Below are 72,089 nucleotides of genomic sequence, written 5' to 3' on the forward strand. Positions count from 1 at the left end.
CAACAAAACATAACTTTCTGATTGGAAAACAAAACCAATTTGTTTTTTTAAAAATAGCCCTGGCCGGTTTGGCTCAGCGGTTAGAGCATGGCCTGCGGTCAGAGAGACCCGGGTTCGGTTCCCGCTAAGGGCATGTACATCGGTTGCAGTTTGTCCCCGGCCCTGGTTGGTCGTGCGGGTGGCAGCCACTCGATGTGTCCCTTTCATGTCGGTGTTTCTCTCTCTCCCTCCCACTCTATTTGAACAAAAAAAGTGGAAAAATGCCCTCAGGTGAGGATTAAAAAAAAAAAAACAAAACCTGGATTTCCAGTCAAGATGGAGCCTAGGTGAATACGGTCTGGCCTCCCCGACAACCACATCAAAATCACAACTAAACTATGGAACAACCATCATTCAAAACTGCCTGACACGGAGCTGAATGGAAGTCCTACAACTACGGGATTAAAGCAGCAGCCGCATGGAGACTGGTAGGAGGGCGGAGGGGACGGGCTGGTCCCACACCCACGTGTGGGGATAAAAATCAGGAGGACACCTCGGCTGGGAAGGTCCTCCCTGAGGACTGAGGGGTCCCCGTCCCACACCAGGGGCCCCGCTCAGGGTTCCAGTGCCAGGAAGAGAGTCCCCATAACTTCTGGCTGGAAAAACCAGCGGGAACTGAGGCTCAGGGAGGCTGAGGCGGCTGGAGCCCCAGGCAGCTCCTTAAAGGGCCTGCGCACGGACTTACTCGACCTGCTCCCTCCAGGCTCTAGCATAGGGGAGGCGGCTTGAAAGGCACCACAGACATAAGGGGAAGAGCTGGAGAGGGGGCTTTCTCCCGGACAGATGTGCTGGTGGAGGCTATTGTTCCTTTGGTGAGCCCTGCCCTGGGGCGGCAGACAGCCCCCATATCCGGGACTCCAGCAACCTGGCTCACACTGGTTGCCCCGCCCTGCTGACTCCCTGAGGTCCCGCCCACCCAACTTCCGGGCCCACCCCAGCTGTTTCCAGTGGCTTTACTATAGATTGACCTGTCGTGGCTCCTGCTTCTGATTTTCCTAAAATCTCTCAAACAAGCAGCATCTGGTTTCAGTGAGCTCCATACCTAAGTGGCCCCAGGCCTGGCACTAAGCAGCAGCCAGACTTGATTCACAGCTTGGCTTTGCCTGGGCACCTCCAAGCCCAGCACAAGAGCAGCCATCAGCAGATTGCTCTGTAGCTCATGCCTGGTGGCCCCGGGTAGAACACAGGCAGTAGCTGACCTTGCCCCAGAGCCAGCACACCCAGTGGACAGCTTCAGACCACACTGAAGCACCATCACCCAACCACCTCCACAAGCAACACACTCAAGGAGTAGGCTCAGTGGGTACCAGAGCCCTGCTGAAGTAAGTCTTGCTCTGTGGTGGGTCCCTGCACTGCTGATCCTCCACGGGAGCCAGAAGCCAGTGGTCAGTGGGCACAGCCGCAGTCCCTGCAGCCAATCAGCCTGAGTAAACCCCTCCTATTGACGTGCCAAAAACAATCAACACTCTTACAACTGCAGGGTGCACAGCCCACACCAGGGGAGGGGTGCACGTCAAGTGGCCAGCTGGGGTGATGAAGGAGGCTATGTCAAAGGATCCTACAGGACACCTACTACACTAGACCATCCTACCAAGCTTAGGAGACATAGCAGCTCTACCTAATACATAGAAACAAACACAGGGACGCAGCCAAAATGAGGAGAAAAAGAAACATGTCCTAAATGAAAAAACAGAACAAAACTCCAGGGAAGATCTAAACAAAATGGAGACAAGCAATCTAACAGATGCAGAGTTCAAAACACTGGTTGTAAGGATGCTCAAGGAACTTCATGAGGATCTCAAGAACATAAAAAGGACCAGTCAGAAATGAAGGAGGCACCAACTGAACTAAAGAATAATGTACAGGGAATCAACAGTAGAGTAGGTGAAGCTGAGAAGCAAACCAGCGATTTGGAATATAAGGAAGCAAAAAACACCCAATTGGAACAGCAAAAAGAAAAAAGAATCCAAAGAAATGAGGACAGTGTAAGGGGCCTCTGGGACAACTTCAAGCATACCAATATTTTTATCATGGGGGTACCGGAAGGAGAAGAGAAAGAACAAGAAATTGAAAACCTGTTTGAAAAAATAATGAGAGGAAAGTTCCCTAACTTCGTGAAGGAGTCTGTGTGATAACATACGTGGAAAATGTCGCTGCCTCCCTCTGAGTCCAATCCCTTCCACTCCAGGAGGGTCAGAGCTGACACACACCCTCCGACAGCAACACTGAGCATGCTGTTTCCTCTCGCTGGGCCTTAATTTTCTTTTACTTTACAGTGAGTCAGGAGGCTTTACTATGACAGGCTGTGGCAAATGTGATAATATGTACATGTTCTGACACTTTTGGAGAAAAGTATGAAAGTTACTTACGTATAGCAAATGCCCATTTAAAGGTTTTGTTTTTACAGACTCCGTTTTTTCCACATGTCAGATGAGCGCCTCCCTGTGCTTCTGCTGTGACAAAGCATCCTTTCCACTCTTCTTGGGAAGGTCTGAGAAACAGATGGGTTGTGAGATGATAATTAAACTCAACTCCCTTTTAGGGTGTTTATATGGCTTTTCATGTATATGCTGATTGAGTCATAGAACAGACTGAGGCATGTAGGGGTTGGTGGCCACAAGATCGTTTTTTTGTAAGAGCGAATGCAAGTTCTGCTGCTTCTGTTTGTGAAAGCAGTCTTTTGTCACCAGGTACCACAGCAGCAAGCCTGGGGCTTATTCCTGGTGGCAGAGTGGGGCCTTACACGAGCAAGGGAAGCCTACTGGGGCCAAGGTTTGAAACTGGTACACTTCTCTCCTGCTGCTTCTATTGGCCAACAGGAGCCCCAGGCCAGCCAAGATGCAAGGGGAGAAGAAACCGACTCCGTGCTTTGGTGGGAGGAGTTGCAGAATCACAGAAGCAGCATACACGCAGGAAGGGGAATAATTGGTGCTATTTTTATAATCATTGTATAATTTTATTCCCTCAGAAATGATCACTGTTAAAATTTTGAGGTACATTTTTCTGGGTGAATCCAAAATACACATTTGGATTTATTTTTATTTTGGAGAATACATATCTTTCAAAAAATACTTTTATTTAGCCCTGGTCAGTTTGGCTCAGTGGTTAGAGTGTTGGCCCATGGACCGAAGGGTTGCGGGTTCGATTCCTGGTCAAGGGTGCGTACCTGGGTTGCAGGTTCAATCCCCAGCCCCAGTTGGAGTCATGTGTGAGGCAACCAATTAATGTGTCTCTCTTGCACGGATCTCTCTCTCTCTCTCTCTCTCTCTCTCTCTCTCTCTCTCTCCCTTAAAAAAAAACAACAACAACAAAACTTTGCTCTGGCCGGTTTGGCTCAGCGGTTAGAGTGTTGGCCTGTGGTCCAGAGAGACCCAGGTTCGGTTCCCGCTAAGGGCTTGTACCTTGGTTGCAGTTTGTCCCCGGCCCTGGTTGGTCATGTGGGAGGCAGCCACTTGATGTGTCCCTTTCATGTCGATGTTTCACTCTCTCTCTCTCTCTCTTCCTCTCTCTCCCTCCCACTCTATCTGAACAGAAAATGGAAAAATGTCCTCGGGTGAGGATAAAAAAACATACAAACAAACTTTTATTTGTTCTTATTTTTGTGGCCTTACAATATATTGTTTTCAACTTGACCATTTTTCTTGGGCATTTTCCCATGTCTATGTATACCAACTTCTCTAAAGAGACTGAATGTAGATCATTTTCTTAGCTCCGACCTTCTAAGGCTCTGGGATTCTGTGATTTATGTTGAACCAAATTTCCCAAATTGTCGAACTCATTTCCTCAAAGTGACAAGAGGACTGCCAGGCTCCCAAGCAGCTACAAAATTGAGCCTATAATCCTGGCAGAATTTACGTGTCAATTTTGAGTGTTGAGTGATTTCACCCTTGCTAGTTAGAAAATTACTTACTATCATTATTATTAATTATAATGATAATTACAAGATCGTGTCTGGTGAAATCCGAGCAATCGACTCTGAATAGCCCATGGAAGTGTGTGCTGATTGCTCTGCAAACACTGTTCTCTTCCCTCTGCACCAATTCAGCAGATACGCTAAAATCGGAAGACAGGAAAAGCAACTGAGAAAAGGTAACCCAGATGTAGTACGATAAGAGCTCATCATACTGATTCTGCGCCATCAGGGTAAAGGGGGGTGGACTGAGGATTGTTGGGCTCTGGCTTCTTTCTGGCTCTTCGGTTTTGAGAAATCATGAAGCCTTGAAGCTGCTCATGTTTCTTCAAAGCATGCCCTCCGTTCTTAAGCACCTTCAGCCTGAAGACAACTTGTATCGCAGTAACTGACTTTGGAAACCTGAAGAGATCCTTTGGGAAAATTTTAGTTAATAGATGTTGGCTAGAGAATGACAAGGAGGTTATGGATCCTATAATAAGTGAATCACCTCGGATATAGTTGTCTTCAAGCCTTTTTCCCTTTCGCATAACCACAGTTTAGCCATTAGTTACATTGACAGAATTGATCACACTAATATGACATGAGTTAAGAGAAAGTGGACTTTTGTGTCTGTTATAAGGCAGAATTTTTTCATCCATTCATTCATTTGTTCTTTCAAAAATATTTATCAGTTATCTGTGATTTGCTATGGGAATATAAAAATGAATAGAGCAGTTTTTACCCTCAAGGTCTTACATTTTAGTAAAGGGAGAATGATGTCTACAATGTGATTTGAAGTGTTGCATGGATAGAAACTGATGTAGTAGTCTAAAGGAAAGTTGTGATGGCATGTAAAGATACCTAAAATAATAAAGTACATCGTAATAATGGCACGTGCTTATGTAGTGTCTCTATCAGTGAGGGTTCTCCAGAAACACGGAACCAATAAGAGAATATCTATCTATCTATCTATCTATCTATCTATCTATCTATCTATCTATCTATCATCTATCTATCATCTATCTATCCATCTATCTCTCTATCATCTATCTATCTATCTATCTATCTATCTATCTATCTATCTATCTATCATCTATCTATCTATCTATCATCTATCTATCTATCTATCTATCTATCTATCTATCTATCATCTATCTCTCTATCATCTATCTATTATCTCTCTCTCTCTCTCTATGATCTATCTATTATCTATCTATCTATCTATCTATCTATCTATCTATCTATCATCTTCTATTGGGAGAGAAAGAGAGGGGAAGAGGAAGAGAAGAGAAAGAAAGAGAATAATTTATTTTGAGGAATTGGCTCACACAGTTTTGGAGGCTGACAAGTCCAAAATCTTCAGGGCAGGCTGGAACCCATGGGACAACTGATATTACTGCTTGAGTCCGAAGGAAGTCTGGTGGCAGAATTCCTTCTTCCTTAAAGAACTTCAGTCTTGCCCTGGCCAGTTTGGCTCAGCAGTTGGAGCGTCGGCCTGCGGACCAGAGAGTCCTGGGTTCGGTTCCCTCTAGGGGCACGTACCAAAAAAAGAAAAGAGAACTTCAGTCTTTTTTTCTTAGGGCCTTCAGTGGATTGGATGAGGCCAACCCGCACTGTGGAAGATAATCTGCATTGCTCAGATTCTACTAAGTTAAGTGCTAGTTACATCTAAAAAAATACCGTCACAACAACATCTAGACTGGTGTTTGAGCAAATACTGAGCACCATAAAATTAATCATCACAGTTCTGGTTAGTTGGTCAAGTTGACACATAAAGTTAACTATTACAGTCTACCTCTTGTCAACTTGGCCCCTACACATCTCCTTAAATCATATATGACCTCTAAATAAAAACAATAACTAGGCCATACTGCTGCCTAACAGGATGTAAATAGTCCACTTACAGCCCAAAATGCACTGATACTTTTCCCGGAAAAGGGTACTAAATCCTTGGGTCATATTCACTCTTTTTGATGTCCTGTAACTTAAATATTATGATGCAAAGTTGACACATTTTATCTTATATGGTAAGAAAATATAGAGAAAATATTAGCTTAATGCACACAGGTATATTTATAACAAAATAGGGAAATACACATGACAATAAGGGTCCCCATTTCTATAACTAGTCATGGATCATAGCTGGTATTTATAACTACTTTCCTCCACTACTTTTTTATTTATTTATTTTCTTTTCTTATTTATTTATTTATTTTAAATCCTCACCCAAGGATTTTTTTTCCATTTCTCTTCAGATAGAGTGGGAGGGAAGGGGAGAGAGAGAGAGAAACATTGATGTGAGAGAGACACATCTATTGGTTGCCTCCCACAAGACCCAGACCAGGGCCGGGGACTGAACCACGTGCCTTTGACCTGAACTGAACCTATGACTCTTTGGTCTGTGAACTGGCCAGGGCATCCACTACCCCTTTCATATTTCCCTTGTCCTCAGTAAGTACCTTAGCTGGTTGTGGTTCTTCACCTGGTGGGATGACCCAAACCTACATTCCTGAAGGGTCTGGGCCCTTAGATATCCTGCCTGAATTTAGTTGGTATAGTTTTTCATTGGCTTTAGTCACAAAGCAAAAGAGCACTAGGAGACACTGAGGGGTCTCCTGTAACCCAGACCTATGCTTCTTTACTAACACTGGGGAGTGGCAGCCCCCCTTCTCCTGGCTGAGGAGGGTCAGCTACCCCCGCAAGCATAGGGACTCTTTCCTTAGCCGCTCGTTCAGAGGCATGAGCAACCCTGAGCTGCCAGGTGGCCGTCTTAACTTCAGTTCAGTGGAATCATTATTGTGTCTCCTGGTGAAAGAATTTCTCCCTCTGGAACTAAGATTTCTGGTTCCACAGAGGATACATTTGCAGGGACAGGAAGAACAAAATTTGCGAGTGGAATACTAGGGGTATTAGCTAGTAGATCACCCCTCGATTCCTGGACCCATCAATCTTCGCTATGAAAGAAAGAGCACCATGTACTGGACGCTGCTTCAGAGGATATCACAGCCTCTTGGAGAAGCTTGTCCTCGCCCTGCAAGGCATTGCCACCTGGCCGGCACTGTCACTGAGTCTTCAAAAGGTCATTCTACAAATCAGTCAAGCCAACCACTCCAGGACGGTGAAGAACGTGGCAAGACCAGCACATTGCCCGAGCATGGGCCTGCTGCTGCACTGCACTGGCTGTGGAGCGAGCTCCCGGAGCGGGCGATGCTGTGCGGACAGCGTGGGTGTGGACGAGGCATTCTGTAAGTTCACAGGTGGCACCTTCGGCAGAAGCATTGAGTGCAGGGAGGGCAAATCCCTGTCAGAAGTGTCTATTCCAGTAAGAACATAATGGTGTCCCTTTCATGATAGAAGGGGTCCAATGTAACCAACCTGTTACCAGGTGACTGGCTGATCACCCTGGGGAACGGTGCCGTATCTGCTGCTGGGAGAGGCTAAGACCACCCAGCTACTAATGGATATGTATGTACGGCTCCAAAGTCTATGCCTGTCTGGCCTGTAACAGTGAGAAAGGGCCCAAAAAGTGAGCACAAAATGAAGCAGTTTCCAAAAACCCCTGGTGTTGAGGATGAAGGAAACCTGACTTTGATTAAATGTATGTATGCCAGGGACTTTTTATATGACTTGGGGAGCTTCCTCCCTCTCTTTACAGACCTGCCTCATTTGTAAAATCCCAGTTTTGACCTAAATCGTGGATTTTTGAATGGTGTTAACAATGTTTGGTTATTCAAAGGCTCTGGCTGTGAGAAACCCCCCTGGGGTAATGACAGAGGCCGAACAGGTGGGTTCCTGGGTGTCTCCCCACCACCACCTCGACTCAACCAGAGAAACTTAACTTGCATGTTTCGTCTGTGGGAGGCTGAAGACCTCTGTACCAGCAGATGAGGTGCCACCTGTCTTCAACATTGTGGGGACGAGACTGAGATTCAGCCAACATTTACTGGAAGTTCCTCTACCTACGAGCTTTAAACCTAAAAAAATGTTTTCAGTTATATCTCACTTAGTGGCTTAACACAACCATGTGTTATTTCTTACAGTTTTATCAGTAGGCTAAGTGGTTCTTTTGTCCCACATGGTGTTGGCGAGAATACCTCATGAAGTTATATTCAGCTGGTGGCTGGGCAGGGTTCTAAGGCTCCAGAAATCCTGTCCCACGTGTCAGGTCTCTGTGCTGGCTGATGGTTGGAAAACCTTGGATCTTCACCTCATGTCCTCTCATCCTCCCAGGCCTCCCCATGAGGCCTCTCCCAGCAGGCGAGCCTGGAATTATACAGCACAGTGGCCTCTTTAAGTGTCGTTTCTGTCTTATTTGACTAGTCAGTGCAAATTACAATGAAACTCCATATTCAAAAGGAACAGAATAGACCCCCACCTCTTGATGGGAGGAGCTGCTGGTGTGTACAGGAAGGGAGGGATTATCAGTGGCTTACCTTTGATTTCATTGAATTTCTATTCTCTATTTCTTACTTTCTGCTCTAATCTTTCTTATTTCCTGCCTTTTGTTTGGTTTGGGATTAGTTTACTCTTCTTTTTCCAGTGTCTTAAGGTAGAAGTTATTATCTATTTCAGATCTTACTTTTTTTTTTTTATCCTCACCCGAGGACATTTTTCCATTTTTTGTTCAGGTAGAGTGGGAGGGAGAGAGAGGAACAGAGAGAGAGAGAGAGAAACATCGATGTGAAGGGACACATCGAGTGGCTGGCACCAGCACAACCGACCAGGGCCGGGGACAAACTGCAACCGAGGTACGTGCCCTTAGCGGGAACTGAACCCGGATCTCTCGGGACCGCAGGCCGACACTCTAACCGCTGAGCCAAACCGGCCAGGGCCAGATCTTACTTTTTAATGCAGTCATTTATAGCTATAAATTTCTCTCTAAACACTGCTTTAGCTGCATCTCATGAATTTTGGTGTGTTGTCTTTATTTTTATTCATCACATAGTATTTTCTAATTTTATTTGTGATTTCTTCTTTGGTCCAATGGTTATTTAGGAGTGGGTTAATTTCCAAATATTTGTGAATATCCAAATTGTTTTCCATTATCTATTTCTAATTTTATTCCATTGTTGTCAGACAATATATTATGTATTATTCCAATATTTTTTAATTTATTGAGGCTTATTTTATGGCCTAGCATATGGTCTATTTTTGAGAATGTTCTATGTGTTCTTGAGAAGACCATCTTCTCTGTTGTTGGTTGAAGTGTTTTATAGATGTCTATTGGGCTCACTTGTTTATCATGTTATTTAAGTCTTCTATGACTTTGTTGATCCTAGTTATATCAGTTATTGAAGCCCCAACTATAATTGTTGCACTATCTATTTCTCCTTTCAATTCTTAGTTTTGCTTCATGTATTTTGGGGGAAAATGTTTATAACTATTATATATTCCTGATTGACTGACAAAAATTTTTATAACTTTCCCTTATAAAATGTCCCTAGTCTCTAGTAACAGTGTGTTTAAAATATATTTTGTCTGATATTAAGATAGCTACTCTAGCTATTTTATGATTGCTGTTTGTATGGCATATCTTTTCCTCATTAATTTACTTTCTATATATTGTGTCTTTGAATTTAAAGTGTGTTTCCTGTAGGAAGTATATAGTTGTATCCTGTTCTTCATTTTTTATTGATTTGAGAGACTGAGGAAGTGGAGAGAAAGAGAGAGAGAGAGAGAGAGAGAGAGAGAGAGAGAGAGAGAGAGAACCACCCATATGTACCTGGCCAGGGCTATCCTGTGCTTTTATCTAGTCTGACAAACTGTGCCTTTTAATTGGATTGTTTGATTCATTCACATTTAATGTTATCATTATATAGTTGGATTTATGTGCCATTTTACATTTTGTTTTCTATATGGTGCATGTCTTTCTTGCTCCTTGATTCTTCCTGTACTGCTTCTTTTGCATTAAGTGAATACTTCCTAGTGAAACAGTTCAATTCCCTTAACAATCCTTTCCCTATATATTTTGAGTTATTTTCTTTAGGACTTAACCACATATATCTGATCTTATCAGAACTGACTTTAGATGTGTACAAATGCAATTCCAGTGGGATACAGAACATTACTGCTGTGCACCTCTGTTCCCTCTCCTCCCTTTGCTGCTATTGTCACAACATTGCATCCGTATATGCTACAAACCCAACAGTCCATTGTTATAATTATTGCTTTATATAGTTTGTGTCTATAAAGAAAGTTAAAGAAAAATGGAGACAAGCATATATTTATAGAGTTTGTTATATTAACCTTACTATTTGCCATTTCTGGTTTTTGTTTTTCATTTCTGTGGATTTCAGTTACTATCTGGTGTCATTTCCTTATTTCAATGCAATTTTGCTCTGATCTACTACCTTTGTGCTATTATAGTCCCATACTCTATACTTTCATATATTATAAACTTAACAATACAATGCTATACATATTTTGTACAGTCGTTATTTAAATTACTTAAGAGAAGAAAGTAAAAGCGATACGCATTCATGCTATCTTTTATTATTATGTAATTACCTTAACTGATGTGTACTTTGTTTTTTGTGTGTGTGGAGTCAGATTACTATCTTGGAACACTTTCTTTCAGCCTAACAAACTTCCTGTATTTCTTGTAAGATGGGTTTGTGACCATCTTTGGAGATAATCTACCACAAATTGTTATAGAATTCAACAAAGTCATGCCCTGGACTCAGAGGCTGTAGAGGTTGCATCCACAGCATCATAAATGCACTTATGATCACCTCGATTGGACCTTTAATTGTAAGTAGAGGGAGTTTCAACAATGCCGGGTAGTGTGCTAAGCACGCCTTCTGGGTAGGAACCCCAGGAAGGTCAGGGGAAGCCAGCAGGCATGGGTCAGGGCTTAGCACTGTCAAAGTGCTGCCTTGCTCAGTGTGACCTACAAGCAGAGGAGGGAAGGCTTCCAGCTCTGGCTCATTTGCAAGACAAAGCAAATAGTCCCAATTATGCCGTGGCAGCTTAAAGCTAGGTCATATCTACAGCTTCAGCTATTTTGTGGTGACCCTGTAATCTAAACCAGCTTTTTGCTCTCTATTTAATTTGGAAAAATCATTAAAACAAAACAAAACAAAAGCCCAATTTAAAAAAAGCTGGTGCACAACAGATAATTACTGCTTTAAGAAAACAAGTATCTTTGGATGTACCTGGATTGGGAGAGGCAGAGCCAAACTCCTGGGCCAGGCACTACTCTGGACATCATCAGCGATCTCTCTCTAATGCCTCCTGAAACACTCTATGAGTCAGATGCTATTATCTCCTGTTTATAGAAGCAGAACCTGGAGCCTGGGAGTTTAAGTAACTGGCTCCAGTCACATAGCTAGTAAGTGGAAGAGAGCTGAAATGTAAGGCTGTGTGTTCTGGGTCTTGTGACAGTTAAAAGGAACAAAAGGGTAAATTTGGGGGTGGTGAGAGCGCCTCAGTTCTTCTGGTTTGTTTCGGACCGCTTTTGTCAGCCAGCATCGCACCCTTCCCACTCGGCCTGGGTCCAGCGTGTGTTCGGCGGCTTGCTCTGCTTTATGTATCGACCGACGCGCGAATGAAAGTGCATGCTATCTGATGATTGAATGGTTTGGAGATTTTAGAAAAATAATATTTGCTTTCTGTCTTTCTTACTGATGGCAGTGACTGGGGTTGCCACATTTGCCTTCTCAACAGTAAAACTTAAACTGTTTTTCTTTTTCTTTTTAATATGCAAAGTTGATTTGCAGGTCATGACACCTGGAACACTTTCATGATAATATCATAATCAAAGCTAATTAGATTCTGGTTGGTGGATAAAAAATACAGACCAGGCTGTCATGAAATTTCATTGCATTAGTACTTCTACCACAAAGCAGCTGCATTGCATAACCACGAGGAAGTCATTTCAGCTTGTTAGACTTCCATTTCTCCGTCTGTAAAATTAGAGGATTGTACTTGATACTTGATAGTTGTACTTGATACTTTACTAGGACTAGGGCTTTTTCATGGCCTCATCAGCGATTTCCAACCATTTTCATCCCATGGCACACATAAACTAATTACTAGAATTCTGAGGCGCACCAAAAAATATATTCTATTTTTTGCTGATATGACAAAAAAAATAGGTACAATTTTGATTCATGCACACCAGAAGGCTATTGTGTTGGCTTTTGTCATGTTTTATTTGACACCCTGAGGGACAAGAGGCCAGTGCCCCTGACTACATGGCCGGGCAGCGCATGATTGGCAAGCTCTTGCGGGGCACCAGGGGAAAATCGCGGCCCTGGAGGTTGGGAGAAGCATAACTCAAAAGGCGCAGGAGCCTGTGCTTTTCTTGTCTCGTCATCATTCCAGACACAGGACACCAAGCCGATTGTCCAGCTCCTGGTCCAGCCAAGTTCTCCATTTCCCAAGCAACTCTTTTTTTTTTTTTTATCCTCACCCGAGGACATTTTTCCATTTTTTGTACAGATAGAGTGGGAGGGAGAGAGAGGAAGAGAGAGAGAGAGAAACATCGACGTGAAAGGGACACATCGAGTGGCTGCCACCCACACGACCAACCAGGGCCAGGGACAAACTGCAGCCGAAGTACGTGCCCTTAGCGGGAACCGAACCCGGGTCTCTCCGGACCGCAGGCGGACGCCAAGCAACTCTTACACCTCCATCTGAAAACTTGTCTTTGTTACTCTCTGAGCGGTTCGGGTTTCCGAATGCAAGAGCTGTGTTTCTACAGCTTGGTGCCACCAGTACAGTGATGGCGCTTGCGGCCTTGTGTCGAGCCCTACTCTAGTCCAATGTCATGCTACGCTTCGAACATCTACTGTATGCACTATTAAAATCAATTTACATAGATTGTCTCATTTAACCCTTGCAACATACCTGTAAAGTAGATACCATGATTACCCCCAATGTGATATGCTGAAAATGAAGCCCAGACAGGGTAAGAGGCAGAATTAGGATTAGACTTCAGGTTCCCTGACCCCAAAACCTGTGCTCTCAGCCACCAGGCTTTCTCCCACGGGAAGTGAAAACTGGGAAACCTCAGCACAACTCACCTGGAGTGGGGGCTCCGGGCATGGAGTTCATTTTCCAAACTCTGTGTCTGCTCCCAGTGGGGAAGGAGTGAAATGAATATTTGGAGATACCCACAATGTCTAATCTGGGGCCTTAGATAAATTTGCTAAAAACAACATAAGTCCAGATAGAAAGTTATCAGTAGTTCATAACTGAGAACCAAGGCAGGGGGCAAGGATCCAGAAAAGACCAGTGTAGTGTCCCATGGGCCGGGGGGAAGGATAGAGTATCCCATTGGAGTTGGAGGATCTGAGAATAAAGACCAATAGTTACATTCCCTGTTGTGTTTGCATCCAGGGGAATTCTATATTGAAGCAAGCCATTCCCAAATGGGTTCAAGGACAATTTCCACCTCGGGGTTCCTGGAGATACCTATGGTGTCACTCCTTTAGCCACAAGACTTGGGAACTGTTCTAACCCGCACATTGTCCCACCCACGTGAGACGTCTTTCATGGACAACACTGAGTGAGACCACTGAGTGGAGGCACAGGTCCTGTCTGACTTTGTTTCTCTTCTTTGGGTTAAAGGCTGTAGGAGGGGAGAGGAGCATTCATGCCACTTCTCATGGAAAACTCCAAGTCACAGCCTTTGTACTTATAGTGTTCATAACTGGCTTGAGAAGGAACTTTATGGAGGCTTGATTACACTTTAAAGGTCAGGGCCGACTATCCAGGACCAATGAGTATATTGGTATTTGGGGGATGGAGAGAGGTTTGCGGCAGAGCTCTCTGCGGACAGGCAATGGTTTTCTGTAGATCACATGTCTGGGTTTAAGCTACAGGGCAGGTTATGTTTTGGGTTCTTGAATGGACTTGACACACACAACTTGAACCAAGCTGAGAAAATTCTCTATAGCTGCTTACTCTCCGCCTCAGCCTCTGACTTCCCACACCGGAAACATGCTCGCAGGAGAGTTCCCAGCTGCTGGCTGTGCTCGTCATTCTCCAGGGGTAGTCTCACCCTGCCCCTCGCTGGGACGGGGAGGTCTCACCCTGCCCCTCGCTGGGACGGGGAGGTCTCACCCTGCCCCTCGCTGGGTCGGGGAGGTCTCACCCTGCCCCTCGCTGGGTCGGGGAGGTCTCACCCTGCCCCTCACTAGGACGGGGTAGTCTAACCCTGCTCCTCTCTAAGACGGGGAGGTCTCACCCTGCCCCTCGCTGGGACGGGGAGGTCTCACCCTGCCCCTCGCTGGGTCGGGGAGGTCTCACCCTGCCCCTCGCTGGGACGGGGAGGTCTCACCCTGCCCCTCGCTGGGACGGGGTGGTCTCACCCTGCCCCTCGCTGGGACGGGGAGGTCTCACCCTGCCCCTCGCTGGGACGGGGAGGTCTCACCCTGCCCCTCGCTGGGACGGGGAGGTCTCACCCTGCCCCTCGCTGGGACGGGGAGGTCTCATCCTGCCCCTCGCTGGGACGGGGTGGTCTCACCCTGCCCCTCGCTGGGACGGGGTGGTCTCATCCTGCCCCTCGCTGGGACGGGGAGGTCTCATCCTGCCCCTCGCTGGGACGGGGAGGTCTCACCCTGCCCCTCGCTGGGACGGGGAGGTCTCACCCTGCCCCTCGCTGGGACGGGGAGGTCTCACCCTGCCCCTCGCTGGGACGGGGTGGTCTCACCCTGCCCCTCGCTGGGACGGGGAAGTCTCACCCTGCCCCTCGCTGGGACGGGGAGGTCTAACCCTGCCCCTCGCTGGGTCGGGGAGGTCTAACCCTGCCCCTCGCTGGGACGGGGAGGTCTAACCTTGCCTCTCACAAAGACGGGGAAATGGAACACTTATTCAAGAATCAGTGCCAAACATGCAAAATCTAGTATGTACCCCTCTGTGTGGAGAAAAAAAGTAACTACACACATGATAAACAACCCCTTCTATAGATAGATGCTTCCCTAAGAAAAGTGAAACTGTTTTTGGAATGAAGCATTCTGGAGTCTGAAGCTTCTTTTAAACTTCTACGTTCAATAATTTTTATGCAAATGACTTCATTCTTTTCCTTCTGCCACATGAGATTAATGATAGTTCTTTTCCGAAACTCTACAAAGAGTTGTTCTGATGGCATCAGTTTTGTTTTACGGACTCATTTAGCTGGAGGAACATGTTTACAACAGCCAAACAGGATTTTATGGAATAATTAGTGGTTAGAAAGAAGGAGGAACAAACATTTCCCTTTCTAAACTAGAGGGGACCCAGGTGCTTCTGATGAGTGGATAGCTCGCAGCGTTCTTCCCACTCCCCAGTCCATCCACTCAGGACCGCAGCTCCCGTTCCTGCAGCCACAGAGCGCCCGGGCTCCTCAGCGTGGTCCCAGGTGAGAGTGACCTCAGTCACTTGGGGGAACAGCCTTGGTCCAGGACCAGTATTCCTTTAGCAGCGGTTCTGCACCTGTGGCTTACGACCTCTTTGGGGGTCGAATGACCCTTTCACAGAAGTCGCCTAAGACATAACAGTAGCAAAATTACAGTTATGAAGTAGCAACAAAAATAATGTTGTGGTTGGGGGTCACCACAACATGAGGAACTGTATGAAAGGGTCACGGCTGAGGATCCTAGGAAGGTTGAGAACCACTGCTTTAGACTAAGAAAGTTGTGGTTTTTGTGTTATGACTCAAAAAGTTCCGATGCTGACACACTTGAGGCTTGGAGAAGGTCCAGCTCCATCATAATCTCCGTCCACTAGGCTCCCTCCTTAACTGCTCACCGACAAACTCAAAGAAAATGAGACAAGTCTAGTTTCATCTTCTCACAAGAGTGTTGAACATCATCCTCTGATACATAGAAATTCTGGAGCAGCCTGGGTTTTGGAAAGTCCCTCCTTCAATGTCCTAAAAGGATTTTTCCGCCATCATCCCTTTCTGTCCCGAGAACGCTATCACGAGACTGTGGCTGTCAGCTTGGCCTCAGAGCATGCAGAGGCCATGCTCTGTGAAGGGAGAACACCGCTGGGGAGACACTTCTCAAGTGGCTCTCGGTGATCCTTGCCTTCGTGAGCACGAACTGTGGAATAGGGGCTGGACCTAGTCAGTGACTTGCTTCTAAGGAGGAAATTGGGCAAAGTGGTGGGATGTCACTTCCAGGACTGGGTTGTAAAAGCCTACGACTTCTGTCTTGCTCTCGCTCTCTCGCACTTTCTCATTTGCCGCTTCTGCTAGGAGCCCGCTGCCATGCTGTGTGCTGGCCCCAATGAAGTTCATGTGCAAGCGGCTGAGGGTGTGCACTTGCCAACACCCAGTGATGAACTGAGACGCTCAGTCCGCAGCCCACAGGGGTACAGATCCTGCCATGATGACAGAAGTGAGCTTGGAAGTGGTCCTTTCCCAGTTGAGCCGTTAGATGAGACCCCAGCACTTGGACTTCAGCCTGAGAGATCCTGAGGCAGACAACCCAGCAAAGCTGCTTCTGGGTACTGGACCCATAGAAACTGTGAGTAATGAACACTTTAAACCACTAAGTTTGAGTTTTAAAGTAATATTTACATCCTAAACAAAATAATTATTCAGTCAAATTCCAATCTTTCTCTTGACCCCTCGGTTTTGTACTTCGATTTCTTTCTTTTCCATTACATTACATATGTCATGTGAATTAAAAAGTGAATTGCATATTTTGTTTTCCACCATTGGCATGTAGCATTTATATGAATAATTATAATTGTAATTTGGTTTTGGCTAAAATTATATATCTCTCTTTAGCTCTTTCCTGACCCCTTCTTTTGAAAAGCACATTGAATTAGACAAAACTCGTTTTGCAAGTGTCAGAATCTAAACTCAAAGTAGCTTAAGCAAAAAGGAGATTTTATTTATTCACGTGTGAGGAAGTCAAGGCGATGGATCCTGGCTTCGGCGTGACTGGACGCAAGGGTTCAGCTCAGGCACTCGACTCAGTCACTTTGTCTCTTCACTTCCTCAACTGCTTTCTGCACTCTGCATTCTCTTGTCCCACCTGTGTTTCCAAATTAACCCTTTCTTCCTCTCAGCAAAGATGCCACCCGAAGTTAGGAAACCCAGAGAAAAGGGCATCATCTCCTCTTTCTAGATCTGCATTGATTCCCCCAAGGGTCTCCGATTGGCCCTGCTAGGTCATGTGTCCACTATCTTGGACCAATCACTATCTGAGATGTGATGTTATGATTGGCTAACACTGCCTCTCACAAAGAGGGTCACATATCTGTCCCTGAGGCAGAGAACTCCAAGTTACTTGGTGGACAATTTTCAAAAAATCATATGGAATTGGGAGGGAGAAGAGTTTCAAAAGAGAAAAAATTCCAGGTAGCTAAAAAGTACCAGAAGTCCATTAAGTAGAAAGGTAATGATTTATTTCTTAGGGTGTTATAATTATTTAGTGCTGTAAAGGCATGTGTTGCTTAACATAGGGGATGTATTCTGAGAAATGCGTTGTTAAGCAACTCCCTGACTGCCAACTGCACCGAGCACACTTGCACAGACCCAGGCAGTTAGCCCGCTGCACGCCGGGGCCACGTGGTACAGCCTACTGCTCCCAGGCTGTGACCCTGCACAGCATGTCACTGTAGGCAACTGTAACAATGATATGTACAATGATATGTACTTATGTATCTAAACTTATCTAACTACAGAAAAGGTACAGTAAAAGATAAAAAACCGGTACACCTGTCAAAGGTACTGACCTTGAATGGAGCTTGCAGGGCTGGAAGTTGCCCTGGGTGAGTCCGTGAGTGCGTGGTGAGTGGATGTGAAGGTGAGGACATGACTGGACATGGCTGCAGACTTTACACATTCTGTTCCACAGGCTCCCCCTGCTTCCCTCCAACAGGGTCAGGAGTAAACATCGGCGCTCTGTCATGCACAGAGATATGGCTAGAGCGAGTGCACAGACCAAGGAGGAACAGGCTGGATAAGGCATCGGTCTCCATAATAGTGACTGTCAGGAGGGAGTGAAGGGGCCCGGGAATCAGTAGCAATACGAAACCAAGATGGAGAGAGAAGGACAAGGGACTGACAAGGTGGTGGGGTTTTGGCTGTTGCATGTTGGAGCCCGGGTCAGATTAAGATTTGTGGTATTCATAAATGAAAGGGTTGGGTAGCGTGAAGAGAGTGCAGAACCGAGGACACGATATCTTGACTTTGGAAGTTCATTTTTGGTTCCAATAACCTTATCTAGCACAAGAGACTCTCTTTAGCATTGAACTGATGGAAGAAATAAAACTGATCTATGCTTTCCATCATTACAACCTGCAAATGTTTCCAAAGTCCAGGGATAGGCTGGCCCCACACAGCCACAGAACGCTTCTACTTACGTGGCAGTGGTACTTCATACCTGGTAAGGGGCTCCTGTGGACCTGTGTCCTTGTGCAGGATCCCAGGTCTTCAACAAAGAATTATAGCAGTGCACTCTGAAGCCCATCAGCTAGATCTGGGCCAGGCTGCTCTGTGTTGAGACAGGTTGCTGGCTGGTTGACCGGGATGTCATCTGTGAACTCAAAATTGAGCTGCCGTGAGAGACAGGGACTCTATTGCCAGGTCCTGCAGATATTGCTGTCATAGGAAAATAATTCCTCCTGAACCACATATTCTTCCATTTCCCATAGGAAATTCAGCTCCATTATAATGTTATGGGACCACTGTCATATATGCAGTCGGTCGTTGACCAAAACATTGTCATGCGGCATATATATTGCGGCTATCTAACAAACCATCGCAGCTTCCCGGCATTCAACAATAACGATCATTTATTATTGTCATCTCTCGCAGTCCGGTGGGGTGACTGGGCTCGGCCAGATGGTACCCACTCGGGTTGCTGGAGCTGCTGCAGTCAGCTGGTGGCCGACCTGGGGCTATTACCCTCACAGAGGCCTGTGCCGGGAGGGCTCCAGCAGCTGGGATCCCTGTTCACCTCTCTCTGCGTCTCCCTAGTGTGGCAGCTAGACGGTAGCCAGGCTTCTCACCCCATGTCTCCGGGCTTTGGAAATCTATATACCTAGAGGAGAGGGAGCCAGGGGCCTTGTAGGCATCTGGCCTCAGAAGTCACACGGTGTCACTTCTAGGGCCACCTGTTCCTCAGAAGGAAGCCATATTCATGGGGCGTGGAACGAGATTGCCCTGTTGATGAGAAGGCCATCAGAGAATTTGTGGGTACATTTTTAAATGATCACATGAGAATTAAAAAAAAAAGTTGTTTTTTTTTGTCTTTCTAAACCAGCACTTCATTGAGATTTATTCCCACGTGAGGACATGATTTGACAGAGGAAGGTGATAGAGTCACTAAATCCAAGGACTGAGGTTTTTAATTTCTAGATGAGAAAAAAATTACATATGTTTTCTTAATCGGAACTCCAAATCCCAAAGAAACGTGAGTTCATGCCGAGAAGTTATACATGCACCGATAAGTGCTTACCAGTTTGTGTTTTTATTTGTTGACCTGAGCAGAGTTCCGTCAGGGGAGTGCAGAGTGCTCGCTCAGTGGGGGCCACGGATCGGGTCACTGTGCGCGCGGAGGCCCCTGGGTGTCCGATCTCCCGTGCGCAGAGGCCCCTGGGTGTCCGATCGCCAGTGGGCGCAGAGGCCCCTGGGTGTCCGATCACCCGTGCGCGGAGGCCCCTGGGTGTCCGATCGCCCGTGGGCGCAGAGGCTCCTGGGTGTCTGTAGGGGCTGTGTGCTTGTGGAAAGTAATCATTTTTATTGAGGAGAGATATGCCAGTTGGTATAATGGCTTTTTGTTCTCTAAATTTGTCTAATTTCTTTTCATGCCTTGTTTGTAGTATATTTCCCAAGGGTTTCTAATCTTACAGTTGTGTGTGTGTATGTAAATAAGTGGTTTAAAATGTTTTGTTAACAAAAACAACTTAAGCAGCCATTCTTTCCTGCCCGAGAAAAACTTCAATGGCTGGTTTTGTCAACTCTATTTGCAACACAGGTGGATTGTGACTTCGGGAAAATCCCGTCGTCTTTATGTGCGTTAGAGTCTCTGTTGAGCGACATTAGGCATGGAGTTTCACATATTCAGGAGCTAAAACCCATAATCCTGAAAGCCTGAGGTGCTCAGCCTCTCACACAGAACAAAGCCCTCCTATACATGATTCTCCCCTAATTCCTTCTAGATGCCTAGACCCTGTAAACCTTGAAATGAACATGCTCAGCCTCTCAGTAAATCTACTGCCTCTACCTTAGGGCCACATGCTTTCACTGTCCCCCTGCTGAGAAGATACAGGAAGGGACAACTTTACACCCCCAACATCAGACTAGTCATTATTTGAAAGCCACCTGTGATACAAACCCAAGTTTATTGTATAATGATTTGCAAGTTAAAATAATATCGTGCTGGTGGAGGAAATTTTTTAATAAAGAAAGAATTAGAGAGACTTCCAGTCAAGATGGCAGGTAGGTAACCAGGGTATCTCCTCCTCCCACAACCACATCAAAATGACAACTAGACTACGAACAACCTCCATTCAGAACTGTGTGAAATTGACCTGAATGGACCATGCACAGACTTACTCAGACTGGCTTCCTCCAGGCTCCAGCATACGGGAGGCAGCTTGAAAAGCACCACAGACATATGGGGAAGAGCTGAGTTGTTTGGCACTAGAGCGAGGGCTGGAGAGGCAGCTGTCTCCTGGACAGACCTGCTGGCAGAGGCTGATGTTCCTTTGGTGAGCACTTCCCTGGGGCTGGCAGACAGGCACCATATCTGGGACTCCAGCAACCTGGCTCACAATGTCTGCCCCACCCTGGTGATTCCCCAAGACCCTGTCCCACCCAACTTTCACGCCCACCCAAGCTGTTTCCAGTGGCTTTACCATATAATTGGTCTGTCTTACCTCCTGCTTCAGATTTTCCTAAAATCTTTCAAACAAGCAGCATCTGGCCTCAGCAAACCCCTTACCTCTCACTAGGTGGCCCCAGGCCTGGCACTAGAAGCAGCCAGCCTTGGTTCACAACTTGGCTTTGCCTGGGCACCTTTATTTTATTATTTTAATTTTTTTTCTTATCCTCACCCGAGGACATTTTTCCATTTTTTGTTCAGATAGAGCGGGAGGGAGAGAGAGGAAGAGAGAGAGAGAGAAACATCGATGTGAAGGGACACATCGAGTGGCTGCCACCCGCACGACCAACCAGGGCCGGGGTCAAACTGCAACCGAGGTACGTGCCCTTAGCGGGAACCGAACCCGGGTCTCTCTGTACCGCAGGCCGACGCTCCAACCGCTGAGCCAAACCGGCCAGGGCTGCCTGGGCACGTTTAACCCCAGCACAAGAAGTAGCCATCCGTAGATAAGCTTTGTAGCTTATGCCTGGTGGCCCTGGGTAGAACACAGGCAATGGGTGACCTTGCCTCAGAGTCAGCACATCCAGTGGACAGCCTCGGACCATGTAGACGCACCACCACCCAACCACCTCCACAAGCAACACACTCAAGGAGTCGACTCAGTGGGTACCAGAAACCTGCTAAAGTAAGTCTTGCTCTGCATGTTGTGCCCCTGCACAGCTGATCCTCCAAGGTAGTCAGAGGTCAGTGGTCAGTGGGCACAGCCAGTCCTTGCAGCTGATCAGCCTGAGTAAATCCCTCCCATTGACATGCCAACAGCAATCAAGACTCAATTACAACAGAAGAGTGTAAAGTTCACAAGGGGGTGCACCTTGAGAGCCCAGCTGGGGTGACCAGGGAGGCTGTACCACTGGACCCTACAGACACCTACTATAATAGGCCACCCTAGGAAGCCTAGGAGACATAGCAACTCTACCTAATACATAGAAACAAACACAGGGAGGCAGCCAAAATGAGGAGACAAAGAAACATGTCCCAAATGAAAGAACAGAACAAAACTCCAGGAAAAGAACTAAATGAAATGGAGGCAGAGTTCTAAATACTGGTTATAAGGATGCTTAGGTAACCTAGTGAGAATTTCAAGGAACTTTGTGAAGACCTCAAGAGCATGAAAAAGGACCAGTCAGAAATGAAGGAAGCACTAACTGAAATAAAGAATAATTTACAGGGAACCAATAGTAGAGTAGGTGAAGCCAAGAAGCAAATCATCAATTTGGAATATAAGGAAGCAAAAAATACCCAATTAGAAAAAAGAATTAAAAAAAAAATGAGAATAGTGTGAGGAGCATATGGGACAACTTCAAGCATACCAACATTCACATCATGGGGGTGCCAGAAGGAGAAGAGAGAGAGCAAGACATTGAAAACCTATTTGAAAAAATAATGACAGAAAACTCCCTAACTTAGTGAAGGAAACAGACATACAAGTCCAGGAAGCACAGAGTCTCAAACAGGATGATCCCAAAGAGGCCCACACCAAGACACATCATCATCAAAATGCAAAAGGTTAAAGACAATGAGAGATTCTTAAAAGCAGTCAGAGAAAAGCATTGTGTTACCGACAAAGGAGCTCCCATAAAAGTGTCAGCCGATTTCTCAAAAGAAACTTGCAAGCCAGGAAGGAGTGGCAAGAGATATTCAAATGGATGAAAAGCAACAACCAACAACCAAGATTACTCTATCCTGCAAAGCTATCATTTAGAATATATGGATATATAAAGAGGTTAACAAAGAAGAAAAAGTTAAAGGAGTTCATCACCACCAAACCAGTATTATATGAAATATTGACAGGACTTCTTGAAGAAGAACAAAAATATGAACAATAAAATGGCAATAAATCCATATTTATCAACAATTGAATGTACAAACAAAATGAGCAAGCAGAACAGAAACAGACTCATAGATACAGAGAACTTTTTGTTGGTTGCTAGATGGGAGGTGGTTGGGGGGATGGGTGAAAAAAGTTAAGGAATTGAGAAGTACAAATTGGTTGTTAGACTGACAAACCTCAAAGGGAAGGGGGGAGGGGAGTGGGAAGAACTAAACTGAAGCACTTATAATGCATAATCAATGGACACAGACAATAGTGTGGGGAAGGCAGGATGGTGGTAGAAGCAGGGAGAAGGGGGTCAGTGGGGTGGACATCTGTAATACATTCAACAATAAAGATAAGTTTAGCCCTGGCCAGTTTGGCTCAGCGGTTGGAGCGTCGGCCTGCAGACCAGAGAGTCCTGGGTTCGGTTCCCACTAGGGGCATGTACCAAACAAACTAACAAATAAACAAACAAAGAGATAAGTTTAAAAAGAAAAAAATACAACAACAAAAAAGAAAGAGTTATGTGAATAAACAGAAGATTAACAGTGTTAACTGGACATTTAAATGATTACATGCTTTTAATTATTCTTTGATAATAAATAATTTCGTGACCATCTATTCAAAGAACTGAAACCTGTGTCTACTATTGAATTTGCAGTTGAATTAGAGCTTTGCTTCCTGCCTTTGGTCATTTTAAAGAAACAAATGGAAATGGCTTTAAAAACTTATAAAAATCTTCCACCTACCAAAAGAAATTAAAAGGTGAGATGGTAAGCACTAGTAAGAAAAAATGAGAACACACATACCACAGGAAGATACAGGAGGAGAAGGAAACGCAAGATGGATTTCATGGTATTATTTGAGGGTAAACTGCTATGGGAGCAGGAGACAATGAAACATGAATGAATGACAACCTGTGGAGCTCAGGCCAGACTCCCTGCCAGTGTATCTCCATAGAGAAGATGGGGAGGGAGGACGGTTCTGAGGATTCAACCAACCTGGACAGCACACCAGTCAGCACCGGCAGCATGTATCTGTGAACTGGGTGGTGGAGTTCAGATACACCCCTGACCACCTCTGAGTACAGTTGCCACTCCTGATGTTGTAGTAAATGAACAATATAATTTCCTAAAATTAGGAGATTCTTCTGATTAATTTCTTGGACATTGAAGTTCGGGAAGCATTCTCTCAGTGCCTGAGTTGGAGTATATAGCCATAAGTGCATGGAGAGCTGACATTTTGGAAGGAAATGCTATTGACCCCTTCATCTATAAAAACAGGGCATCTAGCCCTGGCTGGTTTGGCTCAGTGGTTAGAGCATCAGCCTGTGGTCCAGAGAGACCTGGGTTCGGTTCCCGCTAAGGGTATGTACCTCAATTGCAATTTGACCTCAGCTCTGGTTCTGTCATGTGGGAGGCAGCCCTCGATGTGTCCCTTTCACATCAATGTTTCTCTCTCTTTCTCTCTCTTCCTCTCTCTCCCTCCCACTCTATCTGAACAAAAAATGGAAAAATGTCCTTGGGTGAGGATAAGAAAACAAAAAACAGGGTCATCTATAAAAGCTAGGGCTGCCTTTGAGTCAGTCATTCTTTTCTTTAAGAATCTTATTTATTGATTTTCTAGTTCAGTGCCTAGCAGGCAATGGGAGCTCAATAAATATTCTCTGAATGAGTTAATCTATCCAGGTACCAAGAATTAGTGGAAAGGGGGTGTCTGTTGTATGCATGCAAACTTGAATTTCATTCTCAGCTCTACTTCTTTTCAGTATAACCTTGGACGTGTTATGTACGGTCTCTGTATCAATTAGGATCCAACCAGAAAGCCGACAGGTAACATGGCCTAATTTCCATTTGCTCATTCTGGTTCTTTATGGAAAATAAACTGCTGGAGATTAAGAGAGGAAGCAGAGAGACCAGGATATGTGCTCCTCATTTGGATTTTTTTTTCAAATAATTTTTTAAAATGTATTTTTGTTACAGATGTTTCTCCTTTTTTCCCCCATTGACACCTTCCTCCCCATCCCCCACACTCCATCCCCAGCTTTGTTGTCCATGTCCATCAGCTCTGCGTATATGCATATAAGTTCTGTGGATTATCTCTTCCCTCCCCCCCCACCACTCCCTCTTCTGAGGGTTGTCAGTCTGTACCCTACTTCCACATCTCTGTGTCTACCCAATTCCTCAGACTGTTATATTCATTATATTCCACAAATAAGTGATATCATGTGATATTTGTCTTTCTCTGCTTGGCTTGTTTTGCTTAGGATAATACTTTCCAGGTCCCTCCATGTTGACTGAAAGGATAAGAGATCTTCCTTTCTTACAGCTGCATAGTACTCCATTGTGTATATGTACCACAGCTTTTCTATCCATTTGTCTACTGATGGACATTTGGGCTGTTTCCAGATCTTAGCTATCGTAAATAGTGCTGCTATGAACATGGGGGTACATATTTTCTTTCTGATTGGTGTTTCAGGCTTCTTAGGGTATATTCCTAAAAGTGGGATCACTGGATCAAATGGCAATTCAATTTTTAATTTTTTGAGGTAACACTATAGTGTTTTCCATAGTGGCTGCACCAGTCTGCATTCCCACCAGCAGTGTACTAGAGTCCCCTTTTCTCCAAACCCTCGCCAGCACTTATTGTTTGATGATTTGTTGATGGTGGCCATTCTGACAGGTGTGAGGTGATACCTCATTGTGGTTTTAATTTGCATCTCTCTGATGATTAGTGATGTTGAGCATTTCTTCATATGTCTCTTAACCACTTATATGTCCTGTTTGAAGAGGTGTCTAGTTAGCTCCTCTGCCCAATTTTTAATTGGGTTCTTTGTCTTCCTTTTGTTGAGTTGTATGAGCACTCTGTATATTTTGGAAATTAACCCCTTATCTAATATATCATTGGCAATTATGCTCTCCCATACAGTGGGTTCCCTTTCCATTTTGGTAGTTGTTTCTTTTGCTGTACAGAAGCTTTCGTTTGATGTAGTCCCATGCATTCATTTTCTTCTTTGTTTCTGTTGCCTTAGGTGATATATCACTGAAAATTCTACTGCATATGTTGTCCAAAATTTTGTTGCCTACATTTTCTTCTAGGATTTTTATGGATTCACAGGTCACATTTAAGTATTTTATCTATTTTGAACTTATTCTTGTGCATGGTGTAAGTTGACAGTCTAGTTTCATTTTTTTTGCATGTAGCTGTCCACTTTTCACAACACCATTTATTAATGAGGCTGTCTTTACTCCATTGTATGCTTTTGCCTCCTTTGTCAAATATTAATTGAGCATAATGTTTTGGGTCCATTTCTGGGTTCTCTGTTCTGTTCCACTGGTCTATATGCCTGTTTTTGTGCCAGTACCAGGCTGTTTTGATTACAGTAGCTATTTAGTATAACCTGATATTTGGTACTGTGATCCCTCCTGCTTTGTTCATCTATTTTTGTGATTGTTGTGGCTATTTGGGGTATTTTTTGGTTCCATATAAACTTTTGGAGTGTTTGTTCTAGTTCTGTGAAATATGTCTTGGTATTTTAATGGGTATTGCCTTGATCTATATATTGCTTTGGGTAGTATGGACATTTTAATGATGTTAATTCTTCCAATCCATGAACAAGGTATGTGCTTCCACTTTTTTATATCTTCCTCTATTTCTTTTTTCAATGTCCTGTAGTTTTCTGCAAATAGGTCCTTTACTACTTTGGTTAAGTTCATTCCTAGGTATCTTCATTATTTGCCGCAATGGTAAATGGGATTGTTTTTAGTTTCTTTTTCCATGAGTTCATCATTGGTGTGTAAGAATGCCGTCAATTTCTTGACATTAATTTTGTATGCTGCTACTTTGCCAAATTCATTTATTAAGTCTAGTAGATTTTTGATGGAGTCTTTAGGGTTTTATATGTATAATATTATGTCTTCTGCAAATAATGACAGTTTCACTCCCTCTTTTCCAATTTGGATCCCTTTTATTTTTTCTTCCTGTCTGATTGCTGTGGCTAAGACTTCCAGTACTATGTTAAATAAGAGTGGCAAAAGTGGGCATCCTTGCCTTGTTCCTGTTCTTAAGGACAATGCTTTTAGTTTCTGCCCAGTGAATATGATGTTGGCTGTAGGTCTTTCATATATGGCCTTTATTATGTCTAGATATGATCCCTGTATTCCCACATTGCTGAGCATTTTTATCAGAAATGGATGTTGGATTTTGTCGAAGGCTTTTTCTGCATCTACTGATATGATCATGTGGTTTTTATTCTTCATTTTATTTATGTGGTGTATCACGTTTATTGATTTGCAAATATTGTACCAGCCTTGCATCCCTGGGATGAATCCCACTTGGTCATGGTGGATAATTTTTTTCATGTATTGCTGGAGCCAATTTGCTAGCATTTTGTTCAGGATTTTGGCATCTATGTTCATCAGGGATATTGGCCTGTAGTTTTCTTTCTTTGTAGTGTCTTTTTCTGGTTTTGGAATTAGAATTAAGCTGGCTTCATAAAATGAGTTTGGAAGTCTTCCTTCTTCTTGAATTTTTTGAAATAGTTTGAGGAGAATGGATGTTAGTTCTTCTTTGAATGTTCGGTAAAACTCCCCCGTGAAGCCATCTGGGCCTGGGCTTTTGTTTGCTGGGAGAGTCTAGATTACATCTTCAATTCCTTCTGTTGATATTGGTCTGTTCAAGTTTTCTATCTCTTCCTGGTCCTTTTTGGGAGTCTATGTGTTTCTAGAAATTTGTCCATTTTGCCTAGATTGACGAATTTGTTGCCATACTATTGTTCATAGTAGTTGTTAACGATCTTTTGTATTTCTGTGGTGTCAGTTGTTACTTCTCCTCTTTCATTTCTCATTTTGTGTATTTGGGTTCTATCTCTTTGTTTCTTGGTGAGTCTAGCTAAGGGTCCATTAATCTTGTTTATCTTTTCGAAAAACCAGCTCTTTGTTTCATTGATCCTTTGAATTGTTTTTTTGGTCTCTATGTCATTTATTTCTGCTCTGATCTTTACTATTTCCTTCCTTCTACTTGCTCCTTCTACTTCCTTTTCGTTTGCTCTCTAGTTCATTAAGTTGTGAGGCTAGATAGTTTATTAGAGATTTTTCTTGCTTCTTGAGGTAGGCCTGTAGTGCTATGAACTTCTCTCTCAGAACTGCTTTCGCTGCATCCCATAGATTTCGTGGTGTTGTGTGTTCATTTTCATGGGGTTCCAGGAAATTTTTAATTTCTTACTTGATCTCCTCGGTAACACATTTATTGTTTAATAACATGCTATTTAGCCTCCATGTGTTCAAATGTCTTTGTATGTTCTTGTTGCAAATTGATTTCTAGTTTCATGCCATTGTGATCTGAGAAGATGCTTGATATGATTTCAATCTACTTGAACTTGTGGAGACTTAGTCCTTCAAAAGATTTTTAATGTATTTTGGTGCTCCTACATTGGGTGCATTTTTGTTTACCAAGATTATATCTTCCTGTTGGATAGATCCTTTCAATATTATGTAGTGGCCTTCTTTTTCTCTAGTTATGGCCTTCATTTTGAAATCTATCTGATCAGATATGAATATTGATACTCCAGCTTTTTTTCCTTTCCATTTGCTTGGAAGATATTTTCCATCCCTTCACTTTCAACCTATGTGAGTCTTTGTTGTGAGTTGGGTCTCTTGTAAACAACATATATATGAGTCATGCTTTCTTATCCAGTCAGCTATCTGTGTCTTTTTATGGGAGCATTTAGTCCATTTACATTTAAGGTGATTATTGATATGTACTTATTTATTGCCATTTTTGTTTAGTGTGGTTATATTTTTCTTCCTATTTCTTCTACTAATTATAGCAGTCCTTTTAACATTTCTTGCAGTGCTGATTTGGTGCTAATGTATTCCTTTAGCCTTTTTTTTTTTGGTCTGAGGAGCTCTTTATTTGACCTTCTATTTGGAATGATAACCTTGCTGGGTAGAGTAGTCTTGGATTCAGATTCTTGTTCTTCATGACCTTGATTACCTCATGCCATCCCCTTGTGGCCTGTAGTGTTTCTTGTGAGAAGTCAGCTGAGAGCCTTATGGGGTTTTTTTTGTAGGTAATCTGTTGCTTATCTCTTGTTGCCTTTAGGATTCTCTCTTTGTCTTTGATTTTTGGTATTTTGATAACTATGTGTCTTGGTGTGGGCCTGTTTGGGTTCTTCTTACTTGGGACTTTCTGTGCTTCTTGAACTTGAATGCCTTCTTCCTTCACCAAATTAGGGAAGTTTTCTGTCACTATTTCTTCAAATATATTCTCTAACCCTTGCTCATTTTCTTCTTCTTCAGGGACTCCTATGATGCGAATATTATTACGTTTTCAATTTTCCCATAGTTCTCTTAAGGTGTCTTCCTGTTTTGTTTTGTTTTTTTTTTAATTGCTTTTTCCTTTTGGTTTTCTGATTGGTTGATTTTTTTCTACCCTGTCTTCTAATTCACTGATCCGGTCCTCAGCTTCCTCTACTTTGCTATTTAGACCTTCCAATATGTTCTTTATTTCTGCTATGTCATTCTTCATTTCTTCTTGGTGGTTTTTAATTTCCTATTGGTTGATTTTCAATGTTTCTATGTCTTTACTCATGGTGCTGATGTCCTTACACATGCTATTGAGCTTCCTCAAGATCATGGCTCTGAATTCTAGCTCTGTTAACTTGTTTAACTGCTCCTCATTTATCTCATCTTCGGTAGAGGACTATTGTTCTTTCATTTGGGATTTATTTCTTTGTTGCACCATTTTGGCTATCTCAGTGGGTTTTGGAGCCTGCCAAATTTTCCTTGTGGGTGTTGGTGTTCTGCTGTTTGTGGCTCCCTCTACTGGAGTTGGATGAGTGAGGGAGGACCCACATTAAACACCCCTGGCAAGTCTTACTTTCCTGGGTAGATTTGGAAACCCAGGAAAGGTTCAGTTATCCTCTAGCTTTTTGCCTGGAGGCTATTAGTCAGGGTTACTTGAAGAGCCTTGGGTTCTCATTTGAATGAAAAACTCCCTCAGGGGTTCAGAGTAAGAGGATTTCCTGAGGGTGGGGCAGATGCTGGTTGCTAATGAACCTCAATTTGCCTTTCAGTGGCTCACCTGGGTGGGATTGAATCTCCAAGAGAGGGGCTGTCGCCTCTCCCCAGAGCCCTGGGAAGGAGTAAAATGGCCACAGTCCTGCATGGCCACAACTCAGCAAAGGCTCTGAGTGCCCTACAAATCCCGAGTGTCCCCACAGACTTCCAGTCCACTTTGCCTTCCCTCTGCCAGAGCCCAAGGTGAGTGGCTGTGGCTATTTTACCATCTGTTCTGGCTCTGTGCTGTGGAGCTGCTTGGGAGTGTAGCCCGAGGGTGCTGCTCACAGCCAACGCTGCTGCTCTCTGTGGGCTCCCAGGCCCCTCTTGTGCCTCCACAATCCTACAAGGATTGTCAGTGTCCCTAGTTATATGGGTCCTCTCCAGCTGCTTTTCTATTGCTTTATTCCCGATGATTTGTCTTCATTTTAGTTGTAATTCCAGTTTGGTCCTGGGAGATGATCTGTGTAGCTTCCATTTACTCTGCCGCCATTTTGGAATCCCTCATTTGGCATTTTTTTGGGTGACTATGTAAAGAGTTCATGTACTTGAATTCCCTTTTGATTTCTGAACTGTGTTTCATTGACTGCCTTTCTCTAAACTCTGAGTTTGAGTAAATAAACTCAACTACCTGGCTGTGGGTTTGATCTGCTTTACATGTGCATCAGGTGTTCCGAATGTACCAGCCTCAATGCCAAGCACCAGGATAAGAACTTGCCAATGCACAATTATTGATAAAACCAAAGCATGGCATACTGTTGGAAGAAGTCACATGTTTTCAGATGTGCCTATTTTAGCCAATAATATTTTAGTTCCCTGAGGCTTATATACTAGAAAAAAAATTAAGGGTGGGTGAGAGAATGAGTTCCTGTGTTTTTTCTTTCTTTACTCTCCTACTTGTAAAAATGCTTGCGAGACATGCACATGACTTAAACATCAGAAGGAGGATTAGCAAGGAGGAGGAGAAATCAGATTCATCCTTTGAGTCATCGGGCAGGAATAGAGAAGTCCTGGGCTCAAAAGAGGCTCTTCTGCCTGGAATAACTCATTCCATGGGCTCAGTTATGTGGCAGGAAGAACTTTAAGGTCAAGCTTCGGTCTGGGCTCGACTTCACTTGAGGGAAACCCCTGACATTATTTCTAGCAGGGACACAACACTATTGGTACATTTTGGGACCCCAAAGTACCCAGGGAGAAGTATTCATGTGACATGAATATCATTTCCAGGCCTCAGTAGCTGGCAGCTAACCTAGGAGAATCGTCGCCATGACAATGAGGGGAGCTCACCTCCTGTGACATCTAGGGATGGCAGCAGGCAAAAGGACCCAAAAAGACCAAGCTACAAAGCTTTTAAATGTTGTGTGTAAATCTGCAGAGAGCCCTGTCTTGAGCCCATTTGAAACAGAAGATAAGTTGCAGATGGACTTGTGAGAGAGCTGCTCTGAAGAAAATGCCTTTGGAATCTTAGGACATTCCTGTCCCCCCTCTTAACTTGTTATCAGCTGTTAATGACATGGCTTGTGCTCATCCTAGGCATTGCCTTGAACTGGAGTTGAAAGTGTCTGCAACTACCAGGACCCACACTTGGGGAGATAAGATCAGTACACCAAGACCAGCAAATAAATTACATCTGTGTCATGCTTACACTGTGTTGCTAGCATGGCCTGGTGTTCAGGTTAAAGGTCTTCATTCTAAAGTAAGCCTAACAGCCCTAGATTTAAAGAACTGCCTTTGGTGACTTATTTTGCCTAGTTTTCTTGTGAATGGTGGGGATGGGAGGCCATGTCAGCCTTATTTTCATTTGCATAATGTTAGGCCAAAGTCTTTGGAATATATGAGACAGGTATCGTGTGGAATAGGAGTAATCTTTATGCTGTGAAGGAAACCAGACTAGCAGCGAGACTTTGCACACTGACCTCAAGACTTCGTCTCTGCAACTTCATTACTGCCTCCACTTTCTGTGCTTTTGAAAGATTGGAAATGCAGGCCCCAGCACCGAGCAAGACAATAGATCCCTCAGGGTGTGACATAAACCAGACAAGGCGAGGTGACATCCACTGGATTGATCTAGAAGAATGTGAACAGGGGCTATCTGTAAAGTAATGATCTGCTGACGTGGGGAGTGGGGCAGACTCCAACCCAGTCGATTGGATGGCTCATAAGTGCTTTGAGCAGCCGTCTCCAACCTTTCTTCTCTCCTGGCACACACCAACTAATTACTAAAACTGCGGCACACCAACAATATATCCTATTTTTTTTTCCAATCTGACAAAAAATATAGGTATAATTTTGATTCATTCACACTGGACAGCTATTGTCGTGTTGACTGTTGTACTGCATGCTTTAAAAATTCTTGCGGCACACCAGTGAAAATCGCTGGTTTGGAGGAGTCTCAAACCCCTCTTTGGTTTGACTCACTCTATTTGGATCCCAGTTTTCACTTGGAGCCTTCTGGTCCCAGGAAGGATGGAGCAAGGCTGCTGTCTGTTCTCATTCTAGTCTACATCACTGGCACTCATCTGGGGATGATTTTGCCCCTAGAAGACAGTACAATGTCTCAAGTCATTTTAGATGGTCACAACTGGGAAGAGCTGCTCCTGGTAGTAGTGGGGAGAGGCCAGGGATGCTAAGCACCCTGGAGTGCACAGTACAACCCCACAGCAAAGCATCGTCTGGCCCAACCTATCTGCATTGAGAGAGACCTGCCCTGCGTGGGGGACCTGGTCCCGCACTCCCCACCCTCCTCCAGCCAGTCCTTCGAGGTGGCCCAGGGAGCCTGCAGGCCAGAAGATTTTCATGAACTCGCTTTGCTTTCAGAATCTGTTTAATAGCCTGTCACATGAGGAAATAGGGCTGTTATTCAGAGCTCTGGGCTGGGTCAAGCTGAATTTCCATCTTTGGGTTTGCCAGGTGCTAGCTGTGTGGCTTTGATCAAGTGCCTTAACTACTCTGGAGTGAGTTCCTTTGTTTGTAAAATGAGGAGGATAAAATCCATGGCGAGGATTAAACAGGAAATTTAAAACAGGAACCCTGTTCATGGCCCATAGTAAGACCTAGTACGTGACATTTGTATGATAAAGCTGGGCTAGACACTGCCAGGAAGCATCTGTTCTAAGCAGAATAAGGGGTTGCTGCATTTATTATATTTATTTTCAGTGGTTAGGAAAATATATGGCAGTTTCTGTGTTAAATAAAATCCCCTGACCATCATACTTTCTGGAGCAAAACTTTGATTTATGTATGGTATATGGTGTTCTGCATGGAGGCATCAGAATTAAGGTACAAAATATTCACAATTACAAACAAAAGCAACTGAGAGGAGAAGAAATTACGAATCCATAAAAAATTAATCACTTGTGGTGATGACATTTTGGAAAACTCTAATTGGATAAAAAACACTAATTTAGCATTTCTCTAATCTCGAGTAGTTTAGCTTCATGATCTTTTCCTGTACTTCTATCCCCAACCTGACTCCTCAGAAGTGTTTCTGAGATATCAGAATTTTCAAGCGAGTTTCTCTGTTTTCACATGGGCAGAGTTTCTAATAAGGACTCTGAGAAAGCCTTCAACACGGCTTATGATGGATATCTGTGATGGAAGGCCCCTGTGGTTTTCATTGTGGACTTGACTTAATAAAAAACAATCATGGTAACAAAAGAGAGTGGGAGGAAGTCTGCTTCTCCCAATTTTTCTATTGTGTGGCCAATTTAACGTTGGATTTCTCGAAGGGCTTTAAAATACAAGACGGCTGGAAAAATAATTTAATATAGAAATAGCAGCATGGAGTAAACCTAAGTAGAGTAAATCAAGTGTGAAGAAGAGTGTCTTAAGGGTATAGGCTATGCTGCTTTTTTTTTTTTTTTAATCCTTACTCGAGGACATTCTTGCATTTATCTTCAGATAGAGTGGGAGGGAGGAAGGGAGAAAGAGAGAGAGAGAAACATGGATATGAGAGAGACGCATCAACTGGTTGCCACCCACACGACCCCAACAGGGACCGGGGACAAACTGCAATCGAGGTACATGCCCCTAGCGGGAACCGAACCTGGGACTCTCTGGTCAGCAGGCCAATAATGCTTTAACTGCTGAGCCAAACTGTTCAGGGCTAGGTTTTGCTTCTTTAAGGGTATAGATTGTGCTCTTTTTAAAAAATTTTATTTCAATGTTCAACAGCCCAGTACCTTCGAGTCTGCGTTTTCATGCATTCTATCTAGAAACGGCAGAGCCGGTGGTTATCAACCTTGACTGCAAACTGGACTCATTGGGAAGTCTTTTAGAACATATTGGTGCCATTCAACATCTACAAGAAAATATAATTTAATTGGTATAGAGTAGAACTGGGCATCGATACTTTTCAAAAAACTCTCCCACACAATTCTCTAAACTGCAACAAGACTTGAAAACCACTGCAATAACAAGTTAAGCTCTGGTCTTTGGATATATATATATTTTTAATCAAAACACCTACAGATTACCACACAGCTTCATTGGTCACAGTGACTCACTCTGGCATTGATTCATGACATAAAATCTTGGGTCTGGGTTATAGAACAGAGAAATTAGAAGGAAGAGAAGGAATGGCATATGTAACTTGAATAAGGTCCATATACAGGGTGGTGGTAAAGTATTTAACAACCGATGTGGCATGAGTACTGAGCTATTAGAACAGATACTACTCAATACCAGATCTGCTCACTGATTACTCTGAACTTTGAGAAATTGGGCATTAGGACACTGGTACCTACTGACTCTTGCACCTTTTGAATCCATTCTATTATCAGTGGTCTCCTAGCAAAACCCAAGTCAGGGGAGGGGAAGGCAGGGAGGGAAAGTTAACAGTGTGCAGGGACCAAGGATGCAGGATGTATGGCTGACTATCTCTTTGGGGAGGGAAGGGTTTAAAAATAGAGCATCACTGGACAGAAGGCTGATAGGCTTAGAATACAAAAACAGATGTTACCTACTTCCTAGGGTTCCATGGTTCAGCCAAGTTCTTGGGTATTGAGATGTTTTATGAACATAGTGCCCTTTGTAAGAATTCTGGAGATGAGCTATAAAATACTTGGAGCTAAAAAAAAAAATCTCCTAATGAGGACTAATGGTTCTCAATAAACTCCCAGAGGTCACATAACAGCCAAACTATAAATTTTGGAGCCTGAGATCCAAGTGAAGGGTCACCATGACATTGTGGACATCATTAAACCAGTGAACTTCTGCTTGCGCGCTGGTGGCAGGGCCTCTGTCCTGATGACCCAGTCATCTGTGTTCTCGGAGCCTAAGAATTGCAGGGGAAAGAGCAGTCCTGTTTCCAACAGCTTGTCCAGCCCCAGCTTGGCTTTAGCAGAGTTTCCCCCTCTGAAACCTACCCTCTGGCAAACCCGGTCTGCTGACATGAGGCAAAAGTTGGAAAAACAAGTTGATGTATAATTGAAAGTGTATAGTATGTAATTGTCCTCTGACATAGGAAATCGGCCTGTTCCACATTAGTTAAAGATGCTCTTGGGCATTAGACCGACCACCAAGACTCATTTTCAGTTGATTTGAAAAGGTGATGAGCGTTGAAATAGATACATGCTTGCTGATCATGAGCGTGTTCAAGACTTCAAGATCAGAAGTCTAGAAATCAATGTATGCCGTGCGCCTTCAGACACACTTCCAGGCTCTGGTGATTTATTAAAACATTTGCCAAGTACTTTTTCCTTCTTTCTCTACAAATGCGTACCTGCTCGTGGGTAAGATTTTCCCTGACAACAATGATGCATTACATTGCTGAGCTGTTATTTATGTGACTCTTGAGGTCAAGAGGGTATTTGATCTCACCACCCCTACCACCTTCAGTGAAAAGAAGAGTTGATCTGATTTCGGAGCAGGCTGCTGTGTGGTGAAAATATCCTGCTGGCAGAGAGGCTATTGTTTAAAGGCCATTCCAGCTCCACTGCGAAGCAATGTTCGTTTCTGCTTCAGACTCAGAATCTAATGTCTGTGCAAATGATCAGTGACAGGTTTTTATATATAGCTTTGAGGCATCTCCTCAGAGCCTGGCACCCCCAGCCTTTCTGAAACTGCAGTCATATGAGTCTTTATTTATTTATTTTTTAAATTTTGTTTGTCCTCGTTGTCCAGCTGAGTACTGGTCAGTTGCTGTCACAGTAGCACCATTGTCTTGTGAAACATCCTCTTTCCTTCTGTTTGTTCACCCTTCACTCCATTTCATTTGGACATGCTCCACTCTTTATGCTAATGTAGTCATTATTTTATATATATATATATTTGTGTTTCCTACCTTTTTTCCCACTAAGCACTTTGTATTTAAGATTTGCAGTGACCGAGAAGATGTCAACTGCTAAACCCAGTGTTCTCTTCCCATTAACTAAAGCTGGCTGGGCTTGGGGGCTCCTCCGGTCTCCCCGGCAGAGTGGTGAGCCCAGCCGCTGTTTCCCCAAAGTTCTCCAGGTGCTACCAGCACGGGCACGCAAGTCCCCCGAAGAGCTAGTGCTGCCACACAGCCCGTTCTGGCCCTGTTTTGCCTGCATGCAAGCAGCTCTCACACGCCTTGGAAGAAGGGGTGGCCCTCCCACGTGGAGCATGGCCCATAATACATGGCCACACTCTGGTCCCAGAACATCTCTTCATGGGACACTGTGGTGAAGGCAACTGTGTAGACAATACCCTGCTGTAGCCTGCTCCCTGGGCCTTCTGGTCTGTTTGGGTGAGGCTTACGTAATGTGTAGCTAAGTCCTGAGCTGGGAGATCACCAAAGATCTCCCAGGGGGCTATAGGTAGTCTTTGCTTCTAACTTCTGCTTAATTCTCTGAGATGGGCATCCACTGAATCTCTCTGCTCCCAGTAATGGGCCCTCACTTCTTGCCTGACAAACAGCACTGAAAGAACAGCCTTCTTTATGTCCCCTTACAAACCTCTGTGAAATTTTCCTTGGAACAGAATTTCTAGATCACAGGAAATGCGTAGACGTCATTTGCCCGAGCAGTTCCATATTGCTGTCCTGTGAAAACGTGCCCTTGTGCTGAAAACTGATTGACAGTTGAATTCCATCTGGAAGTTTCAAGTCAGAAAAGGTAGCCTGTCTCGTCATTTGAATTGGGAGCCAGCAATCTCACGAGTTGAGGGGATGGCAGTTCTGGTCAATCACGCCTAGATGGCAGAGGACACAGTTCCGCAGAGAGAAGATTGGTGTTGACAGCAGAGATGGAGTGGGGACGGCTCCGTGCAGAGAGATCAAGGGATCCAGGCGCTGGCCATCCAGCCTTTGGGTCCCATCCTTCCTGAGCTGTTTCCTGCCCATGAGTTCCACAATGTATTCTTGTTCATCCCTTTTCCCAAAGCAAGATTCACAAGTTTCTGGTACTTGAGACCAAATGAGATTTTTTAAAAATGTTTTTATTGGTTTTCTTTTTAGAGAGAGAAAAGGAGATGTAGAAACATCGACATGAGAGAGAATCATTGATCGACTGCCTCCTGCACCCCCCCCCCCCCCCAAGAACTGAGCCTGAAACCCAGGCATGTGCCCTGACTGGGAATCAAACCAGGACTTCTCAGTCCATAGGGCAATGCTCATTCCACTGAGCCACACCAGCTGGGCAAGACCAAATGAGCTTTTAACAGAAAAGGGATAAATTCTTCTAAAAGTTGACAACAACAACAAAAACTAATCTGAATATTTTTGTAAGTTTGCTGAAAGCTGTATTCTAGAGATTTTAAAAATGAATGTTTGATTTTGATTGAAAGTCAAGTTTTATCAGTGGCTTTTTTAAAAAAAATGAGAGAGGGGGGTTCTTCTAACAGATAAAGGCAGCTTAAATCTCTGCTAAGGGATTTTAAACAATAAGATAATAGTATACATCAGAGAAGTTTGATGGGATGAGAACCCTATAGAAATTAGATACAAGTTGCTAACAGGAAGACAGCTATTTTATTTATTCTTAATTTTTATTATTATTTTTAAAATTCTTACCCAAGGATATTTTTCCATTTATCTTCAGGATAGAGTGGGAGGGAGGAGAGAGAGAAACATTGATGTGAGAGAGACACATCAACTGGTTGCCTCCCACATGACCCTGACCCACATGACCCTGACCCACATGATCCTGACAGGGCCAGGGACTGAACTACAACCGAGGTACGTGCCCTTGGCCAGAATCCAACCCAAGACTCTGGTCCGTGGGCAGATGCTCTGACTGCTGAGCAAACTGGCCAGGGCCAGATGGCTATTTTAGGTGCAACTCTCCAGTGACCTGTCGGGCATCATGTAGGCATAGCACACAGCACATAGATGATGGGCTGCCTTTTCCTATTTAAATATTTTATGTCCAGTATAAGTTGTTCTTCTTTTAATCATGAATTTTAGCATCACTTTTAACATTGTAGGCACTTCTTTAGTCCACTGACTGCTCTTATATGTCCATTCTCTAGAATGTTTGGATGGACATTGGTTTGCATAATGTCTGTTTGTAAGTCTGGTTAAAATTGTCTGCTGAGTTTGGTTTTCGGGAGACACACAGTATTGGCTCGGGGGCATGGGGTAGGTGGATTTCACATCCGTGAAAATGGTTGCCCTCTTCTACAATCAGAGTATGCACAGAGCAGGAAAGAGATTTTTGGTGGCAGGACATAAAAATATGGTTGATATGCCAAGGCTGCTCCTTTTTTGTGAGTTGCAACAGCACTAAAGGTGACTGCAGCTGTTTCTATGGTTTTGTTAAGAAAATGTGGCTTTTATTTCCATTTAATGTTAGTTGTCAGATCATTTTTTGTTTTGTTGGGACCACCTCTTCCATCCCCATATACCCTATCTGCGAGTTGTTTCATATTCTGTGTAGTTTTTGCCCAATAATTTTTATCTTCTCTTTCCTCCCATTGTATTTTTTTTGGTTCATAGCCCATCTGTTGTAACTCCCAGATAAAATGTAGTAAAATTTCAGATTTATAGCAGGGGAAAATCAGAATCAGGTGGTTTACAGTTAAAGAAAAACAGACTTGAAATGACAAAAATCTTGTGAAATCATATGTAAACTTAGAATATATTTAGTTCTCGCCGTAGAAAAGAATAAGAACGATAAGTGAACATGGCCTTGGGTTTTCACTTGAACATTTCTACATGGTCAAGTCATAAATCAGCAAAAATAGCTGAGGTTGTGGAGAACCAATGGCCAAGGTCCTGTGAGTTTACCACAAAGAAACATTTTTTTCAGCTTGTAAGCTCTTGCTATTCTCATGAAGATAAAAGCAGAATTTCAAAGCCACAATTCTTATGCTCCCAGGAAATGTTTTTGTGTTCCTACTATTGTTACAAAGTGTAACTTTTTCCTTTCTTTCTTTTTTGAAAAAAAATTGAACAAATAAATTGCTGGGGTTATACCACATGTTTAAGATTTAAAACTCTTTGTCATTTAAGCCCCATGATATGAATCAGAATAAGTGGATGTGGGCACTCCGGGCTCTGGCTCCTGGGCTATGTAACAGTCTTCGTCACTGGACGTGGACTTGTGTGGACACTCTTTGACCAGAACTTGTGACCAGAACTTGTCTTCTGCAGTCCTGACCTGGCAGCAACAAAGCCTACCTTCCTCTCTGAGGGCCAAGTGGTTGGGACCTGAGCTTCCTGGAACAATGTCTTCAAAGGCCTAAATTAAAAGCTGAAAAAAAAAAAAAAGCGAACATTTTGTTGGTCCAACCTAGGGTTTCAAGAAAATTTTAAATTTCAATGCACTCTCCACCAGTCAGTCCTCTTTACTAAATCCCAGCACAATGCACACGTTTATGGTAGCTGGTTGGCTTCAGTGTGGATTTTACAATGCCTTACATGATAGATAAATGGCACCTCAAACTATCCATCCATCCATCCGTCCATCCATCCATCCGTCCATCCATCCAGGCCTCCTGCATCCATCCACAGTTTATGTAGTGCCGTCTTCATGCTAGGCACTGTGTCACGTGTTGAGGATGTATTCAAGTATTAAGTCTCTGCTGTCCAGGAACTTAGAATCTAGTACAAAAAACAGGGATGTCTCAAGAAATTCTACCGAAGGAATGCACAGTTAGAAACTTTTGGAAACATATCTAAACTAGAAAAGGAAAGGAATTGGCTCTAGACTTGGGGAGGCGATGTGGTCAAAGAAGGCTCTCCGCAGCAGGCACTTGAGCTAGAATCGGAAAATGATCAGGAGTTAATGCGGGAGGGGTGGACTGAGGGACCGCAGGGGAAGGTCATGTGACTCCAGGCCTGGCAGGCCACAGTGGCTGAACTCGGGGAACTGGCTCCAGGTGAGTGCGAGCGGTGCACAGCGGTCTTCTCTCCGAGGGCTTTGGGGACTCATTAAGACTTTCATTCCTTGTGCTAAGAACACCGGGAAGTCGTTGAAGCAGGCTGCAGAATGGAGCCGAACGGAGAAGGGGAGAGAGACAGTGAGGCCGGCAGGAAGAGAGCTGCTGCTGGGGAGAGCGGGGCCGGCACTTGTGCTGGGAAGGGGGCTTGGACAGTGGTTTGTGGGCACTAGGTAGAGATAACGTTGGCAGTCCTGGGTGATGTATGAGATGTGAGGGTGAGGGAGAGACATGTATGAAGAATAATGCTTAGATTTCTGGCTGTGTAGCAGGGGGGATGGTGGATGTCAACAAGATAGATTATGAGGGAGGAAGGCGACCCTTCTGCATCTGGTCATTATGGCCTAACAGCCTCCCCTGGTCCACCTGTGCTTCATCTCCAAGTCACTATACACTGAGCTACAACTTGAGAAACATGATAAAATAGAAAGATTTTGAAAGGTGACAGGTAGCTAAAGGAATGACAAATTTTTATTGAGCACTTTTTATGTGCCAGGCAATGAGTTAAGCATCAGCAATCCAGTAGAAGGAAAATTAGATCATGTTCCTCTCTGGATGCTCAGTGTGGAGACACACAGTAACTATTATAATTGCTTCATTAATTACTTTGTTTCTGTGACAACTTCCATGAGAAGAAGGCAAGGTGAACTAGTCAGGTCTGGTTAGGACAGGGAGAAGAACAGGGTCAAGGCAGGCACCGAAAGATGGTGAGAAGAAGAAGGAAACATTCAGGAGGAGGAAGGAAACATTTGTGAAAGTCCCCAGGATTAAACATACGGAGTGGTTAAAGGAGAGAGAGAGAGAGAGAGAGAGAGAGAGAGAGAGCGCTCCTTCCACATGGTGACTGAGCGCACAGCGCTATAGTGACCTGGGACAGACCTGGGGAGGAACAGGAGCAGGGTCCTGGGAGCTCAGGGCTGCACCTCATCCACTTGCCTAGGCATCTGGATGTTGTTGTTTTTATTTTGTGTTTTACAGCTTCCCATACTTAGAACTCATGAGAAAAAGGAGGAACTGAGCTGGGAGGGGTGTGGTACTAACCCTGCGGAAATTGCAAAGGGACAGGTACGAGGGACGACATACCTGTGGAAATGAGGAGGGTGGTCTTGTGGAAGAATTTTCGACTTCATATGTATGTCTGACTCAAGCCCTGATTCCGCCCTTTTCTCCTTTTTTTGCACTAAGCCCTTGGTCTAGGAAAATTTTGTTTGATTACCCTTTAATTCCCGTTAGTTCCTGAATTCACTTTTTGGCCAGCTATAGAAATGGTACCTACCATATGGTAACAAGCTTCTTCGAGTCACCTGCGGAGCCATGTTCTCCTTCGTGCCTACCTGATTGCCTTCTCCAGGGGTGGGGGTCCCCCTGTCCCGTCGAGAAAGGACACCGAGAAGTGAGGTGGCACAGTGACTGCCTTGTTCTAACAGGCATTGTGGTATGAAGATGCCCTGTGATGCTCCATTTTTTATTAAATTGTCTGCAGCCTCCTTCCCCCACCGAATCAGAGTATCCAGTGTTGCAAATTCCTTCTGTGGGCTGCAAGGGGACAGGCCTCACACGCAGCTGTCTCAGTGACTGACGCTTGGAGGCGAGACGTGCCAAGGAGCGTTTTTCTCGTTCCCGTTTTCTAGATACACTCAGCTGAACGTTAACTTGAGGCAGCTCTTTAGAAAGGAGATCGTGGCTTTCTTATCTCAGCGGCTTTCCTGATCATTTGAGTTGTGTGCGCATTCGGAGATTGGGAGTCTTTTCCCGGGCCGTTCTGAGGACGTCGTGATTGGTCCTGTCTTGGAAATGAAATAATCTCCCGCCAGCACACTTCTGCTGTCGCAGATGTTCAAACAATGGTTTCTCTCGGTCTGAAGACAGAAAACATAAATAGCTTTTAGATTTGTTTTGAAACAGATCCGGTACCCTCGATTTTGCTTGAATTGGCGTGTGCATGTGTGTGTTTGGCGGGGGAAGGGGGTGCAGAGGAAACACAATGCCACGGAAAGACCACAGGGCAGGGAATATGGCATTTCAGCTGGAATCTGGCTCTGTCTGCTGTAGAATCCAGAGCCAATCAGTCCATTGCTTTGATCTTGGTTTTATCACTCATGAAATGGAAATAATACTTCCCACCCATCCTCATCAAAATGCTGGTTTGAGGATATGAACAAATGCTTTATACACATAAGATTATCAGTCAATCGATGCTCCTCCCCCTAAGGGTTAGTCATTCATTCCTTGGTTCATTCCTTCAGGAGTGCCAGGAGCTGACTCGCTGGGTGGCGTGAGCTGGAGGGAGGCACCAGTGGAGCAGGGGACACAGGTTGGTGGCTGCAGTCGTTGTGGAAAGAAACATGTCCTAGACCATGGTGGTGACTGAGAAGGTGGAACGAAGTGGATGATTCGAGATAAGGTAGAGTGGACTTGTTGGAATCTTTACGGGGGAGGGGGAGGTAAAATGTAAGTTTAAATAATTAAGAACAAGGTGAACTAGTATGTAAAGTATGAGAAGTCAGTGAGGCTTAGGTGGGAACTATTTCCTGTTTTGTTTTAAATCCTGGAAGTCAGACATTTAGAAAGGCAAAGGAAAAAAAACTGCTTTCCATGTAAAAGATCACAAGCCATTGTGGTGATGATTTTTTATTTTAAGTAACACATGGCATGAATAATTTCTCTATTACTTTCAATTACTTTAAATGAATTACTCAGGGTGTGGCAATAGCAACCTCAAAACCCCAAATAAACTTAAACCTAAAGTATAGTTCAAGATGACTTTTGTGTTTATTGAACGAAGGTTGACTTGTGGGAGGATGAGAATATCTCTGGAACGTGTTAAGACACAGACTCACAGTGGAGCAGCTGACACTTTCATTGGCTGTCACACATTTATTGTGAACACAATCAGAATAGACACATCAATAGCAATCTATACAAACAGGCTGCATTACACATCTGCATAATGGCACTGGGCCTGTTGCTGACTAATGTGTTCTCCTTTTTTATAGTTCTGAGTGGACGTTGTGCTGGGTGGGGACAGCAGCTGACAGGCTCTTAGGGGCTGTGACCGAATCAAATTAACTGCAAGAAGCATGTCTCTTTTTATTATATTCTCTGCTTCTAGATCGACTAGTACATATTTTTTATTACAAAAGTTAATGAACTATTATTATTCTATCTAAATAAATAAAGAACATACACTTTTGTCACTCTTTATCCACATTGTACTGCCCATTATTTAGCTGTATTTTGGGGAAATCTTTTATTTTTTAATTTTCTAACTATTCATACTTTTGGTGAGCTCTTGTTTTACCATGTGCCGGCCATTATTCTAGGCATGGGGATTCACGGAGGACAAGAAGACATTACTTGGGGAAGACTGAAACACACTCCCAAAGGAAACAGGAAAATTAGTAAATAATTGTAAGTTGTAATATCATGCAGGGCCGAGTACATTGTGGGAAGGGTTTGGATTTAGTCTAAGTGTAATGCGTAACCTTTGAAAGCTTTAGGTAAGGATGTATTGAGACTATGGTGTAGGTTAAAGACTGTAATTGTGCTACTGTGTGAAGAATAGATTGAGCAGAATAGAATGGCCAATGACACAATAAAAGATGCTCAACATCTAGTTATTAGGGCAATGCAAATCAAAACTGTAATGCGACACCACAGTGAGATATCACTTCACGTCCACCAGGAAGACTATGATCAAAATGACAGATGTAATAAGTGTTGGCAAGAATGTAGAAGAAAGAGATAAACCACAGAACTTATGTGCATGTATGCATGACCAATGGACATGGACAACTAAGCCGGGGACAGGGTGGAGGGGAGGTAGGGTGGGGGGTGCCAATGGGGTAAAAAGGTAAAATATCTGTAACAAAAAAATAAATAAAAATTCATAAAAAAAAAAAAAAGAATGTAGAAGAATTGGCAGCTCATGTATCGCTGGTGAGAATGTAATGTGGCATGGCCACTTTGGAAAACAGCTATGCAATTCTTCACAATGATAAAGTAAACGCTATGACCCAGCAATTCTACTCCTAGCATCTACCCAGGACAAATGAATATATATGTTCACATAAATACTAGCACATAAATGTCAATAGCTACATTATTCATAAAAGCCAAAAAAATGGAAATAGTCCAGATGTCCATCAACTGATGAATGGCTATAAAAAATATAGTCTATCTACACAGGGGAATATTATTCAGCCATGAAAGTTCTGGAGTATTGATTGGTGGTAGAGGATGAATATTAAAAGCCTTATGCTAAGGCCCTGGCCAGTTTTGCTCAGCGGTTAGAGCATCGGCCTGCGGTCCGGAGAGACCCAGGTTCGGTTCCCGCTAAGGACACGTACCTTGGTTGCAGTTTGTCCCCGGCCCTGGTTGGTCGTGCGGGTGGCAGCCACTCGATGTGTCCCTTCACATCGATGTTTCTCTCTCTCTCCCTTCCTCTCTCTCCCTCCCACTCTATCTGTACAAAAAATGGAAAAATATCCTCCGGTGAGGATAAAAAATAAATAAATAAATAAAAGCCTTATGCTAAGTAAAATAAACCAGTCAGGCCCTGGCCAGTTTTTCTCAGTGGTTAGAGCATTGGTCCATGGACCAAAGAGTTTTGGGTTCGATTCCAGCCAAGGGCACGTACCTTGGTTGTAGTTCAGTCTCCGGCTCTGGTCGGGGTCATGCAGGAGGCAATCAATTGATGCGCCTATCTCACATTGATGTTTCTCTCTCTCTCTCTCCCTCCCAGTCTATCTGAAGATGAATGGAGAAATATCCTTGGGTGAGGATTTTTAAAAAATAAAGAAAGAAACCAGTCAGAAAAGACCACATATTGTAGGATCCTTTTATATAAAATGTTCAGAATAGACAAATCCATAAACACAAAAACTATATTAATGTTTGCCTGAGGGTGGGGGTAGGGATGAGGGCTGACTGTTAATGGTATGGGCTTTCTTTTTGGGGGTGATGAAAATGTTCTGGAATTAGATTGTTTTGCTGGTTGCACAACTCAGTAAATATACTAAAAACCATTGAGTTGTACACTTAAATGGGTGAATTGGATAGTATGTGAACTATATCTCAATAAAGATGTCTGAAAAAGCAAAATGGAAAAAGAAAATTGAGGAATAGCACTAAGAACATGGATTACATGACCGACTTATTTTAGGTAAAACTGGCCAGTCTTCCAGTTGCTCCTGGAGCATAAATACACCTGATGGAGAGGTACCAGCAGTCAGGACTCCACCCACATGGCCCCTGCACCTCACACAGCAGCCCCCAGATGACCTCCATTTCAATGAACCAGCCATGCATTTTATTTTTACTTGTCTTTGCTCAGGGTCTGCTATGTTTTTCTTTTCTATTTCTTTCTATTAGAAAAAAATTACTAATTCTGTAAGCTCAGTTCAAATTCCTTCTTGAAACCCTCCTTGACTGGCTGGCTCTGATACGTCGTTCTTGCTTCCTCTGTGCCCATTACCTGTGGTTTGTCCCTCTGTGAGATCTCACCACACAGCATTCCAAAGACCGATTGTGAATTCACTTTCTCCCCTTCCTCTTTTCCTCCCTTCTTCCCTTCTTCCCTTTTTGCCTTCCCTTTTTCTCTTCTTCTCCAAATCCTGCTCCTTCTCTCCTTCCACCCCGTTTTGGCAATCAGAAGGAAGTTTCTCTGCCACTTTAAAGTCCCTAACCCTGTCTCAGCCTATCAAATATTATAGATCTGCCCATAGTTAGTCTCCTGAGTAGTTGTATAACAGATGTTTGTCTTATAGAGGTTCATGGTATTCTCATTACAACATGCCCCTCCTTCTATAACTCAAGTTTTGATGGCAATTTTAAGCAGGACATAACAAGCAATTTTTTTCATAATTAATTTAACAATATTTTCAGTACGTATTTATTGAGCACCTACTATGTGCATTTGTTCCAATGGCTACATCAGAAAACAAGACATTTGAGGTCCTTGATGTTTTTCAATATCAGAAAATAACAAGTGCAGTGTGGAGACTTAAATTGGGTGATGTCACAAAGTGAGTGAGAGGTATCTTAAGACTGAATGGCCAGGAAGGTCTGTGAGATGTCATTTGAGCTGTGATCTGGATGACAGGTAGGAGCGAAAATATTCCAGGCAGACAGGACAGCTCACGTACAGGCTCTAGGGTCAGAAGCGCTTGCGTGTTAAAGGACCTGAAGGTGTTGCGTGTGACTAGAGGTTGGTCAGCAAGGCGGAGAGAGAAGCGGAGCAGTTGAATAGCCAGGGCCTTCACGTAATGGGAGTGGTTGAGATTCTAATTCCAAGGAGGAACCACTGGAGGAAATTTGACACAATCATTGGCTGGTGAAATAGTTGAAGTTTGGGGATTTTATGTTTTTAATTTTTATTTTGGCCTATAAAAAGTAGCGTTAACAGTTCAGAAAGTGAAAAGGGGATGTGGCGAGATGGTCAGGAGGAGCTGAAGCGCTTCCCTGTAGCTGGGCAGCGAACAGGTAAACAGGAAATCACAAAGAAGCCCTGGGCTTCAAGTGGGAAAGGTAGCAGAAGGGAGCTGTTGTCTGCGGCTGCGCAGTAAGCATCTCGGCTCATATTTTTTCATAATCCAATTGCAGTTTAATGGCAAAAGGAAGGATTCTTTTCTGTCAGAAAGGGTTTTGAAAGCTCTTCCTACTGCCACAGAAGAGACTGTGGCTCTCACGATGACACTGAAAAGAACCTGTCAGCTAGCGAGACAAAGACCTGTGGCATCACACATGACACCCAGAATTTAAAGATGATTTTCGAAGAAGTAATACATTACAGTAGAAATCCATTAAATATACTAAAACCTTTAATAATGTTTTTCCTTTTGGATATTGAAAATTTTACTCCTAGGAATTTATCTGAAGAAAAGATATTTAATCTCCACAATATTTAGCTCTAAGAATGGTCAACCATTTAAAAAAAAATTTTTTTTTTTCCTTTACTGATTTTAGAGAGATTGGAAGGGAGAGGGAGAAAGAGAAACATCGATGAGAGAGAACATTGATGCAGCCTCCTGCATGCCCCCCGCTAGGGATCAGGCCCACAATATGGGCACGTGCCCTGACCAGGAATTGAACCAAGACCTCTTGGTGGAGGATCGACACTCAACCACTGGGCCATACTAGCTGGGCTAATCAACCATTTTTTAAAAAGAATAAAAATTTGAAAACTTTCAAAATATCCAGTAATGGGGGAATGGTTAAATAAATATCCCTCAGCAATGTAATATTCTGCATTAAGCAAAATTATGTTGTGGAAGAATATTTAATGACAAGGATTTTACCCCCATAAAGTATGATTAAATGAAAAATATAAAATTTTCCCCCAATAATTTATGGTTAAATTGAAACTAAATACCAAGTACACTTGGGTCTTAGTTCTGAAATTATATATTTAAAAGGAAAACTTCCAAAACGTTACCAACAATCATCTCTGAGAGGTTGCATAAGATGATTTTAAAATTTTCTCCCTTTTAATTTATTTTCTGAAATTTCTAAAGTAAATATAAATTTAAAAGTTAATAAAAGGCATCCATTGATCAAGAATTAATTAATAGCCCAGCTGGTGTGGATTGAGTGTCCTCCCATGGACTGAGCGATCTGGGTTCGATTCCCAGTCAGGACACATGCCCAGCTGGGGGCTCAGTCCCCAATGGGGGGGCGTGCAGAAGGCAGCCGATCAATGTTTCTCTCTCACATCGATGTTTCTGTTTCTCTTTCCCTTCCTCTCTCTCTAAAAAAAGAAGTAAATAAAAAAAACGTATTTTTTAAAAAGAATTAATGAATAAAAATAAAGATTTAACCTCTGTGTGCGGTGCTAAGTGCTCTCTTTGCCTTGTCATCTGTACGTCTAACACTTGCAGTCACCTTCTGAGACAGGTGCTATTGTTAATCCCGATCACTGCTGACAAACCTGAGGCACAGAGATGTTAGCATACCGTCACACACCTAGCAGATGTTGGTGCTGGTTAGAACCCCAGGCAGTGAGATGCAAAGTCCTTCTTTTTACTGTGACACATGCTTCTGGCAAATACCAAAGCCAAAAGTAGTGAAAAGTTTCGCTGTCACCAGAGACGGTGTGAGAAGTGTTTCCTCAACTTCATTGTTGAGAAGTTATCACCAGTTCCTTAGGGAGGAGTGGCTAGAGACTATTCGACTTTTATTATCGTTTTATAGAATATGAATTTCCTTACAGACGATGGATTCCATCTATTTCGATGAGCCTCTCGGGTTTTGTGATTAAAGAACACATCTGAGTATTCTAACATGTGGATTCTCAGATGGATCACACCGAATGTACGAGTCAAGATTCTGATGTCTCTCCAGTGGGAAGACCGGCTAAGCGACTCCGCCTCATTGTGTAACCAGGCTTCTCTCTGGACTTGCAATGTGCTGTCTCAGTCTCTCTACTGTGACCCTGTGCCAGTCGGCTCGCACTAGCCCTTGTCATGTATGCCTTTTATAAGGCTAGACTCTAGTTTAGAAAGAAGAGTAGACGACAGAGGGGTGAAAGAAGACCAGGCAGGAATAGACTGGCAGGAAACGCCAAGAGCTGTAGTGGGAGCCGCCAGCACAGGGCGGCCAGCACGTGCACCGCGCGCCAGGCACGGCGTCCGGAGCGCAGGACACAGGCCAGCCCGCTCCCCCAGCTGCAACAGTCTATGAGGCGGTGTTGCCTCCCGCTCCGACAGGAGGCTGATGCGTGGAGAGGCGAACCGCCCAAGGCCGCGCGGCTGACACGAGGGCTTTTCATCACAAGGCTATTTTTGCTGCCAAAAAACAAATGGCATTTTCCACAGTCACCAACCCTATTCCCCTGTTCTTTCCTCAAATATAAATCCTTCAATTATTATTATTATTGTTGTACTTCTATTAGGTGATAAATAAATGAACCTCTTTTTCCCGGTGAGCTCTTAGCGTTGCTCTGAGCGAGATCTTTCCCCGCTGTTAGGAGACTCTCATGAATGTGTCTGTGTCCCTTCAGCCGTCCCTGGGGACCCGTGAGCCGGAGGGCGCTGGCTGAGAACACACGGCTTCATGGCAGGGACCCTGGAAATGGTGTGACCCTGGAAATGACTGTAGGAGGCACTGGCTCCAAAGGGCAGGGAGCCTTTGGAATCGGACAGAGTCACACCCTTCTCTACTTACTGTCACTGTGGCTTACTCTGGGCACTCCCAGGCAACAGGGCTGCCGTGCTGGTCCCTCTGGCATCTGGAAAAGACTTTCGCACTTTGCATCTGTCTAGCCTGTTCTCTGTGCCGCGTCTGAAGCTGCTGCCACAGGAAGATCCTGTCATTGCCAGAGGCTGGGGGTCTCTTGGCCTTCTAGGAGATCAGGGCCATGTTGTGGGACAGCCCCTCTGTCTCGGCCTGCTGCTTGCCAGAAAACCCTGCCTGGACGTCAGCGGTCATGCTGTGGCCCTTCACCTTGGATGGTCCCTTTCGAATGCACTGTCATTTCAGTTTGAGTCATTTTCAGCTCTTTTGGTGGTGGTTGTTGTTAGTCCTCACTCGAGGGTATTTTTCCATTGATTTTTAGATAGAGTGGAAGGGAGAGAGGGGGAAGGAGAGAGAAACATTGATGTGAGAGAGACACGTCCATTAGTGCCTCCCGCGTGACCCCGACCGGAACCTGGGATTGAGCCTGCAACCCAGGTACGTGCCCTTGACCTGGCATCAAACCCAAGACCCTTCCGTCAGTGGGCCGATGCTCTAACTGCTGAGCCGAACGGCCAGGGCTTCAGCTAGTTCTTAACTGGCATTCTATGCTGATCTGCATTCTCATGTCCTGAGAAAAAACGTCCTATTCCACCTTGCAGTTCACACCTACTCTAAGTAATTATAGTGTTCACAACCCCACTTTTGGTATTGTCCCTCTCTTTTGGCCCATTCTTCAATGAATTATAATTCGTTTTTAAAGAATAATCACCCTTTTCCTTAACACACAAAAGGATAATGTTCATTTTTTAAAAATCAAAGAAGAAAAAATGAGAAAATGAAAATTGCATTCAAGTAAAGAGGCCAGAGATTACTACTGTTGTTCAAATGTCTTCGCTTTGTTTTGACTCGTGTATCTTGTACTCTGGGGACTGAGGTGTGCGTATAGCTACACAGCTGTGAAGGGTTATTTTATAAATTGACTGCAACTTCAGCTCGTTGGTCAAGGAAGATGGACATATCTGTTTGAGATCATTGTTGTTTTGTTTAGGCTAACACTTAGTTTTTTCTTTTAAAGAAGTTATGACGTGCGTGTATTGTAGTGCACAGATATTCCATATGCAGCTGGAGAAATTCTTACATGTGGATGTAACAACTGCCCAGATCAAGACAATGTTTCCAGTCCCCACACCCAGCAGATTCCCTCTGGCCCTTCTCAGCCAGTAACCCCTCCACCCTCCCGAGGGTGAAACCACTGTCCCGACCTCTCTAAATAAAGCTTAGTTTTGTCACTTCTTCAACTTCATGTACATGGAATCACATAGTAATTACCCTTTATGTCTGATTTTTTTTTTTTTTTTATCAATATTATGTCTTTGAAAGTCATCCATGTGATTGAATTAACAGGAGTTGTTTTTGTTTTGTTTTTAATTATTGCATATATTTCTTGTCTGACACCTCACAATTGGCTTTGCTGACGGACGCTTTGGGGTGGGTCCCAGTTTTGGCTTCCATGAGCAGAGATGCTGTTCTGAATGAGGCTGAGGCCTGTGGTGGCTGCACTGTCCCCCAGCTTCGCCCTGCCCTGCCCCCTCCTCTCACCTCGGCAGTCCTGAAGGACTTTCTAGTAATCTTCTCTCATGGTGATAATCCCTGTCTCACGGTCTCCTCCTGGGAACCTGACCTGCCACAACATCCTTGATGGATATTTTATATCAAATTGGCTGTGCTATTTTATTGCGCTCTAAGACTTGGAAAAACCAAACCTTAGAAGCAAGTTTTCATTAGGCCCTGGTCACAAAAGGGACAGAAATTTGCACGCCAATGCACTGTCAGATTGGATGTCATGGTCAAAGGCGATTTTTAAACACAAATGAACATTCTCTAGAGTTTTAGGCAAAAGCTCTATGTAAAATAAAATAGTTTTAGAAGGTGTAACCTGGCTTTGTATATCCGAACTGAACTGAAGAAATCGGTATTGAACAATTAGAACAGTTTTGACGGAGAAAAGCAGTGGGAAGGGAGGAGGAATGGGAAGCCTTTGTGAAGGACGGGGCGGGGCTGGGGGCCTTATGGCTGTGTGGAGGATCCTCAGTGCAGGAAACGGAGAAGCTGCCCTGGCTGGTTTTGCTCGGTGGTTAGAGCATCGGCCTGGGGACCCGGGAGTCCCGGGTTCGGTTCCTGCTAAGGGGCATGTACCTTGGTTGCAGTTTGTCCCTGGATCAGGTTGGGGTCATGTGGGTGGCAACCACTCGATGTGTTCTCTCTCCTTTTTCCTCCCTCTCTCCCTCCTGCTCTATCTGAAGATAAATGCAAAAATGTCCTCAGGTGAGGATAAAAAAATAAATTAAAAAAATAAATAAAATGGAGAGGTTAATGATGAAACCCAAATGGCTGGGGTTACATTTCTCATCCATTCACTTGGGCTTTGGAGAAGAGGGAACAGGGTGTAATGGAGCATATTTTTGACAAATATAGACATCAGATGCAGCGTGTGGAAGTACGAAGATGCAGAGTTCAATGTCAGAGCATGGTGGGACTATAAAAAGTCTATCAAGGAATAGGAGAAATAGGCCTTTCATGTAAGAATAGATTTTTTAAAAGAGATAAAAGATTTAAACATTACATTATGTATTGGTTATATATTATTGTTGCGCAACAGATTACTCCAAAATGTAGCAACTGAAAATGACAACATATTTATTATTTCACAGATTCTGTGGGTCAGGAATCCAGGTTCACCTTAGCTGGGTCTTCTGGCTTTGGGTCTCCGAGGGGCTGCAGTCATCTGAAGTTTAACTGTGAAGGATGCTCTTCCAAGCACGCATGTGGTTGTTGCCAGGATTTAGTTCCTTGTTCCTGAGTTTTAGTTCTCCGTAAGCTGTTGACCACCCTTGGTTGTTTGCCATGTGGGCCTCTCCCTTAGGAAATGAACAACATAGTAGCAAGGACCAAGAAGGTGAGGGGCAGAGAGAAAGCTGGCAAGATGGAAGTCAGACACCTCTATAACCTCATAATGGAAATGATATCCCATACCCTGGGCTATATTCTATTTGTTAGAAGTGAGTCACCAGGTCTCACACACATGCATAGGAAGGAGATTACACAAGCGTGTGAACCCTAGCATGTTTGGGAACACTGTTGGAAGCTACCTAATGCATCCATACAAAGCAATATTTGAGGAAATGGTGCTGATAAACTCTCTGAGCATTTTTTTTTTTTTTTTTTGCCATCAATAACTTTGCAGTTAGGAACTTCCATAAGAATAATAGAAACGTTTTCCTTTGATAAGAAGGCTATATGTCAATGGAGGTGTTTTTGGCATTTACTAATGCACTCAGTAACTTGATTTGAAAAGTGAACTGTGCAATAATTTCAAACCCTTTTCTAGAAAAATATGTGACCTTTAATTAGACTGATTTAAAGCTGTTAAGTTTCGTGTCTGAAATTATTTTTAAGTGGATGTGTCAAGATAAAAGAGCAGTTGTCAAGTGAAGATAAATTTGTATAGGTGCTGTCTGGTTTCCCAGCAGTCCAGTCTTTCAATACTGAGCCTGTACTTCCAGTCTATGCTATGGAAGCCATGCTGACAGCGGGGGGTGCAAACTGCAGGGACGCTATTGTTTGTGGTAAATATTTGTCTGATGACTAGGAAATTAAATTTGGTTTCTATCCTGTAACATAGACAAAAGCATTGCTAAGAAGAGAAAGCATTTAAGTAATTGGCAAAACACATAGCATGAGCAAAGCATTCTGGGTGATTACAAGGTAGTTAATGAAAGTAAATCAGGTCGCCTAAAGTACTTGAAAAAACTTGAATTTTACTTGCAATCTTTTTAGGCTATTAATTTTCTTTTTATTTAGTTTTATTTTTAAATTAAATGTATTGGGGTGACATTGGTTAACAATGTTATATAGGTTTCAAGTGTACATTTCTATGATACGTGACCTGTATATTGCATTGTATGCTCACCACCTGAAGTCAGATCATCTTCCATCACTGTATATTTGTCCCCTTTACCCTTTACTACTTCCCCACCCCCTTCCCCGCTGGTTACCACCATACCGTTGTCTGTGTCTATGAGTTTCAGTTTTATATTCCACATATGAGTGAAATCATATGGTTCTTAGCTTTTTCTGACTGTCATTTCACTTAGTGTAATTTCAAGGTCCATCCATGTTGTCGCAAATGGCAGTATTTCATCTTTTTCTTATGGCTGAGCAGTATTCCATTGTATATATGTACCATATCTTCTTTATTCAATCATCTATCAAAGGACCATTTGGTTGTTTCGGCGTGTTGGCCACCGTGAATAATGCTGCAGAATGTAGGGGTGTATATATCTTTGTGAATAAATGTTTTCACATTTTTGGGTAGATAACCCAGAAGAGGGATTGCTGGGTCATATCATAACTCCATTCTTAATTTTCTGAGGAAACTCCATAACATTTTCCATAGTGGTTGTACCAGTTAACATTCCAACCAGCAGTGAATGAGAGTTCCTTTTTCTCTCCAACCTCTCCAACACTTTTTATTACTTATCTTGTTGATGATGGCCATTCTAACAGGTGTGAGGTGGTATCTCATTGTACTTTTTTTTTTTTTTTTTTAATTCTCACCCGAGGATATTTTTCCATTTTTTGTACAGATAGAGTGGGAGGGAGAGAGAGAGAGAGAAACATCGACGTGAAAGGGACACATCGAGTGGCTGCCACCCGCACAACCAACCAGGGCCGGGGACAAACTGCAACCGAAGTACATGCCCTTAGCGGGAACCGAACCCGGGTCTCTCAGGACCGCAGGCCGACGCTCTAACCACTGAGCAAACTGGCCAGGGCTCATTGTACTTTTGATTTGCATTTCCCTAATAGATAGTGAAGTTTAGCATCTTTGCATGTATCTGTTGGCCATTTATATGTCTTCTTGGGAGAAGTGTCTGTTCAGGTCCTCTGCCCATTTTTTAATTGGATTGTTTGTTTGTTGTTGATTTGTATGAGTTTTATATATATTTTGGATATTAACCGCTTGTTGTTTGCAAATATCTTCTCCCATTGGTTGGTTGCCTTTTTGTTTTGTTGGCAGTTTCCTTTGCTATGCAGAAGCGTTTTAGTTTGATATAGTTTCATTCATTTATTTTTGCCTTTACTTCCCTTGCTTTTGGGTTTACATTTATAAAATCTTCTCTAAGACCAAGGTTCATATATTTAGTACCTGTATTTTCTTCTATATAATTTATTCTTTTAGGCCTTATATTTAGGTCTTTGATCCATTTTGAATTAACTTTTTTACATGTGGATAAACTGTCGTCTAGTTGTATTCTTTTGGGTGCGCCTTTCCAATTTTCCCACGTCATGTACTGAAGAGGCTTTCTTTTCTCCTTTGTATGTTTTTGGCTCTTTTGTCAAAAATTATTTGCCCATATACATGTGGCCTTATTTCTGGTCTCTCAATTTTTTTCCATCAATTTGTTCGTTTGTTTTTTGCCAGTATCATGCTATTTTGATTATCATTGCTCTGTAGTATAATTTGAAGTCAGGTAGTGTGACACCTCCAGCTTTGTTTTTTGTTTTGTTTTTTTTTTTTCTTTCTGATAATTGCTTTGGCTACTCAGGATCTTTTGTATACAAATCTGATGACTTTTGTTCTATTTCTTTTAAAAACATTATTGGGATTTCTATGGTGATTGCATTAAATCTGTATATTGCTTTGGGTAATACAGACATTTTGGCTGTGTCGATGCTTCCAATCCATGATCACAGAATATCTTTCCATATCATTGTGTCCTTTTCAATCTCTTTTAATAATGCTTTTTAGTGTTCCGTATATAGGTCCTTCACATCTTTTGTTAAGTTTATTTCTAGGTATTTTAGTCTTCATTTTTTTTTCTTTGCAATTGCAAAAGCAATTGTTTTTTCATTTTTTTTCCTGAAATTTCATTGTTAGTATGTGGGAATGCAGTGGATTTTTGTGCACTGGTTTTGTACCCTGCAGTTTTGCTATATTTGTTTATTGTTTCTAATAGTGTTTTGGTGGAGTCTATTTAGAGTTTTCTATATACAGAATCATGGCATCTGCAAAAAGTGACACTTTTACATCTTCATTTCTAGTTTGTATGCCTTTCATCTCTTTCTCTTGCCTGACTGCTCCTGTTAGAACTTGCAACACTATGTTGAATAAGAGTTATGAGAGTGGACATCCTTGTGATTTTAGAGGAAAAGCTTTCAGTTTTTCACCATTGGGTATGATATTAGCTGAGGGTTTATCATCTATGGCCTTTATTACGTTGAGATATTTTCTTTTAATACCTATTTTATTGAGTGTTTTAATCATACATGGATATTGTATCTTATCAAATGTTTTTCTGCATCTATTGATAAGATCATATGATTTTTACCCTTTGTTTTGTTAATGTGGTATATTACATTGGTTGATTTGCATATGCTGAACTGTCCCTGTGCCCCAGGAATGAATGTGTGTGTGTGTGTGTGTGTGTGTGTATATATATATATATATATATATATATATATTCTTAAGTATTGTTGTATTCGATTTGCTAGTATTTTGTTTGGAATTTTTTTTATCTGTATTCGTCAGAGCTATTGGTCTGTAGTTTTCTTTTTTTGTGTGTTATCCTTGACAGGTTTTGGTATCAGTGTTATTTTGGGCTCATAAAATGTGTTAGGAAGTATTGCTTCATCTTCAATTTTTTAGAAGAATTTGAAAAGGATAGGTATTAAATCTTCTTTGAATGTTTGATAGAATTCACTAATAAAGCCATCTGGTCCTGGACTTGTATTTTTTGGAAGGTTTTTGACGGTTGTTTTAATGTCTTTACTCTTGATTGGTCTATTTAGATTTTTCAGTTCTTTATGATTCAGTCTAGGAAAATTATATATTTCTAAGTTTCTTCTAGGTTATTGAATTGGTGGCATATAGGCTTTCATAGTATTCTAGTATGATCCTTTGAATTTTGTGATGTCTGTGGTAACTTTTTCTTTTTCATTTCTGATTTTGTTTATATGAGTCTTTTCTCTTTTTTTCCCTTAGTGAGTCTAGCCAGGGGTTTGTTGATTTCATTAATCTTTTCAGAAAACCAAGTCTTTGTGTTTTTGAATTTTTTGTAGTCTTTTTGTTCTCTGTTTCATGAAATGCTGTTCTAATTTTTATTATTTCCTTTCTTCTGCTGACTCTTGGCTGCTTTTGTTCTTTTTTTAGTTCTTTAAAATGTAATGTTAAGTTGTTTTTTTGAAATTTTTCTTGTTTCTTGAGATAGGCTTACATGATATAAGCTTTTGCTGCCCCTTGATATATCATATTGTCATTCTCATTTGTCTCTATATATCTTTTTTTTAAAAAAATTATCTTTATTGTTGAAAGTATTACAGATGTTCCCCCCCTTTTCCCCTATTGATCCCCTCCAGCCCACTTCTGCTCCCGCCCCCTTAACCTTCACTGCCCTATTGTCTGGTCCATGGTTATGCATAAATAAAGTTTCTGGTTAATCTCTTTCCACCACACCCCTTCCCTCTGAGATTTTTCCGTCTCTTCCCTGCTTCCCTGGTTCTGGATCTATTTTGTTCATCAGTTTATTTTGTTCGTTAGATTCCATATATGTGAAACCATGTGGTACTTGTCTTGCTCTGAGTGGCTTATTTCACTTAGCATAATACTCTCTGGGTCCCTCCATGTTGTCTCAATGGGTAAGAGATCCTTCTTTTCCACAGCTGCATAGTATTTAATTGTGTAAATGTACCACAGCTTTTTTATCCACTCATCTATTGATGAACATTTGGGCTGTTTCTAAATCTTAGCTATAGTAAATAGTGCTGCTATGAATGTAGGGGTACGTATATTCTTTCTGATTGGTATTTTAGGGTTCTTAGAATATATTCCTAGGAGTGGGATCACTGAATCAAATGGCAATTCCATTTTAATTTTTTTGAGGAAACACCATATTTTCTTCCATAGTGGCTGCACTAGTCTGCATTCCCACCAGCAGTGTGCTATGGTTCCCTTTTTTTCACATCCTCACCAGCACTTGCCATTTATTAATTTGTTGATGGCCGCCATTCTGGCAAGTGTGAGGTGACACCTCATTGTCATTTTAATTTGCATCTCTGATGATTAGTGACTTTGAGCATTTTTTTATATGTCTCTTTGCCATCCGTAGGTCCTCTTTGGAAAAGCGTCTATTTAGGTCCTTTGCCCATTTTTTAATTGGATTGTGTGTCTTCCTTTTGTTAACTTGTATGAGTTCTTTATATATTTTGTAAATTAACCCCTTATCAGAGGTATTATTCACAAATATGTTCTCCCACAACTGGGCTTCCTTTTAACTTTGTTGATGGTTCTTTTTGCTGTGCAGAATCTTTTTATTTTGATGTAGTCCTGTCTATATATCTTTTGGTCTCACCTTTTATTTCTTCTTTGACCCAGTCATTATTTAGTAGTATGTTGTTTAATCTCCACATAGTTGTGGGTTATTTTACTTCCTTTTTGCAGTTGATTTCTAATTTCAAAGCATTGTGGTCAGAGAATATGCTTGCTATGATTTCAATCTTCTTAAAGTTGTTAAGGCTAGTTTTGCGACTCAACATATGGTCTATCCTTGAGACTGTTCTATTTGCACTGGAGAAGAAAGTATAATCTGATGTTCTGGGATGAAAGGCTGTGTAAATGTCAATTGGGTCCATTTGGTCTAATATGTCATTTAAGGCTAATATTTCTTTATTGATTTTTCTGTTTGGATGATCTATCTAGAGCTGTCAATGGAGTACTTAGGTCCCCTACTATGATTGCTTTTGTCCATTTTTCTCTTAATTCTGTTAGTAGTTGCTTTATATATTTTAGTGTTCCCTGATTAGGTGCATATATATTGAGAAGTGTTATGTCTTCTTGATGTAGTGTCCCCTCTATCATTATAAAATGTCAGTCTTTGTCTCTGTGACCTTTGTTATCTTGAAATCTATTATGTCAGATATAAGTATAGCTATACCTGCTTTTCTGTGGATGCTATTGGTGGTGTCTGGCTGTGGGGAACATCATTGGGATTCCATTCTCCATCCTTTCACTTTGAGTTCATCTTTGTCTTCGCAGCTTACATGTGTCTCCTGAAGGCAGCATATGTTTTTGTTGTTGTTTTTTATTCAATCTACTACTCTGTGCCTTTATATTGCTGAATTCAGTCCATTTCCATTTAGGGTAATTATTGATGTATGAGAATTTCCTATAGCTATTTTATCTTTTGTTTTCTGGTTGTTCTGTGCCTCCATTGATTCTTTTCTGTTGTGTTTCTTTCTGTTGTTTTTGTTTTGTGGTATTCTATACTTTTTTCCTCTGTTTTCTCTTTTTTAAAGTTATATGTTTCAGTTTTGGGGTTTTGTGTGGGTATTTACCATTAGGTTTATGAAAAATAAAATTTTATATATACAATAGTCCCTTTTATTTTGAATACAGCTGATCTCCATCCTCTTTTGCCAGTTCAGATGTCCCCCCCCCCCCTTTATGTTTTTGTTGTCACAAATTATCCCTGTTTATGCTGTAAGTTTGTTGGTGATCTTACTCATAGTTTTGTGACCATATGCTCTTTGTTTCGGGTAGAATAACCTTCTTGAGTATTTCCTGCAATGAGGGTCTTCTGGTGATAAATTCCCTCAATTTCTGTATATCTGGGAAAATCTCCTTCATATATAAAGGATAATTTTGCTAAATATATTGTTCTTGGCTGGTAATTTCTCTCTTTCAGTAGTTTGAATATTTGGTTTTACTGTCTTCTAACTTGTATAGTTTCTGCTGAGAAGTCTGATGATAACCTAATGGGCTTTCCTTTATAGGTTACTTTCTTCTTTTCCATGGCTACCTTGAAAATTCTTTCTTTGTCATTAATTTTTGACAATTTTAATACAATGTGCCTTGGCGAAAGCCTTTTTGGATTGAGGTGACTAGGTGTTCTATTTGCCTCTTGGATTCAAGAATCTAGCTATTTTTTTCACAGGCTTTGGAAGTTCTCATCAATTGTTTGAATAGGCTCTCTATTCTTTTCTCTCTCTTCTACTTCTGGTATGCCTATTATTTTTATATTGCTCTTTCCGATGAAGCCAGATAGTTCTTATGGAGTTCTTTTATTTATTTCTTTATATGCCCAAGTTTCTTTCTTCTTTCCTCTGTATTATTTCTAGATTTCTATATTCAATATCATTAATTCTTTCCTCCATCTGGTCAGCTCTATCTCCCGTGCTTGCTAGTTCATTCTCAATCTCTTTTATTGAGTTTTTTATCTCCAGAATTTTTTTGGCTCTTTTTAAAAGTTTCCATGTCTTTGGTAAAGTACTCATTTTGTGCATTGATTTGGTTTCTGAGTTCATTAAACTGCCTATTTGTATTTTCTTGCATCTTGCTGAGTTTTTCAGAACTGTAATCACGAATTCTATGTAATTTAAATAACATCTTTCTATGTCTTTATTTTCTGGAGATTTTTAATTTTCTTTCTGAGCTGCCTAGTTACCTTGGTTATTCATGGTTTTTTGATGAATTCCTTCTCTGTTTAGGCATCTCTGTATGAGTGGCACTTCACCAGAAAGTAATCTTTTTATTGCTTTCCAGTAGGTGGCACTGAATCACAAGGTTTGTTTTGTTTGTTTGTTTGTACCTCTCTTACACTTCCCTGGCTTTCCAGATCTCTGTAGGGTGGTAGAAAATGGCCTGTGTTCCCTGAGAAGGTGGGCACCTCTCGGTCCCAGGGGACCAGCCCTACAGGGGAACCTGGTGGACAATGGGGCTCCAAATCCAAGGAATCCCAGTGGTGTTCCCCACAGCCAGACACCACCAGACACGGCCAGGTGAGCTGGGGGAACCCAGCTGCCTCATTTGTTGCTCTGCCCTCCCAGCAATTATGGCCAGTGGACCTCTATCACGTCCCCCCTGTGCCTCCATCAAACCCTGGGATTAGTCAGCAAGTGTAACCTTCACTCAGGGAAAAAGTGTTTCTGTAGTACCAGCACTCTGGTTTGCAGGTAATGTGTTCTTCGACCCCACATGAAGGGTGAGAAGAGGCAAGCTCTGGGAGGTTCAAGGAAAGTAGCCAAGCTCTGCGGTTTTATTTTTCTGTCTGGAATGCCAATTGCTAGACAACTGTGACCACACCTCTGTGCTACATCCCAGTGTCCAGGTCACTGAGCTCAGATGCAGCTTGTATTGCCTACTCCTGCAAGAATACTCACTAAGCCTCTTTGCTCTTCCTGGCTAAAGGGAGTGCCAGCCACAACCAGATTCCTCCCCTCTCCAGGAGGAGCCCCCAGTGAGCTCTAGGCTGCAGGTCTGTGTCCATTGCTCCATTGAGTTCTCCTTTCCTGCCTCCCTGGTTTGCTCCCATTTGCCCACCTTTAGGTGTTTAAATGCATAGATCTCTCAGCCATGTTTGTGCATTGAGCAGGGAATCCTTTGATGAATTATGGCTGTTCACATTGTTAAAACTTCAAGGGGAGAGACAAAGGGTATCTCTCATGCCACCATTCTTCTGGCGTCCCTCCAGCTATTACTTTCTTGAGAAGCTTTTGTTATTGGGCAGTGAAAGGGCTTTGCCTGACCTCTGTTTCAGGGTTTCTTAGTCGTGGCACTATTAACATCTTGGGTCACATAATTCTTTGTTGTTAGGGGTTGTGCATTGTAAGATGTTTAGTTTCTGCTCACTAGATGTCAATGGCTTTGCTCTCCCCACCTCAGTGTGGCAATAAAATATGCTTCCAGACATTGCCAGATGTACCTGGGGGTGGCAAACTCACTGCACTGTAGGAATGAACACAGCTTTCAGATTAGGGAATCCTAAATTAACAACAGGTCTATGTTATCTCACTTTATACATTGCATTTATAAATATGTTGTCTTTTCTCTTGGTCCTCAAAAGCAAAATCCTATATGCTATATAAAACATCATTCACTCTCCTATTCAACGAGTCAGTACATAGTCCTTGGGTGCTTGCAGCATGCCATCAGCTTTACCAGGCACTGTGAACGGTACAGGAAAGAATGATACAGACTTTTGTCCTTAAGAAACTTGAGATCTGAGTTGGGGTGGGATATAGGTCATGTATACACATAACTATAATGCCAGTATGACAAAAAAAAAGGTAAAATTGTATAGGATGTTTTAAAGGAGAGGAACTCCAGTGGTGTGTCAGAAGTTTATCCCTCTGAAATCTGACTTTAATAAGGTGAGGCTGGCTGATTGATTGGGGTTGAGAGTAGTTTGGAGTTGGAGCTAGATCTCTGGAACAAAATGTTAAATCAAATGGGGCTAGACAGAGAGATGAAAACCCAGTCTGAAACCAAAGGTTTTCAACCAGAAACAGGAACAGTGGGGGAGGAGCCTAGAGAAGGTCCTGGAAACACTGATAACAGCACCTGGCCCCTTTTGTAGGAAACTGCTCAGTGTCACAAGGCACGATGGGAGCTGGATAAGCACTGAACTGGTGTGATGGGAGGGAAGCCTCGGGGGGACTAAAATCGCTCTTCTCTGGTCTCTGGTTCTTGGTAACTAAGCAGCTTTCTGTGGAAGCAATTCTAAGCCAGACACGGTCAGCACAAGGCTGGCGACCAGAGGCTCCTGGTTCCCGTCCCCACCACCAGCCCGCCGCATGCCTAGTGTCTCCACCATTGGAACTGCGTGGTTTGGGTAAATCTTTCAAAGAAATGAAAACGCTCCCAGAGGTGACATTATGATCACAAATCTCATGGTGTTACATTCTCAAAGTATATTCCAAAGATTGTTAATAGGTATTACCTTAAAGATTTTTATCAATAAACTTGTTTTGAAATTCCAAGTAAAACAAACTAAACATATTTCTTTACTGTAGAACTTGTCAGAGCCTTTAAGATATCATAAATCTTAAATGGAGGGATATAATCTAAAACATTTCCCAATTTCATTTAATTATAAGGTCTTTGGTCACATAGCATCTCATGAGAACATGGTCTGTGCTATATGCTTTGTGTGATCCTGCCTGGTTATCAATTGTAAAATAGTGTTGTCCACTGTCCGGATAGTAAGTGAACAGGTTGTGGCAGGAAAAATATATCAACATGCAAATATTCACAGTCCTCTTCCTCTTTCATCTGCGAAAGAGAACTTCGCCTTTGCCACCTTGGTTCCACCACATCGACTTCACCAAACATATTTCTCTGTTGATCACCAGCTTCTTGGTGTTCAGTATACAACGCTGCAAATGGCAAGGTCTGCAGACACTAGTAGTTACTCAAGTAAAGTCGAAGTGCAAATGGTAGAAAAAATAGTAGAATTATTAAGGGGAGAACAAACAGTGAGACAGTTTTGAAAGTCATCATTGAGCCTGCCAAGTTTTCCCTGTGGGTGTTGGTGTTCTACTGTTTGTGGCTCCCTCTCCTGGGTCTAGATGAGCGCGGGAGGACCCACATTAAACACCACTGTCAAGTCTTACTTTCCTGGTTAGAGTTGCTATCCCAGGGATGGTACTGTTATCCTCTAGCTTTTTGCCTGGAGGCTAGCAGTCCCCATTACTAGAAGAGTTTTGGGTTCTCAGTTGATTGATAAACTTCCTTAGGTGCTCAGCATAAGGGGATTACCGGAGGGTGGGGCAGATGCTGGTTGTTAATGGCCCTCATTTAGCATTTCAATGGCCCACAGAGTGGGGTTAAATCTCCAAGGGAGGGGCTGCTGCCTCTCCCCAGAGCCCTGGGAAGGAGCGATATGGCCACTGTCCTGCATGGCTGCAACTCAGCAAGAGCTCTGAGCGCCCTCCAAATCCTGAGTGTCCCCACACAGTTCCAGACCAGTCTGCCCTCCCTCTGCTGGAGCCCAAGGTGAGTGGCTGTGGCTGTTTTAGCCTCTGTCCCGGCTCTGCACTGTGGAGCCGCCTGGGAGTGTGACCCGAGGACGCTGCTCCCAGCTAAGGCTGCTGCTGTCTGTGGGCTCCCAGCCCCCTCTCGTGCCTTCGCAAGCCTACCAGGATACAACTCAACAAAAGGAAGACAAAGAACCCAATTAAAAAATGGGCAGAGGAGCTGAATAGACACCTCTCCAAACAGGACATACAAATGGCCAAGAGACATATGAAGAAATGCTCAACATCACTAATCATCAGAGAGATGCAAATTAAAACAACAATGAGGTATCACCTCACACCTGTCAGAATGGCCATCATCAACAAATCATCAAACAAGTGTTGGCAAAGGTGTGGAGAAAGGGGGACTCTAGTGCACTGCTGGTGGGAATGCAGACTGGTGCAGCCACTATGATAAATAATATGGTGTTACTTCAAAAAATTAAAAATTGAACTTCCTTTTGACCCAGTGATCCCGCTTCTAGGAATATACCCTAAGAAGCCTGAAACACCAATCAGAAAGAATATATGTACTCCTATGTTCATAGCAGCACTATTTACAATAGCTAAGATCTGGAAACAGCCCAAGTGTCCATCAATAGACGAATGGATAAAAAAGCAGTGGTACATATACACAATGGAGTACTATGCAGCTGTAAGAAAGATCTCTTATCCTTTGAAACGACATGGAGGGACCTGGAAAGTCTTATCCTAAGTAAAACAAGCCAAGAAGAAAAAGACAAATACCACATGATCTCACTTATATATGGAATATAATGAATATAACAGTCTGAGGAATAGGGTAGACCCAGAAACATGGAAGTAGGGTACAGACTGACAACCCTCAGAAGAGGGAGTGGTGGGGGGGTGGGTAGAGATAAACCACAGAACTTATATGCGTGTATGCATGACCAATGGACATGGACAACAAAGCCGGGGACGGGGCGGGGGGAGTAGGGTGTCAATGGGGTAAAAAAGGAGAAACATCTGTAACAAAAGTAAATTAAAAAATAAAATTAAAAACCAAAAAAAGAAAGTCATCGTTGGTTTGAGCAGGGCAGGTGACTGACCTTGAGCGCGGCCTTCGTGCATCTTGGAGTTGGAGAAAGAGTGAATGAGTGGAACGAGAATATTTTTCTGGGTGTGATAAGAATAATTCATAAATTGGTGTTTCCCCTTATCAAACTGTAATAAACACTGAAATTGCTTTTTATTTACTTGCTAAGAGAACTTCCTTTAAATATGAAAATGAGATTAAAAGTAGGGATTTCATCAGGGGGAACACTTTGTAAATTATATGATTGTCTAACCACTATGCTGTACACCTGAAACAAATATAAAATAATGGTAAATACAAACTGTAATTGAAAAAAAATTAAAAATAATAAAGACGTAAAACAATTTTTTTGCTAAGAGAAAAGACCAGAATAAATGGAGAGAAATAGCATTAAACAAAGGTGGGTATTTCAGGTGGGACCCAAAAGGCCTCTCTTCCTAATGGTTATTACAGAAAATATTGAATGGACAACAGGGTTGTGTCAAGGTAAAAGAGGGTGAAGTTTCTGAGTATCCTGGAAATAAAGGCTTAATGGGATGATTTGGTGAATACCTGTTGTTTTTGTCTTTCCATCCACCTTCTCAGAACAACAAACACCCTCCTCCTTCTAGGAACTAACTGCTCATCTTCCACCTATGTTGTTCTAAGGAGCTGCCAATCACAGGACCTCGTCCTGTGGCCGCGGGAATGGGCACACAAGTAGGCCTGACCAATCATATTAAGCTGTTTTGTGGTTCCACGGGGAGAGCACATGACCCAGTTCAGGCCAATCAGAATCCTTCCCTGCTATTTTATACAGAGATGATGGACGAGAGATGCTCCGGTGTGATTAAGCAGGAATGACGTAAGCCTGGAGCTGTCTGCATTTACACTTCTGTTGCCATTCCACCCCTCACCTGGCCACAAGGAAGAAGCCAGTCTGTAGCTTAGGAGGAGTGCCCCAGGTAGAGTCCGAGCTGGGAGATGGGGGAGATGATAAAGTGTAATCACATTGTCTAAGTTACTGGGCAACCTGAGTCCAGCTTACCTCTGGACTTCCCATTCATGGAGCCAATCATTCCCGTCTAGCTGAACTCATTTTAGTTTCTGTCGTTTGTAAACAAAGGAGTCCCAGTGAATTATCCAGCAGTGTTCTCAGTGCCTCGAGGAGAGAAAGGGGTAGATGGCAGCAATGAGGGAGGAAGGCCATGGGGATGGAGACAGAGGCATCGCTGCTGCGGGGATGGAGACAGAGGCATTGCTGCGGGGATGGAGACAGAGGCATTGCTGTGGGGATGGAGACAGAGGCATTGCTGTGGGGATGGAGACAGAGGCATTGCTGCTGCGGGGATGGAGACAGAGGCATTGCTGCGGGGATGGAGACAGAGGCATTGCTGCGGGGATGGAGACAGAGGCATTGCTGTGGGGATGGAGGCAGAGGCATTGCTGTGGGGATGGAGACAGAGGCATTGCTGCGGGGATGGAGACAGAGGCATTGCTGTGGGGATGGAGACAGAGGCATTGCTGTGGGGATGGAGACAGAGGCATTGCTGCGGGGATGGAGACAGAGGCATTGCTGTGGGGATGGAGACAGAGGCATTGCTGTGGGGATGGAGACAGAGGCATTGCTGCGGGGATGGAGACAGAGGCATTGCTGTGGGGATGGAGACAGAAGCATTGCTGTGGGGATGGAGACAGAGGCATTGCTGCTGCGGGGATGGAGACAGAGGCATTGCTGCGGGGATGGAGACAGAGGCATTGCTGCGGGGATGGAGACAGAGGCATTGCTGTGGGGATGGAGACAGAGGCATTGCTGTGGGGATGGAGACAGAGGCATTGCTGCTGCGGGGATGGAGACAGAGGCATTGCTGTAGGGATGGAGACAGAGGCATTGCTGTGGACTTCCTCATCAGCTCTAGTGGCTTAGGGCAGAGCCTGGTGCTGTGAGGAGGGAGTAGGAATTGTCACGTGAGTGAGGACCGAGAAATTGATTTCTTCTCCTCACCCTACTTGGTTGCCCCTCTGATGAGCTGGATTCCTTAGATGGTGTTTTGACTTTTAATCACTTAAATGTATGCTTTAAAGATGGATTCCCTCCCCCTTTGATCTGTTTCCTCACTGTAGTCAGTATACTATATTTGGGTAAAAAAATACAGGCCCACAGTTTTAATCTGTTGCCTGTTTTACCCACTTCTGTATGTTTACAGAGAAAATATGGTGCTTCGTCATGATCCGTCGGCACGGACTGGGGCTGAGGACGTGAGTGTGATGAATAGAGGTGTCTACCCGCACCCCGCTGAGCATGCCTCCCCAGTCGTCAGCGCTGGGTGCCAGGTCTCACTCACTGGACCCGCAGATTCTTCTCGTACACACTCCCCCAAGCTGCTTCTGGAAATTCAGTTCATGTTGCACAAATTAATGTCTCACTTTGTGTCCTTGTGAAAGGCAGTAACTAACTAGATGATAGGCTTCAAAGTAGAAAGCATCTGAGTTTGAAAAGAAGACAGAGACCATGTTGATTTTTCGCTGTGAACCTGAAACATAATGAGAGTACTATGTCAGATGGGTTTTTTTCTTGTCATTTATTTTATTTTGTTTTTCTATCCTTCTGTATAAAAGAAAGTTCTTGTAGCTGCCCCTGGTCTTAGCTTGTTACCTCCCTCCTCATCTCTTCCCTATACACCTATAGGGCTGATGTCATATAAACTCAAGCTGAATTAGAAATCCACGTCTAAGGGCAACTGAACTGGGAAATCAATCTACTCTTGGGTCCGTGTGCATGGGCATGAGGTGGGCATGGCTTAGGGGGAGGAGAGGTGGCGGAAGGCTGTGGTCCTGGTCAGTAAGTTCATACACTTGGAAGTAGTGTTGGGAAACCTCTAACCATATCCAGGACACTTTCTGTCTATAAAGAGGCTGTGGGACTTGATTTTTAAATATTTACTACTACCATGCATTGTTTGAAGAAACTCGAGGTATGTAGCCAAGTGAATGGAAGTCATGTAGGGGAACTGATGATAATGATGATGATTAATATTTATTGAACACATGCTGTGTCAGACATTGTTCGAAGCACTCTAGCAGGTCCTCATTTAATTGCTACGACGACTTTAGGAGGCTGCCCACTTTCAGACGCGGAGGCCGGGGCTGAGAGAGCCCACACAGCCAGTGCCCAGTGGAAGGGGATTGGCCCAGAGCTCTGGCTCCAGGAGCAGATTGCAATCCGCTGGCAAATGATCATTTGTTGGCTTATCAAGGGAATGGTTTCCCTGTCAGGCTATTTCTGGAGATGCTCACGCCTAGGCTGGGGGTTATTGTCAGGGATGTCGTAAAGAAAATTCTTGTACACTGACTTAAGAAGACAGATGAGGACTCGGGAGGGAAAGGCGGCATGTGGGCAATGACCTAAGCATTTGGACAGGTAAGCCAGGGTCATATGTTATTATAAGGATTTGGTGTCTTAATTCTAAAAGTCTTAGAAGGCATTCAAAAGGCTTAAAGCTGGATTGGGACTGCATTCCCGTGAGGTTGTGCTAGCCGCACTGCAAAGTGGGCCCGAGCAGCAAGCCTGGGTCAGCAGGAACCTTTGGGAGGCCGGTCCATTGACACCAGTGACATGGGAGAGCTCATCAGAGCTTGACCTCAGCTGGTTTAGTAAAATAAAATTGCCAATTTAGGCAATGCCATCCCCTGATGTCTGCCACTCTCCTGTCCTCCCTCCTGCCTGAAATTCTCTCCATTGCGCCTCACTTTCAGCTGGTCAAGACAACCTGGGAAATTCCTGAAGAAGCCACTCATCAGAGAGGGTAGTCAGGGAAGATTAGGGCAAATAAGTAACTTAACCTTGTTCCTGGATAGGGCGTTCGGTGGAAGGGCGGCTGGGTTTGAGATGGAGACAGCAGGTGTGGCTGCGGGTTCGCTGTAGGAGGAAGGACTGAAATCACCACCGATTCCCAGGTCCAGGACCCAGGCAAGTGGGAAAGCTGTGGATGGAGACTCGGGAGCCTCTTCTTTCTACACTATGAGACCTTGGCGGTGTCACTTTATCTCCTGAAGCCTCAGTTGTTTTGTCTAGAAAGTGAGAATAATAATAATTCCTGCCCTCTGTTTCTTCTAGATTCTAAGAAGAGTCTACTAAAATGGCATGTGTGGAAATGCTTAAAAAGCCCCAAATCATTCTGTACGCACTAACTGTCATGTCCAGTCATCGAGATAGAGACAATCGATGGATGCAAAGGACAAGTCCAGGGACAGAGCATGCTCATATTTTAAAGTTTCAGTTTTCTCGAGTATCTGAGTAACCAAGTCTCATTCCTATGACCTGCTTGTACTTCCCACTGTAAATAGCTACTTACCAGCTGGCATTTCTGTTTTGTAACAGCTAACCGCAGAGGGCTAAGGACCCTGGACTTTGGAGGCATGCAGATATAGGTTAAATTTTTTGCTCTGCACTTGGACACCTGTATGACCTTGGTGAGATCATTTAACTTCTGTAAATCTCAGTTTCTTCCTCTGCAAAATGAGTCTATTGGTAGAATTGACCTCAGAAGCTTGTTTTGAGGATTAAATGAAATAATATATGGAAAGTTGTTAACAGAGGGGTTAGTCCATGTGAAGAACTCACTAGGTGCGAGCGCTTACCATTTCTTTCTGCTTTAAATCACACAGGGCACTCTTCACCTGCATTTTCTTAGGGAATCACCCTCATCAACAAGGGTGTGTGTGTGTGTGTGTGTGTGTGTAGGGGGTCTGATTATTAGCCATCTTACTTAATCCATCCACTTAGGTGGGTTTTGCATGGACATAAAGTGTCACCGGCACCCTCCATTCCCATATTCTCTGGGAAAGGCTCCTGGAGAGGGGGACATGGGAGAGGGGTGGAGAGAGCTTGTTGGTGGAAGGGATGATGAGGGGAGCAAATGACATGAAGCCACTTCAAAGTCGTGACGTTCCCAGGCCCCTGCGCACCATGACACGCAGAGAAGTTCCCGCCAGGCCCCGCGTCATCAGGGGCCCCTCTGGCAGCCCCGCGGGAGAGCTCGCTGGGGCCGCGTCCGGCGATGCTGACGCACAGCCCTGCGAGGTTCCAAACAGTCCCAAGAGGCAGTGGGCACCGCGCCGGCCTGGGCCTGGTGATGTCACGGAGGAATCTCAGCACTTGGAAGGCTGCCAGGATGCCTTTGCCAGCTGCACCCTGGAAATCAGAAGGGAGTTTGGCCTCCAGAAAGCACCCTTTCTCTCCAGTCCGGAGCCGTGCCAGTCAGCACGACGCTCGGCAGTTCCAGACTCGCTCCGCTGAAAGTGAGGAAATGTTAAAGGGTGTCGCCGGGTCCCCAGCGCACCGCTAAGCCTCTCTGAGCAGGTGGACTGGTGATTCTGCCCATCAGTAAGGAGCAAGCCACAGCTCTGCCTTCGCGCATGGGACCCAGGGTTCTCTGCCTCCTTTGCCAAAGCCGAGGACTTGGATGGAGCAAAAACTGTAGGGGGAGCTATTTTGTTTTGAATAAGGAGTGTAATCTGCCTATATAGTAAGCAGGATATTAATATTCTCTCTGTTTCTTTTGGAGAAAAATGTCACTTTCTGGGGCATTACAAAAATGCCACAGAAGGAAGCCCTGGTCACCATATAGGAAACGTCATATAATAGGCATCGATGTGAATCTAAATCAGGAAATGAGACACATGGTCTTCCAATTACCCCCAATGGTATTTGAACAGTTTGGAGGTAAGGGAAAACGCACAAGCTTTGAGGTCAAGCAGACCGGAGGTCAGATCCCAGCTCAGCTCGGCTTTTGCTTCATAGCCCTGTTAAAAGGAACGAGGAGAGCCTGCCCCTAGGGTTCCTAGTTGGATTTAATTTGACTGCATTTAAAGATCAACCAGCAGTATATGCTGAACAAATGATTTTTTCACCCTCCTAATTTCTCTAGAATGTCAGATCCTACCCATTCATGCCCATCTATGAACTTTGCTTCTCTAATGGGTTTTTTTGCTTTTTATATGGAAGGTGTGATTAGGTTCACAAAAAAGGGCACATACTCAAAATGAGTTCTGCTGTGAAGCTAGGCATCCTCTGTTCACATCTTTGATAGGATGGTTTGAGGCTGGAGTCTCCGCAGAAGAGGGTTTGGTGCTGTGGGGACACGTGCGCAAGCCCAGGTCAGAGAGCACATAATGACAGAACGGCATTTGCTTCAGTGGAGAGGCCGGGCAGTGACTTGACATGATTCCTGAACCAAAGCATATTTGCTGGCATGCCATGAATACACAGCTGTGGCAGCCCAGGGAATGCTCAGCTCCCCACTCAAAAATAATCTCCTGCTCAGGTTACGTCTCCTTCAGAACCCCAAGGCCACAGGTACAGCAAGCCAATTTCTCTGCCTGCCACAAAACAAAGATTGTTTTGGAATCCATTTTATAAATCACAAATGGGGTTTACTACCTGGCCAAGGAAACTATTAGTAGTTAAACAACAAACGGAATCAAGAAGGGGGGGTGGGGGGAATACAGACCCGCAAAAGACCAGCAATATGTCACAAGGGCAAGTATTCAGGACCTTCTCTCTTTCTGTTATGCTGGCCCGGGCATCTGGGTGAGGAGCTCTGTTCTGTCAGGACATCACCTCAGACAGTTTATCAGAAGCCTGGCTGAGAGGTTGGAGGTTGCTTTCTGAAGTTTTTTCCTCCAGCCACATGTGTACCAGAGAATTCCATATTTGACAGCATCCTGGTACTTCCTTTATTTAACAAAGGCATCTTAATTTTTCCATGACGATAACACTGAGGTTACCTCAAGTCCCATCTTAAAATAGTTGTTTCACTTAGAGGCATTGTTAGCATCCAGCTGGACGGAGACATGAAGACAATTACTCCAATTCCTGCACTTCATAGGAGACAATTCGAGGGCCCAAGTGGAGTGCCTTCTCAAAGCAGCACAATGACAGGGGCCAGGGCTGGGCTGAGAACTCCCATTAGTATTTCCACATTGATGCCCTTGATGTAGTCACTTGGGTGCTACTTGGTACTAGCAGAAAACTGAGAGCATTAATAGCGGCTTGAGTATAAGAGAATACCACCAAAGAGGCCACTGTGGAAGATCATGACCCACAGGATGTTAGGAAGGAGGGACTGCAAAGAGTATGAAGTTACATGTCACAGTCAAAGAAAATGTAGCCAAGAGAAATTGAGTGACTTGCAACATAGCTTCAAATTGTTGGAGTCAAAATTTGAACTCAGATCTGGCCTGCTAGATACTACTAGTTAGTATCTTAATTTCTCCTACTTAGAAATTAAGCTAGGACAACTTCTGGCCAAGATGGTGGTATAGGTAAATATGGTACTCACCTCTTCCCACAACACATCAAAGTTACAACTAAACTACAGAACAGCCATCACTCAGAAGCACCTAAAATCTGGCTGGATGGAAGTCCTACAACTATGAAATTAAACGAGAAGCCATGCGGAGACTGGTAGGAGGGTGGGAGACAAGGAAAGTGCTGGGACCACACCCATATGTGGTGGATAAAAATAAGCAGGGACACCTCAGTTGCGAAAGCACCCTCTGAAGAGTGAGGGGGTCCCAGACCCACACCAGGCCCCCAGCCCAGGATTCCAGTGCCAGGAAGACAAGTCTCCATAACCAGGAAAAACCAGGGGGCATTGAGGCTGAGGGAGATTGAAGCCTCTGCAGTCCCAGGCAGTTCTTCTTAAAGGGCCCACTCACGGACTTACTCACAATCACTCCCTAGCTCCAGTACAGGGACAGCAGCTTGAAGGCACCAGAGATCTACAGGGAGGAACTGATTGTTTGGCATCAGGTGAGAGCTGGACAGAGTGCTGGCAGAGGTCTTGGTGGCTTTGATGAACCCTCCCCACATAGAGCCAGCAGGCAGGCGCTGTATAGCAGTCTCCAGCAACCTGGCTCACACTGTTTGCCCTGCTCTGGGGGATTCCCTGAGGCCCCGCCCCACCCAACTTCCGGGCCCACCCAAGCTGTTTTCAGTGGCTTCACCATAGGAATGGCCTGTCTTGGATAATGCTTCAGATTTTCCAAAAAT

Source organism: Molossus molossus, unplaced genomic scaffold, assembly GCF_014108415.1.
Source record: "Molossus molossus isolate mMolMol1 unplaced genomic scaffold, mMolMol1.p scaffold_m16_p_18, whole genome shotgun sequence".
NCBI lineage: Eukaryota > Metazoa > Chordata > Mammalia > Chiroptera > Molossidae > Molossus > Molossus molossus.